Below are 72,089 nucleotides of genomic sequence, written 5' to 3' on the forward strand. Positions count from 1 at the left end.
AGCAATAGAGGATGGCCCAAGACTTTGGGCCCCTGCACCCACGTGGAAGACCCGGAGAAGCTCCTGGATCCTGGCTTCGGATCGGCGCAGCTCTGACTGTTGCGACCATCTGGGGAATGAACATCGGATGGAAGACCTCTCTCCCTCCCTCTGCCTCTCCTCTCTCTGTGTAACTTTCAAATAAATCTTTAAAAAAAATTGTAGTCACTGTTGTAGACTCAATTGTGTTCCCTTCAAATTCATGTGTTGAATTCCTAACTCCCAGTACCTCAGAATGTGGCAGGACTTGGAGATAGGATTTGGAAAGGTAATTGATTTACACTGAATCCTTTAGGATAAGCCCTGGTCCTACATGACAGGTGTTCTTAAAGGAAGAGGAGATTAAGACACTGGGTCAGAGGGAAGACTCTGACGACAGTCATCTGTAGGCCAAGGAGGAAGAACTCAGAAGAAGTCAACCACAGTGAAACCTTCATGTCAGACTTGCAGGCTCCACAACCGTGAGGAAACACCTCTCTGCTGTTCAAGCCACTGGTCTGCGGGACTTTGCTGTAGCAGCCCCAGGAGACTCACACAGTTCTCTGGCATGAGGCTATCCTCAGCTGTTGGTAATTTTCTAGAAACTGGCTTCTCATTGGTAGATATTCCTTTTCCCTCACAAACACGCATGCACATACAGTCACTCTACTCACTGGTCCACTCCCCAAAAACCCACAGCAGCCAAAACTGAGCCAGGCTGAAGCTAGGAGCCAGAACTCCATCTGGGTCTCCCACATGGGTGGGAGGGACCCAAGTACTCGAGCCATCAACAATTAATTTTTGAAGGATCTTGTGATCATTCAATATTTCTAAGGATGAATACTCCACCATCTTCCCTGGAGATTAACACCAGATTGATGGTCCAGGCATTCAGAACGCAATGTTGTCAATTGACTGTCCCCTCACCTTTTCTGCAATTTTGGACCTCCCTCCCTACTTCTGCTGTTAGTGCTTGTGAGGGCAAGTCTTGCCTTTTCATGCTCCCTGGAGAAAGCTGCTGTCAGAGGCGGGGAGTGGAGGCACCTGCCAGCTGCTTGTGTGCATGGGGGTGGGGAGTTTTATATTAATATACATCTGGGATTTCAAGCCATTCTTAAGACTTTTTGCACTGAATCCTATCCCTTGCCATGTGTCATTGTACTTGCCACTGGGCTCTCTAGGGTGAATAAACCTACTCTCGGTGTGATTGCCCTACGTATATATTTTAGGTGGAAGCTCTTTCATGCTATTGCATCAGTCACCACTCCACCATCTTTTTTACATCCTCCAAACCAGCCTCTCCTTTTCTTGCCGGGTTATACCTTATGTGTATTCCCTTAGTGGTATTTTACTAGATTTATAGCTCTGAGAGGAGATAGTGGAATGTATTTAATCTGTCCTTTTTATCCAACAAGGCAACTTTTAGAAAGGAGAAAGATTAGCCGGCGCCGCGGCTCACTAGGCTGATTAGTGCCGCCTTGCAGTGCCGGTATACCGAGTTCTAGTCCCGGTCGGGGTGCCGGATTCTGTCCTGGTTGCCCCTCTTCCAGGCCAGCTCTCTGCTGTGGCCAGGGAGTGCAGTGGAGGATGGCCCAAGTGCTTGGGCCCTGCACCCCATGGGAGACCAGGATAAATACCTGGCTTCTGCCATCGGATCAGCGTGGTGCGCCGGCTGTGGTGGCCATTGGAGGGTGAACCAACGGCAAAGGAAGACCTTTCTGTCTGTCTCTCTCTCTCACTGTCCACTCTACCTGTCAAAAAAAATAAAAAAAAGGGAGAAAGATGAAATGATAGTAAAAATATTTTTTTCTCACTAAAAATTAGAGTTGAGGGCTGGCGCTGTGGCGCAGGGGGTTAAAGCCCTGGTCTGAAGCACTGGTATCCCATATGGGTGCTGGTTCTAGTCCCAGCTGCTCCTCTTCCTATCCAGCTCTCTGCTATGGCCTGGGAAAGCAGTAGAAGATGGCCCAAGTCCTTGGACTCCTGCACCTGCATGGGAGACCTGGAAGAAGCTCCTGGCTCTTGGCTTCGGATCGGCACATCTGGGGAGTGAACCAGAGGATGGAAGACCTCTCTCTGTCTCTCTCTCTCTCTGTAACTCTTTCAAATAGATAAAATTAATCTTTTCCAACTCAATCCCATCAAGGTGGCATGTACCAATGCCATCCCACTAGTCCCAGTGATCAATTTTCTGTTCACAATTGATCATAATGGTAGGACTAAGAACCAAAGGGATCACAAAAACAAGGATAGTGTCTGCAAATACTAGCTGATAGATTTAAAAAGGGAGAGAATGATCCAACATGGGAAGTGAGATACACAGCAGACTCATAGAATGGCAGATGTCCTAAACAGTACTCTGGCCTCAGAATCAGCCCTTAAGGCATGTGGATCCAGCTGAAAAGTCCATGAGAGTATTTCAGGCATAGAAAGCCAAGACACTCTGGGGGAAAAAAAAACTAAATGAAAGATCTCTGTGAGTGAGATCCCAGTGGAAAGAACGGGTCATCAAAGAAGGAGGTACCTTTCTCTGAAGGGAGGAGAGAACTTCCACTTTGACCATGGCCTTGTCTAAATATGATCAGAGTCAGTGAACTCAGGGGGCTTCCATAGCCTTGGCAGCTCATGAAAAGAGCCTAGGGTGATTACTGATGCCATAAACAAGAGTGTCAATTTGTTAAGTCAACAACAGGAGTCACTGTGCACTTACTCCTCATGTAGGATTTTTGGCCTTAGTGTGCTGTACATTGAGATTTAATACTCAAACAGTATTTTTCACTTTATGTTTTTGTGTGGGAGCAAACTGTTGAAATCTTTACTTAATGTATGCTAAACTGATCTTTTGTATATAAAGAGAATCAAAAATGAATCTCGATGTGAATGGAAGGGGAGAGGGAGTGGGAAAGGGGAGGGTTGTGGGTGGGAGGGACGTTATGAGGGGGAAGCCATTGTAATCCATAAGCTGTACTTTGGAAATTTATATTCATTAAATAAAAGTTAAAAAAAATTAGAGTTGATAGTGAAAATTAAATTCTGAAGATTATTTCCAAATTGCTTAAATTAGGTCAACAAAATCAGTTACGGTCATTTAATCTGTTTTCTTACCAAATAATGGTATAGGATTGAACAACTGGTTACTCAGCTTAAGTGCTTGTTTATAATTTAGTCCTTAGACCATGGGCTCAGATCCAGATTCCATAGGTCTATCATGGAGAGCATGGGGCCAAATAACCTTGTGGGCCCCAGGTCCTTGGGTATCCTGGAAGCCTGAGAATTTCATTTCTGTTGCTTGTGTTCCCTTTTAGCTGGGAGCTTTTTCATGGGTGACAAACATTCCAAATAGCTGGACAATGTAGACCCATTTGAAGCCTTAAACTGAACTTCATTATTGCATAAGAGTAGAACTCGAATGAAAAAGTGGAAGCCCCCAGTTGATTCAGAAGCTAGGAGAGCTAAGACTGGCGGTGAGAACAGGATGCTATGAAACTTGAGGAAAAAATTAAATATGTGTTTATGTTTTCTCATAATAAATTCAAAAGTGAAATGCAGTAAAGCTTTCTTATGTGGTGTGACACGCAGGAAATAGTTTATCTTCTGCACATGCCGAGCTCCCTCAATGCTCAGTGTGGAAGTCCAGTGTGGAGGAAGTGGTGTCATGAGATTTTCGGGTTTATCCAAAGGGGTCATGGTTTTAAAAGGCTGGAAAGCACTGCAGTAGTGAGAGGGAATGGTTTCTGAAGAAATGTGAGAAAAGAAAACCATTAAGTCCAACTGTCACTCTTCCAGATAAATGTTGAAACCACCTGGGAAAAAATTTTGAGTGAGGTTTACAGTCATAAGCAACTTTGGTGTTTTTGAGGTTTGCCTGTGAATCGCCATTTAGCTGTACCACATGCTTCCTAGAGATGTGATTAATTGCCATATTTTAAAACTTTCAAAAATATTCAGCTGCTTGTTAGAGTGAGCTAACTTATTAAAAGGTTTCTATTCATTTGGGTTAGTTTATTTTCATGTTACCTCATGGTGTGTGGACGGAGAATTCAGGAGACTTGGATTTCTGCTCTGTTTTCATAATAACATAGCGTGTAAACTGGATCGGGCCCCTTGGTATTTTATTTTTAAGTGTTTGCTTGCCACATATGGCATGTGAGGGTCACCGGACTCAAAGTTTGTTATCCATGGACAGCAAAGGCCCATCGACTGACTTGTTTGGCCACCTAGGTAAGTGCCTTCTTCTTTCCTTTCTTACAATTGACAATGAATAGGGGTGTGTAATGCAAAGCAGTATTGTTATTGTTGCAGTAATGATGGTAACAGTAGAAGTAGTTTTGCTCTGGAGCACTCCTTAATGAGGGAGGTGAAACTGATTAAGGAGAATACAGCATTAATATTAAAAGCAGTTGATCTAAGACAAGAAAGCTTTTTATTTGTTTTTTAATTTATGTAAGGGGAACAAATTTCAGGTGTTTCCTACATACAGTTGTAAGAGCAGAGTGATACTTCCCACCATGTTCTTCCTCACTTCCACTCTTTCCTTCTCCTTCTTTTCTTATTTTAATTTTTGCAATGACATGCTTTCAACTTACAGAGAAAGTTATTTTGAGTCTTTTTTTCTCTGGCTCCATGGAGTTGTTCAGGATGGTTTAAGATTTTTAAGCATTTGTTTCCTTATTGTAAAATTGAGGTCATAATAATTTCCTGATAGAACTCTTTTCATGGCTAAAGGAGATAATTGCCCTGCACACAAATTGCAGTGCTGCAGGTTTTTGAATAAAGGAATGATATAATCAGGGTTAGGTTTTAGAAAGTGTAAAGGATGAGATGGAGGCACATCAAAGTCAGAGATCTGCAGCATAGAAACAGATGAAAAGTTTGTAGTAACACAGTCGAAAATTTCCGTGATCTAAAACAGAGCAGAACTAAGGGGACTGGAGAGGGTAAGACCTGCTTGAGCCATGGGAAGGTGTATTGCATCAGAGTGAGGTGTGTGTCTTCATTCATCTTTGTATCCCTAACACCTCACACAATGCCTGCCATGGAGCAGGTGCTAAGAAAATTTTTATTTGGTCATAGATTTAAAATCAGTTTGATTGAATGACATAAAAATGTAATAAGATGAGAGAATTCCTAATTTTGATGCTGTTTTTGTTATGTTTCCTGTTATCCCCAACTCTCTCCCTCCTTTTTCTTTTCCTATTTTTTTCCTACCTCCAGTTTGGGGAGCCAGGCGCTTTGCCTTCATTTCTTCAGGAAAGGGCTACCAGATGAGAAAATAGACTTATAAATGTAATGAAGTTCTTAACTGATGATTTTTTTTTTTTTTCAAAAAAGCCTAGGCCTGTTTGGAAGGAGACAGATGAATCAATGTCTCCTTCCTAAAGATGAACAGAGATACCCTCTGCTGAAGGGTGGGCAGTTCAGAGGGGACACAGTGGAGCCTGGAGACATGCAGGGGCTGTGGGTACTGACAGAGGGCTGAGGTAGCTGGGTAAGGTTGGAGGAGGGAGAGAGAGGAGACCTGGGTACTGTCCCTGAGTACTGCCCAGGGATGGGAGCAGGGTAGCTGCATGTTCCAGAGGCCTGGTCTCCCCCCTGATGTGGAAGTCCCTCTGCTGTCTGTGTGCCGTGAACCTCATGGAATTGCTTGTGCTGCACACGGCATTGCACAAGCAGATGGTTAATGCCTGGAAGCACAGCAGTGCTGCCCACAGCTCAGAGCGGTGCCCCCAGTGGAACTGTTCTTGGCACATATATGACTGAGAAGACAGTCAGGATCCCAAAGAGGCCTTGGCAATGAGAAAGCCAGGGTACAGTGCAAGGATGCAGTCCTAGTCTACCAACAACCAGAGAATGAAGGAAGTTTAGATGGGAACCAGGGCATCGTGTAGATGAGTCTTGATAGCCTCTGAGAGCTGTCTTCTACTCCATCTTTAAAGTTCTGTGGACCTGGAGCCCCAGAAATTTGATGCAACTTTAGGGGAAGCTGAATCTGAATGAACTCACATTGGGTCTTTACCACCCAGTAGCATAGGAACACGCAATATAAGTTTAATTCAGTTATAGAGGAATCAGAAAAAAAATAGAAAATATTTCTCATTTTGTCTGAGACTCAAGATCCCTTTATACACAAGCTTTTTGGACACATTTGTAGAAATGGGGTAGACACTAATTGTAAATTAGTGCTTGAACACATTCTGTCTTCTACAGGACAGAAGAGACAGGAAATATAGGTTTAAGTTGGGAGTCTAGTTTTCAAAGTATATTGACAGATTGAAGGCCAATAAAGATGGAAAGAAAATTTCCATCATGCTATATAAGCAACAAAACCAAGAGCTGGGAGCTTTAGGTGGGACACTAACAATTTTCTGGTATTTCGAGAGGATGCTGAAGAATTCCAAGGCTAGAATTTAGGTAGCACTGTCCCCAGCACTTCATATTCGGTTACTCTTTTGAGTTGCACAGCCTGGAGCACAGGTCCTATTATGACCACCAAGTACCAGGTGAAGAAATGAAGGGTGGAAGAGCTGCCTAATTCGCCCAAGTTCATACAAATGAAGAGAGACTGAGCCAGGATGCTAACTCAGCTCGCCCTTTGTTTCAGCATTCCTGGCTTCACTCTGCTCTCTGTCAGGTTCTAAAGTAGTGCACCAAGCTTCTGTACTGTTGGGACCCCTGGTAAAGGGAATGCTGGTCTCAGAAACCGATCTCACTGAAGGAGGTAAGGGCAGGTGTGGTGAAAGGTGTGCTGATTTTGATGGACGTAGCCATTAGGTGGGCTGTGGCTGCCACCTTTGATTCTGAACTTCTAGTAGGTCACTGTTTTCTTGACGTTTCAACTGTTGGTTAAAATATTAATACTTTTGCTTTGAAATAGGATTTTTTCTCTCTCCGGTGGCGTATAGCACTTACTCAAGGAAAATACTGCATTGAAATTCTAGCTCAGGTTATGTAGCACTTATTCTAGCTATGTGATGGAATTCAGAAGAGCAGATTTTGGTGAAGGAAAATGTTTTACTTATGTAGATACAGATCGAATTGAAGATAACTTGAAATTATTTTCAAATTCTTCTATCCTTTTATGGTGTGTGTGTGGGGGGGGTGACTGACCGACTTTATCTCCTGATTGTTCATTTTGCTAGCTATATTTCTGGGAACTGATTTTCCCAACATATGTTGGAGTTTGGGTTCGAGAACTTAACTTGGGGGAGGGGGTCCTTGACCCAGCCCCCTTTCTCCACCCTGTGCTCACTCCTATCTTTCTGACACATCTGGCTGACCCACACTTCTGTCCTACCTGATATATCACATTTGGTGGCTCATGCAGGCCTCTCCCTTAGAAATTTCAAGCATTTTTAGTAGTTCTGAAATGCACCTGAGAAGCAGAGCTGTGTAGTTAAATAATCACAGGCTCCAACTTGTGTTACACATATGCGGAATGTTTCAAGCACACAGCTACATAAAGATCAAGAGAGCATTGAACATCGTTTTTGGCTTCACTTTATTGCTGTTTTTCACCTTTTTGGGAGATACATTGCTGACCATCATTCCATGTAGGCCTTTGAGTTGCGAGTACCACATACTTCATTGTCTGCATTTGTAGCTCATTTGTTTATGGTGATTGTTAAATAAAGTTGTGAATATCCAGCAAGTTCACTATACCTTTAAATATGATAACACATATCAAATTTATGTCTTTTTTCTTTCTGTTTCTCCTTTGTATTACTGATAATGAATTTTATTGACTTTTGAAAATCTGTGAGTCAATTGGTTAATTTATTTTAAGTGGCTTTCAGAGAACAAGGATATATTACACAATATATTATAAAAAGCAGATCTGGAGATTTATAGAGCTTTCATTTTGTTTTGAGTTTCTGTAATTCTAAGAACCTCAAAATGAAACCAACCCCAAACCTTCCAGCTTTAAAATTAGGGCCTTCCTTGAATCCTGACTCAGGTTTACTAAAAGAATAGGTGACATTTCACAAGAGCTGGCAGCAGGAGGGTTTCTGTGGAGGCCAGTGTGAAGCAAATACCAGGTTCAGGAGAAACCATTATGAAAATAAAATTTTACTTTCTCAGAATATTTTCAGAAACTTTCTAAAGGACAAATTAAGTAAGCAATGAAGTGCTCTATTAAAATTACTGCATCAAAACAAATTTCCATTAGCATGTATATATATTTTATCCCTTAATTTTCTTATGCAAATGATTTGATTTCAGAGGACAAATCTAGCTTTCAGATTGCACAGATGAGAAAAAAATCATCTTTTTCTTTTAAAAATTTATTTTATGTATTTGAAAGTCAGAGTTACAGAGAGAGAGAAAGAGAGAGAGCTCTTCCATCCACTGGCTCACTTCCTAGATTGCCTCAACCGCTGGAGCTGGGCCAGGCTGAAGGTAGGAGCCAGGACCTTCCAGATCTCCCATGTTGGTGCAGGGGCCCAAGCACTTGGGCCATCTTTTGATGCTTTCCCCAGGTGCATTAGCAGGGAGCTGGATCGGAAGTGGAGCAGCAGTGACTCAAACTAGTGCCCATATGGGATGCCAGCATCACAGGCAGCAGCTTTACCCGCTAAGCCACAGTGCCAACCCCAATCGTCCATTTTAGAATTCAGCAGTGCTTTGGGCCTAAGGGCCATGTATCCAGTTCTTTTTGCTTTTACCCCCTTTCTCCCTGTGGAATATTTTTTTCTCTCTTTACTTCTATATTTTCAAATCCTATGTTATATGAGGGATTTTCATGAAGTTCATAAAAAATTTTTATTATGAAAAAGCTATGATGTATGTCAAAATGTTCTGCACCAAAATCAACTTGTCTCATATTCCATTTCCACATAGTTTTGAAGTGCCTTCGACTGAAAAAATAAAGGGGCAAAATATTTTAGGAGAAAAGGGAAAATAAGCACTATGAGTAAAGATTCATGTTGCCAGATTATAAAATGTGTTGTAAAGCCGTAGTGAATAAATAGTGTATTAGTACTAAATGAATAGATACAGATAAAAATATTCCAGAAACAGAATCTAGCATATAAAATTATGATAAAAATTATATTAGAATAAAGAAGACTATTAAATTAAGAGTGATTGCATGTAGATTAAGATTCTTGCTGTATATTATGCCTTGAAATAAAGTTAGCAGAATTTAAAAGTCATTTAACATGAAAAAGCAGGAAATGCAGATTAATTTATGCCATAATCTCAAAGAAATAACTGTGTAAGTAAAATGGATGGAGAAATTCATAAGGAATAAGTGGGCCCAATTCACTATTTGACAATTTTAGTTTTAGAAATAGCAGCAGTACCACTGACCTTTGTTAATGCTTGTGCTATGGGGCAGGGGTGCCAGCACTTCTGAATGTGAATCTTCAGCACAGGACACGGCTGCTGCTGACAGGGGTCTGAGTTCTATGCTTTATCTTGATATAATAAGAAGACAATGCCAGTCGCATTGTAGACATGTCTATTATTTTGAAACATTTAAAAATTTTTAATTATAATTTTCTTCTTTTAAAGATTTATTTATTTATTTGTAAAGCAGAGTTACAGAGTGAAGGAGAGAGAGGGAGAGAAAGAGAAAAAGAAAGAGCGAGATGTCCCATCTGCCGGTTCACTCCCTAAATGGCCACAATGGCTTGGACTGGGCCTGGAAGTCAGGAGCCAGGACCTTCTTCCAGGTCTTCCAGGAGGGCGCAGGGACCCAATCGCTTGGGCTATCCTCTGCTGCTTTCCCAGATATATTAGCAGAGAGCTGGATTGGAAGTGGAACAGCCGGGACCTGAACCAGCGCCCCATTGGATGCCCGCACTGCAGGTGGGGGCTTAACCTTCTACACCAGAGCACAGGCACCTAATATATATAATTTTATATAATATTATAATTTTATAATTTTCTAGATTTCCTATGTAGTCTTACTTGTATAAATTTCTTACGAAAATTCTCTGAGCAATTAAGTAAAATGTCTTTCGTAACAGTAGAGAGCATTTTGTTTTCACTCATGTAGAGAGAAACCCTCTCACAAAAGATTTTGTAGATGTAACAATACATAATGTTTCTAACACTGGAAGCTACTGTTCATTCATGAATGTTTTAGCAAATACTTTTGAGTAAATGAAAAATCCTCGGTTGGTAAAATGTAGCTAAATTTTGTGTTTTGTTTTGCAATTTACAGCATTGCCATTTGTTTATTTTATTAAAATGATGTTGTAGAGTTTCTGATTTAATCTAATAACATTTTTGTATGACATTAATTAGTATATAAAAAGTAATATTCATTTGCCATTATCACAAAATAATCTTACTAGCAATTATTTATCAGCTGCTGTGAAAATTTTATCATCATTTTAATTGATGTTAAAGTTTAATTGCTCTTTAAATAAATATAATTTTTAAATACTACAGTCTAAGACAAATATGTCAAACAATCACATTATTTCTACCCAGATGTTTGAAATATGAGGAAACAACATATGATCAGAAAAACCAGCAGTAAAATGAAAGAATATTTAAATCATTGAATACCAGGGTAAAATGAAAGGGGCAGCAGGTCCAGGCTGAATCTAGGTTCAGCACATCACAGATGGAACAAGCAGAGAGTTTGTCCTCTCCCTACTTCTACGTCAGTAAGAATGGATGAATTTCCTTTAAAAACGGAGAGAGAGAAAAACATGTAGAATCCATGAAGGGAAATACTCTTTTGGTTGATGTGGTTAAAAGTCTGTTTGATTTTAATATTAAACTCTCTCGTCAAGATTGTCAATCTTAAATAAGACAAAAGAGCACAGATAGAATAATTTTTGGAAACCTTTTTCAGAAGAATTCTGACAAATGAGGGAAAAAATTTCCAAGTCCTGTGTCTTTGAGGATGGAGAGGGAAACTGAATAGAGAATGGGAGCAAAGGTTGACAGATTTTAGCACCCACATATAATAAAACAGGGCTAAAGTGAAATGTGCCATAAACATTAAATATTTACAATTTAAATGTGTCTTAAAATACATATAATTTTGGAGTTATAGAAAATAAGTTATTTGAAGATAAGAAAATATTAACATGCTATTCGTGAATGTATACTATAAACAAAGGTGTTAGAGATACATTTAGCATTCAGATGATAGTCTACAAACTGTAATGGCAATGGAATTTTCTTTATAGCAAAATTTAATAACATGATAGACATGCCATAATAAAAATACCCACAATCAGTAATAATACTGCACATTGTCTAAGGATACAAAACCAAGTAATTAAGCTTATAGCAGATGGGAAGAAGGAGATCATTTAATAAGGTGAACAATGCTAATTATTATTCAATTATTTTTGGATACTAGTGGTGTGCTTGGTAACTGAGTATCTTAAAAAAGCAGGAAAGAGTACTGATTTTGGCATTTTCCCATTTTGGTGGTTTAAACATGTCCAATACGGTTGATCCCAAGCTCCCAATGGTTTAATAGCCTATCTTCCAAAAATTCCCAAGTATTTGACACTAGGCTTTTACCAGCCAGTGCAAATTGGCTCTTATACAACACATATACAAAATCTAAGCCACGTAAAAAAAGAAGATAATCATTGTGAGATATGTGAATTTCAAAATGCAAGTATTATCTTTAAAACAAAGCTTGTTTACTTATTTTCATTTTGACAGAGAGAAATTTTCCATCCTCTAGTTCATTGCGCAACTGCCCACAACCACCAGATCTGGGTCATGAGGAGACTAGGAGATTGGAATTCAATCCAGGTCTCCCAAGCTGGTGGCAGGGACCCAAGTGCTTGAACCATCGTCTATTGCTTCCCAGGGGGGCATTAGCATGAAGCTGGAGTCAGAAGCAGAGTTGGGACTTGAAGCCAAGCAATCTGATATGGGATGAGGGAGTCCCAAGCGGCAGGTTAACTGCTATGCCAAACACAATCCCTTCAAGTATTACCATTCTACCTGTGACTATTTGGGGCAATTTTGTCCAGTAGATACCATATAATTAAAAAAGAACTTTATGAAATTTTAGTAGGCCATTTATAAGGATAAAATGTAGAAATTTAAAAATCTGGCTTTAATAATAACTTAATGTGCCGGCGCCGCGGCTCACTAGGCTAATCCTCCGCCTTGCGGCGCAGGCATACCGGGTTCTAGTCCCGGTCGGGGTGCCGGATTCTGTCCCGGTTGCTCCTCTTCCAGGCCAGCTCTCTGCTGTGGCCAGGGAGTGCAGTGGAGGATGGCCCAAGTGCTTGGTCCCTGCACCCCATGGGAGACCAGGAGAAGCACCTGGCTCCTGCCATCGGATCAGCGCGGTGCGCCGGCCGCGGCGTGTCCATTGGAGGGTGAACCAACGGCAAAAAGGAAGACCTTTCTCTCTGTCTCTCTCTCTCACTGTCCACTCCTCCTGTCAAAAAAAAAATAATTTAATGTGCATAGAAACATAAAAATTTGTGATGATATGTTTGAAAATGATAAGATGTATTTATTTGTATATAAACTTGGAGGAAATGAGACAGTAAAAATCTCTGACAACACTAAGCTTTTTTATAATACACAAACTATACAACTACTTTTTATCCTCAATAAAAATTTAATAGTATTGGAAACATATTTATCAAGTATAATGATTTAGTTTTCATTGAATTTGTAATAGGAAATTGAGCTGATAGCATTGTGTTATTAATAATGTGATTAGAGGATGCTAAATTTCTTTACACTTTTTTTGATGGTGTTAATATAAAAACACTGGTTTTTGAGAGACTATCCAAAGGATTATTTCTGAAGTTTATTTCAATATTGACTTTTTACAGCAGTCACAGCAGAAAATTTTCTCTTAGAAGGATTTTAGTAAGAAATTTATCACAAATGTCTATCATTAATCTTAGAAGAAAAATTTTAAGTGCTGGATGAGTGTCATGTGAATTTTAGCATTTAGAAAAGTGGTTGCTATTTGTTTTTACATAATAGATGCTTAGGTAGACAGTCTTGTCAATCATGGTGCCATTAGCTATCAAGATAAAAAGTACGTATGGGATAAAAACATATATCTATGTGTCAAATAATCTTATTCATTTTAACACTTATGACTATAACCCAGAGTGCTGACAACAAGTGGAGTGTTAGCTCTGCTACCTTCTTGTTTTTCAGTTGTGTTTTCATTGACAACAGTGCATTTAATCTACATTTATTTCTAGGAAACTTTGCAGACATTTGTCCATTTCTAAGGGGTAGTTTAAATGAAGCTGGCTATGATAATCATAACTCTATTTTTAGGTACATGTAAATTGCGGCATGCAGAAATCCCCAGAAAAGGAAGGGAGAGAGGGAGGCACTGCCGTCAGCTTTGAAAGCCTCAGTCGTCTCTCAGGATGCCTTCCAGACCGGACATGGGTTCCAGACAAACGGCCCAAGACCAATGGCTATGCTGTTCTGATAAAGTTCATTTCTATTTTTAGGGATAAATTAAAAGATAAAAATATAAACGAGAGACATGTCAGTATTCTTTCCTACTCCTGCTAGTGAGCCACAGATACACTGCAAGGATCATGTGTCTTGTCCCATTCCAGACCCAGACAACTGGAAACTCCCCCTAACTAGCAAAGACCTGAAGATGGCACCAAAAGAATCCAACTGATTCTACCAACTTGAAGTTTTCAGATACTTTTGCACATAACAATTTAATGCTAGGAATGCAAGCTAAGAATGCATTTTAAAACACTCATGACGCCACATAGATTATCCTGTTTTCTTACAGCTAATAAACAGTATATAAACACATTTTACAGATAAACTTTAAAACTGCTAGAGAAATTTTTTAAAATGTGACAAAACATGAATGAGTGATCCAGAGAATTACAAAAGAACAGTAGACATACAAAGAAAGGGGCAGTATTTGGCACAATGCTGGGATGCCACTTGGGACCCCTGCATTCCATATTGGAGTACCTGGGTTCAATGGTTCTACTCCCAATTCCAGACTTCTGCTAATGTGCATCGCGGGACGCAGCAAGTGATGATTCAAATACTTGGGTCCCTGTGACTCTTGTGGAAGACCCAGATTAAATTTCTGGGACCTGGCTTTGGCCTGGCCCAGTTCTGGCTGTTATAGGTATTTAGGGAGTTAAACAGTGGATGAAAGACATCTCTCTGTATGTCTGTCTCTGAGTCTATATCTCTGTCTTTCAAATAATAAATAAAACAATTTTAAATATATATTTAAAAAATCTCACACGTTGATGATTGTTTACAGCCCTTGTCTCTACTACTGAGGAACAGTGTTTAGTGTAGGGTTAATCTTATGAGTATGAAGTAAGCTGAAAACAGATATTTGTAAAAATTAAGAATGGAAATAGGAGAGGGAGGAGGAAGAAGGGTGGGAGTGTGGTTAGGAGGGAGGGTAGGGTGGAAAGTATCACTGTGTTCCTGAATCTGTATATAGGAAATACATGAAATTTGTATACCTTAAATACATTTTTTTTAAAAAAACTCACATGTAATTAAAGACATGAAGAATAAAACATAATTGCTATTATAATTAATTTATTAAATTATCTCTGTACATGGTCTTCAAAGATAGCCATTCATAATTTCTCCCTGAAATGTCACATGTATATGTAAGCTACACTGTTGTCAGGAGGCAGTATCTATTTCTCCTTCCCTAGAACTTGTAACTTGTTCTGAACAGTAGAATGGGTAACGGTGACATTGTGCCCATTCATGACCTGGTCCTTACAAAGCCTGACAGCTTTACCACCGTGGCCACACTAATTTACATTCTCACCAACAGAAAAACTAGAAATGGACTCGCCTGATGATTCAGCAATCTCACTGCTGGGTGGATACCCAGAAAACATGAACTCACTGTGTCAAAGAGCTACCTGCTCTACCATGTTTCTAGCATTACTGCTCACAATGGCCAAAAACAGAATCAACTAAGGTGTCCATCATCAGATGAATGGATAAAGAAAATGTGGTGTACATATTTATAATGAAGTACTATTCAGTTATAAAAAAATAAAATTCTCTTAATTGCAGCAAAAGATTGGAACTACAGGACATTATGTTGAGTCAAATAATACAGACACAGAAAGACAAATACAGCATGTTGTTCCTTATTTGCAGCAGCTAGAATTGAAAGAAAGAGAAAGACCTGAGTGTATCAGTTTTGCTGCAAATTCAGTGATTGTGTTCTACCAAACTTTGTTTTAAATCATTGTCAAACAAATTGATTGGCATTATATACTGCTATAGTTCTAATGATTTTGTGACTATTTTAAAAACGTCTTTTATGAGTGAAGTTGAAGAGTTTTTTTCTTTGACTATTGTGTGTAGTCCTTGCCTATTTTCCTGCTAGACTTTGATATTTTTACTTTTTTAGTCATTAACCTTTTTATTTAATGGAGCCAATAAGCTTTTGACTATAATGTAAATTAAAAATGTTATCTAAAATAATAATAAAATATTAAAGAAAATAAGTCACTCCTAGAAACTTTGAAAAACAGAAAAATGAGTGCAAATACTTTTCTAAAAAGCCTGCAGCTTATGTTTTCCTTCTTTTGAACCCTCTGTCACGTTGATAGAAAGTTTGGGCTATCCTGCTGGAGAAAGGGGCCTGGAGCCCAGAACCAGATCATCTGAGAGCCAGAGCGTCAGACCCGCGAGGGAGGTCTTCCTGGGCCTTCAAGTCCAGCCCCGCTTCGGGCAGTCTCATGTGTGACTCCAGTGAACTCCACAAAAGCCGAAGAACAGCTCAGCCTACCCAAAAAAAGCGATAGATAAAAAATAAAAAAAAGCTCTTGTTATTTTGAAGCCACTAAGCTCTGGGGTGCTCTATTAGGCATCAATTGATAAATGACACTTTATAAAAGATTTCAAAACCTACGATGATGGCACAGGGTGATAAACATTTTCAGACATTCTGCATGAAATTGATAAAATTTTCTCATGGAAGTTTCATTTTTCCATTTTTAATTTTTTGAAGAAGTGCCGCAGTGTCCTGTGCCAATTTACGATCTCATCATCCACACACAAGGATTCTAATTTTTCCCTATGCTCACCAACACTTGTTATTTCTGCCCTCCTTCTACTTTTCATAGTAGCCATGCTAATGGGAGTGCAGTGGTTTCCCATTGTGGTTTTGATTTGCATTTCTCTAATTATTCTTGATGTCAAACAACCTTTTGTATGCTTATTATCCATTTTTATATCATCTTCAGAGAAATGCCTGCTCAAATCCTTCATCCAAAAGAACTGGAGGCAGGGTCTCTAAGAGATCTTTGTATATCTATGTTCATAACAGTATTATTCACAATAGCCAAGAGGTGGAAAAAATGTCCATTGGTGGTATATAGATAATAAAAGTGTGGTGTATGTGCACAATAGAATAATATTCAGTCTTAACAAGAAAGGAAATCCTGTCACCTGCTACAGCATGGATGGACTGGATGATATGAAGCTCAGAGAACTGGCCAGTCGTGAGAATCCTGCATGTTGCCTCTTTGATGATGTATTTAAAGCAGTCAAATCCATGGGAACAGAAAGTAGAATGGTGGATACTGGGGGTTGGGAAGGGTGGGAAATGTGAGCTGTTGTTTAAAAGGCATGTGTGTTCATTTTACAAGATTAAAAAATTAGAAAGGTCTGGTTCACAACAATATGAATATAATTAAAACTACTGAACTTTACACTAAAAATGATTAAGGTGATAAGTTTTATGTGAATTTCTATAACTAAAATGTTTAACAGATGATAAGTTTTTTTTTTTTTTCAAAAATCATTAGACAGAAATCAACATCACTAAAATAAAGTTTGCAATCCTAGTCGATGAAATAATAATGTAGGTATTTACAAAGATATCCATTACAGTGTTATCTTCAGCAGTAAAATAAGAATTTATTATTGAAATATCAAACAGTAGAATTAGGGTTGTTCACATGAATTGTAATATCCATAAACTATTTTAAGAATGTAAGAAAAATGTTCATTATAAAATGCTGAGTGAATAAAGGGGTAGACAAACCTCTGTATAGTGTGATCCAAACACATAAGAACATACACACATATGCACGCATAGTTATATACAACATAATTAACATATCTGTTAAATGTGATATTTAGTTTTTTTTAAGCATTTATTTGAAACACAGAGTTACAAAGAAAGAGCAGGAGAGACATAGAGAGAGAAATCTTCCATCTGTTGGTTCACTCCCTAAATGGCCACAATGGCTGGCACTGGGCCAAGCCAAAGCCAGAAGCCTGGAGCTTCATCCGGGTCTCCCACATGGGTGCAGAGAGCCAAGCACTTGAACCACCCTCCACTGCTTTCCCAGGTGCATTAGCAGAGTGCTGGATCAGAAGTGGAACAACCAGATTTTGAACTGGTGCCCATATGGGATGCTGGCGTAGCAAGCAGTGGCTTAATCTACTATACCCAGTGCCTGCTCCTATTTATTTTTTTTCATAATACACATTTTCCATGAATTATTTGAAGGTTTCTTGCATGGATTTCAAAAATTTTTGTACCAAAACAAACTTATCTTTTAATTGCATCCCAATGCAATTAATCCCAAAATGAACTTGTGTGCAGATCCTATAGTTTGTCTAGTCATTTGAAGACATAGAAAGTATATTCCAGGGTGATAGCAAAAACTCAATCTCTTACCAACATTCATTTCTTTTTTTTTTTTTATCTTTTATTTAATGAATATAAATTTCCAAAGTACGACTCATGGGTTACAATGGCTTTCCCCCCCATACCGTCCCTCCTACCCACAACCCTCCCCTTTCCCACTCCCTCTCCCCTTCCATTCACATCAAGATTCATTTTCGATTATCTTAATATACAGAAGATCAGCTTAGTATACCTTAAGTAAGGATTTCAACAGTTTGTTCCCACACAGAAACATAAAGTGAAAAATAATAGATGATTTTTTTTTAAATGATGATGAAATCAGATCAGACCTATTGTCATGTTTAATCCCAGTGAGAGTCAAGACCAACATTCATTTCTCTGCTGGTCCAGCTTATAAAACCTGTGATGGCATTGATTAATTTCTCCTTGACCGTCCCAGTTAGTTCCTCTCACCCCTTCCCTCAATCCCTTGACTTTCTCAGACAGGTGGGGAGAGGGGGCTGTTTCTGTGTGGCCTCCAAAGACCATCTCCCTGTCACCACATACTCTTTTTGCCTCTGAGTTTCGTAACTCAGGGGATGAGGCCTTCCCTGGCTGTTTTCTTACTTCCTTCTCTCAGCCTGCACTACTGGCAAGTCATTCCATTTCCACCATCTTTTGGAGGTGGTCCTTTTTGAGATGCTTCAACTCAGGGTCCATTTGCCCCACAGAATAACGGGGATCTTTATCCTACTATCCTTTCACAGTGCAGGTGCTTCTCCCCTGCGGTTCTTTGTTTTTTCTGCTGCTAGTGGTTACTTTGGTCAGCGCTTTTCTCCTTGGATTTTTTTCTGAGAGTGAATCTGGCCAAGGAACTCAAGCAATTTGCTTGAATCCTGCTGCTTGAGTCAAGGTGAGAGTAAAGCACACCCTTCATAAACATGGGGTGGAGCACTGCATCTGACAAGGCGGGGTTTCTCAGCCTCAATACTGTTGACACTTGGGGCTGGATGATTCTTTGCTGTGAGAGCCATCATATGCATTTTAGAATATTAGTCACTATTCCCAACATCACTCTTGAGATGCCAGCAATACCACCTCCCATTTGTGACAACCAAAAATGCCTCCAAACGTCCCTGGTGAAGCAACATTGTCCCAGGCTGAGAGCCATTAAGCTAAAGACATCCTTTCTACAAATACACCTACTTCCCATGACTTCTCCACCTTCTGCTTTTTCTTAGGATAAAAAAAGGTGAGTGGTAGGGAAACAAATGATAGCAGAAGAGCATCCCAAAAGAAAATCTCATATATATGGTCTAGTACTTTGCCTCAGAATGTGGGGACACCTGATAGCCCATAAACCTCATCCAACCCTGAAAAAATGAAGAGTTGTATTTAATAACTTGCTTTATATAAAATAACAAAGAGTACCAAAGTGATACAAGAGATAAAAGGGCACGAAAATATTAACAGGAACAATCTTTGGACGGTGGAGTTTTTCTATTCATTATAAGCTTAACATTTTATACAATGAGTTGTAGTATATATTTTAAAATAATTTGAGAGAAATTTAGACCAGAGGAAGGTATTATGGCAAAGTAGGTTAAACCAATACTTGGGGTGTCTGCCTCCCATGCTGGAGTGCCTAGATTTGAGTTCTGCTTCTGATCCAGTTTCATGCTAATGCAGATCATGGAAGGTAGCAGATGATGGCTCAAGCACATGAGTGCCTGCACCCATGTAAATAGAGTTCCTGGCTCTTGTCCATGCCTATCCCACTGCTGGTTGTCGTGGTTATTTGGGAATTACCAGAAGATGGGTGATTTCTCTCCCCCCCTCCATTGCACCTTTCACATAAGCCAAAATAAACTTTAAAACACTTCCCTATAATTCACTTATGAGAAAATTATGACCAAATATATTCTACCAATTTTCAAGATGTGACTCAAATGCCACAGTGCCTTTCCAGATTATCAAAATGGAAGTACTTTTTTCTTCTGCAACAACAATAATACATTTCTCTTGAGCAGAGTATATGCCTGTGCATGGGTTACTTTACTTAATTTCCATAGCCACTCCACCAAGTCAGAGTTTTGTTATTCCTGCCCTGAAGATAAAAAACTAACCTTAATGAAGTGAATAAGTTGACTAATTTGGTTAATATCACAGGGCTAGTAAATTGCAGAACTGCCATTCAAACTTGAGTCTGGGTCAGGCATTTGGTGCAGCAGTTAAGTTGCTGTGTGACACCTTCACACCACATATCAAAGCCTTGATTGGAGTCCTGACTCTTCTACTTCTTTTTTTTTATTTTTATTTTTTTGACAGGCAGAGTGGACAGTGAAAGAGAGAGACAGAGAGAAAGGTCTTCCTTTTGCCGTTGGTTCACCCTCCAATGGCTGCCGTGGCCTGCGCGCTGCGGCCGGCGCACCACGCTGATCCGATGGCAGGAGCCAGGTACTTATCCTGGTCTCCCATGGGGTGCAGGGCCCAAGCACTTGGGCCATCCTCCACTGCACTCCCTGGCCACAGCAGAGAGCTGGCCTGGAAGAGGGGCAACCGGGACAGAATCTGGCGCCCCGACCGGGACTAGAACCCGGTGTGCCGGCGCCACAAGGCGGAGGATTAGCCTAGTGAGCCACGGTGCCGGCCTCCTCTACTTCTGATATACCTCCCTGATAATATGCACCCTGGGAGGTAGCACAAGTACTTGGGTCCCTGCCATTCACAAGGGAGATTCTTATGAAGTTCCTGGCTACTGACTTTGACCTGGCAGAGCCATGGCTATTGCAGGCATTTGGGGAGCTAACCAGTGGCTGAATGATCTCTGTTTCTTCAGGCCAGTTTCTGCCTCCCATTGTACTTGATCACGGTAAACCCAGAACTTAGTAGTATTTTCAGTGAATTTAATCATTACTAAGACATTGTTTCTTTGGAAGAATTAAAAATAACTTCTGGGGCCGGCGCTGTGGCCTAGCAGGTAAAGCCACCCCCTGCAGTGCCAGCATCCCATATGAGCTGCTCCACTTCTGATCCAGCTCTCTGCTATGGCCTGGGAAAGCAGTAGAAGACGGCCCAGGTCCTTGGGCCCCTGCACCCACGTTGGAGACATGAAAGAAGCTCCTGGCTCCTGGCTTCACATCGGCACAACTCCTGCTGTTGTGGCCAATTGGGGAGTGAACCAGCAAATGGAAGACACCTCTCTCTCTGCCTCTCCTTCTCTCTGTGTGTAACTCTGACTTTCAAATAAATAAATCTTTAAAAAAATAAAATAAAATAAAAAAAATAAAAAAATAACTTCTATTAGGGAATAAGTTACAGAACTTTCATTGAATGTCTCCATGGAAGGTCAAATGGTAGATACATGATTCATGCAGTACTTAGGTAAAACAAGATGGCGGATATTTTATCTCTAAAGGTAAGACTTTCCACAATTTGCTATAATCATTCAAGATCATTTTTCAATGGCAAAATCCTAAGTCAGGGAGCTTATCTGATTTGTGAATATGGACCTACACAGATCTGTATACAGACTTATATAGATATTACCTAAATATTAGTGTCATTTGTAACTTCATTCATATTATTTATATTAATGTTATTTATATTATATTTCAAACAAAGGCAAAAGCAATGAATACATATCATGAAAAAAGATGTTGGACAGAATGAACTGATTTTAGGAGAAAATCATCATATGAAACCAGTAATTTAGATAGTTATATTGTCAGATAGTTGCACCAAACTCTCTTAAGTGCATACTCAAGGCATTAGTAATAGCAGAGACCATGCTGATTAATAGGGGGAATTACAGCTGAAGAACCATGTAATCATTAGGATTAGGGTAACAAGAGAAACTATGCTCTGTGAGGTGGTATGAAGATGTCCTGATAGGACCAATTTAGGTCCTAGGGCCCAAAAACTAGAAGAGTAGAGGATGAAAGTTTTTTGTTCTGTAAGTGTGTTAGTTTGGTATAAGCAAGGACTGATACATGTGCTGAAGGAAAATCCTTAATTTTTTAACACTGTGGCCACAATAAGTTGTTCTAGTCTTTTCTTTTAGAAAACTAATGAAAGCAGAAAAGTTAATGGTGCAACTCAAAGAAGGAGAACTTGTACCAATGATACTCAAAAATATGATTGATAACCCCAAAATATTAACACCAACAATTGAGATTGACTTGATAAGTCAGAATCTTTGGAGTTGTGACTCATTAATTTTATATTTACCTGCTGTCTTATGCATAATTTATGCATGTCAGAATTTGAGAGGTGCTAGTCTATCCCACTTGTACCACATTCAACCATCACAACAGAAAAATCCTCTTAAGAATTCACCTATGAAAACTTCTAACATTTGGCTGTCCAAGGCAGTAGACACTAGCAACATGTGGCTACTGTGCTCCTGAACTGTGGTTCATCCCAATAAAGGTGTGTTTTAAATGTAAAATGCATACTGAATTTCAAATACTGAGCAGAAAAATAAATGGAAATTATTTATTAATAATTTTATGTTGATTAAATATGAAAATTATAATATTTCAGATATTATAATATCTGTGGTTTTATTTTTACATTTTTTAATGGGACTACTAGGGCATTTGAACTTACATATGCAAGGTGAAACTCAAAGATGGCTGAATAGAGATGTTCAGCATTTGCCTCCTTCACAGAGAAGAACCAAAGCAACAAATAAACAGCTGCAGTTTGAGGTGAGTAACTGAGCAGAACCAGATCCACAACTCAGGATGCTGACAATCCTAGCTACAGGAGTAATGCACAGTCATCACAGTCTTGGACCCCATAAGAGGAGCTATCTGGAATATGAAGTCACTTTGCGTCAGAAAAAGAACTTACATAGTTTTCTCCTAAGCACCAGAGCACTGGCTGTGGCAATATGACTTCATCTGGAGAAAGGAATCACTGTTGGAATTCCGACTGCCTTGGGAGATAGAAGCCCTTGCATATCTTCATATCCAGACCCTACAGATATTGTGCCAATCTAGGGAAAAGGACTTCAGCTTCCCAAACCCAGCTAGACCCAGCGGCACACTTGTGACTCCAACACCCTGGCCTATGCAGTGCCCGTACTAGAGGACACGTGGTTCACCACAGCAGGAGGTTCCTGCTATGGGGACCCTAGAAGCAGGGCTGCTTGCCTCCTTGAGCTTGGAGCCCCTTCTCTTCCACTCCTAATACTCCTCCATCCTCTTCACTGTCCACTTCTCCCAGGCACCCTACATTGCATGTGCAGCCTCTGGGAATTGTGAGGCACTGCCAGAACTGTACTTGGGTACTCTCAAGATCTAGTTTTGCTGAACTAGGTTAGGATTGTGGCTGGTGCCCCATTCTCGTTGTCATGCCATTGCCAAGATACAAGTTACCCCACTCAGAATGAGAACAAGTGCCCTACCATCACTACCATAAATTACACAGGAAGATGCTATAGGAAGAATACCCCATGATGTTCAACTGGGGCTTAAGCCAAAATAGCCTACTCAACTGGCAATCAAAAATACAATCTTTAGAAAAAAGTTTTTTACCTCAAGAGCCACCTTTTAAAAGTGAGAGAGACAGCTGATCTTCCAGATGCACAAATATCAGTGTAGGGACACTAGAAGTAAAAAAAACAAGGGAATGCAATTGCCTGCAAGGGAACAGTCACTCTTCAGCAATAAACTCCAAAGAAAAGGAAATTGATGAAATGTCAGATAATGAATTTCAAAGAATGATTATAATGAAATTCAATGAGATCCAAAACACAGACAGCTGAATGAGATTAGGAAAACAAATGCATGATATGAGCAACACATTCTACAAATAACTAGAAATTTTAAAAAAGAACCAAGAAGAAATCTTATAAATGCAGAACTCAGTAAGTCAAATAAAGAATATAGTTGAAATTTTAGAGGATGGGTATTTGGTACAGAGGGTAAGGCATCAATCAGGATGCTTGTGAGCCATGTTTGAATGCCTGGGCTTAAGTCCCAGCTCTGCGGTCTATTTCATCTTCTTGCTATTGTGCACCTTGGCAGGCAGCGTGCGATAACCCAAGTGCTTGGGTCCCTGTCACTCTCATGGAGAAAGGTCTTGAGTTCCAGGCTCCAGGCATTGGTCTGCCCCACTCCTGGCTGCTGAAGGCATTTGAGGAGTGACCCATCAGATGAGAGATCTCTCTCTCTGCCTTCAAATAAATATCATTTTTTTAAAAAAAGAAATTTTAAGACTTTTGTAAATACACAGAGACTAAACAACACACTACTAAAAGAACAGTGAGGGGCCGATGCTGTGGCTCACTTGGATAATCCTCCACCTGCGGCGCCGGCATCCCATATGGGCACAGGTTCGAGTCCCGGTTGCCCCTCCTCCATTCCAGCTCTCTGCTGTGGCCCGGGAGGGCAGTGGAGGATGGCTCAAGTCCTTGGGCCCTGCACCCACATGGCAGACCAGGAAGAAGCACCTGACTCCTGGCTTCAGATTGGTGCAGCGCCTGCCATAGCGACCATTTGGGGAGTGAACCAACGGAAGGAAGACCTTTCTCTCTGTCTCTGTCTCTCACTCTCTATAACTCTACCTGTCAAATAAAAATTAAAAAACAAAAAACAGTGAGCCATTGAAGAAATCAAAAGAGAAATTAAATAAGTTCTTGAAACAAAAAATGGAAATAAAATATACCCAAACTTATGGGATACAGCAAAAGCAGAACTAAGGGGAAATTTATGGCAATAAAGATTCATATCCCTAAAAATAGAAATACTTCAAATAAAGAATCTATGTATCTCAAGGGCCTAGAAAAAGCAAGAATAAACCAAACACAAAATTAGTAAAATAAATTAAATAACAAAGATCAGAGCAGGGGCCAGCGCTGTGGTGCAGTGGGTTAACACCCTGGCCTGATGTGCCAGCACCTCATATGGGTGCTGGTTCAAGACCTGGCTGTTCCACTTCTGATCCAGCTCTCTTCTGTGGCCTTGGCAAGCAGTGGAAGATGGTCCAAGTCCTTGGGCCCCTGCACCCACGTGGGAGAACTGGAAGAACCTCTTGGCTCCTGGCTTCGGATCGGCACAACTCTGGCTGTTGCGGCCAATTGGGGAGTGAACCAGCGGGTGGAAGACCTCTCTCTCTCTCTCTCTCTCTCTCTGCTTCACCTCTCTTTATGTAACTCTTTCAAATAAATAAATAAATCTTAAAAAAAAAAGATCAGAGCAGATGCAAATGAAATAGAGACAAAAATTTCAAAATATCAATGGAATAAAGAGTTGAATTTTTAAAATAGTAAACAAAATTGACAAACATTTAGCTAGACTAACCAGAGAGAGAGGGAGAGAATATTTAAATAAAATCAGAGAAAAAGAGATATTACAACTGACACCACAAAAATACAAAGGATCATTAGAGACTATTATAAGCAACTGTGTACCAATAAATTGGAAAATCTAGAAGAAATATATAAATACAGATGGATATATATATACACATACATATACATAGTTAAAATTGAATCATAAAAACACAGGACATCTGAACAGAGCAATAATGAATAATGAGATTGAGTCAGTAGTAAAGACTCCAAACAAAGAAAATCATAGGGGGCTGGCGCCGTGGCTCACTTGCTTAATCCTCTGCCTGCAGCGCCAGCATCCCATATGGACGCCGGTTCGAGTCCCAGCCTTTGCACTTCTGATCCAGCTTTCTGCTATGGCCTGGGATAGCAGTGGAAGATGACCCAAGTGCTTGGGCCCCTGCACCCACATGGGAGACCAGGAAAAAGCACCTGGCTCCTGGCTTCAGATCGGCGCAGTGCCTGCCGTAGCGGCCATTTGGGGAGTGACCCAATGGAAAGAAGACCTTTGTCTCTGTCTCTCTCTTTCTCACTGTAATAACTCTACCTGTCAAATAATAATAATAATAAAAAAAGACAATCATAGGACCAGATGGATTCACTGCTGAATTATACCAATTTACACTAAATTAGTGTTAAAGAACTAACACTAATTCTTGTCAAACTATTTTGAATAATTGAAATTTGAAAGAAAGAGAACCTTATCAAACTCAATCTATGGGGCCAATATTCCCATGATAACAAAACCAGAGAAAGACATAATGGAAAAAGGAAAACCACTGACTAATATCATTCATGAATATACATACAAAAATTCTCAATAAAATGGAAATCAAATCAAACAGCATATCAACAAGATGATCCTTCTGATGCCAGCAGGGTTTAAACATATGCCAATAAGCATAACATAGCACATCAACAGACTATAAGATAAAAACCATAGGATCGAGGCCGGCACTGTGGCGCAGCAGGTAAAGCTGCCACCTGTAGTGCCAGCATCCCATATGGGCGCTCATTCAAGACCAGGCTGCTCCACTTCCAATCCAGCTCTCTGCTATGGCCTGGGAAAGCAGTAGAAGATGGCCCAAGGCCTTGGGCCCATGCACCCATGTGGGAGACCCAGAAGAAGCTCCTGGCTCCTGGCTTCGGATAGGCACAGCTCCAGCCATTGTGGCCATTTGGGGAGTGAACCAGCGGATGGAAGACCTCTCTCTCTCTCTCTCTGCCTTTCCTCCTCTCTGTATAGCTCTTTCAAATAAATAAATCTTAAAAAGAAAACCATATAGTCATCTCAATAGATACAGAACAGCACTTGATAGAATTCATTTATTAATTATAAATTATTGAACAAATTGTTTATAAAGAATGTAATTCAACATAATAATGACTCTCAAGGACAAATTTATAACCAAAATCACATTGAATTAAAAAAAGCTGAGGACCAGCGCCACGGCTCAATAGGCTAATCCTCCACCTGCGGCGCTCGCACCCCGGGTTCTAGTCCTGGTCGGGGCGCCGAATTCTGTCCCGGTTGCCCCTCTTCCAGGCCAGCTCTCTGCTATGGCCCTGGAGGGCAGTGGAGGATGGCCCAAGTCCTTGGCCCTGCACCCGCATGGGAGACCAGGAGAAGCACCTGGCTCCTGGCTTCGGATTGGCACAGTGCCAGCCGTGGCAGCCATTAGGGGAGTGAACCAACAGAAGGAAGACCTTTCTCTGTCTCTCTCTCACTATGTATAACTCTCTATCTGTCTCTATCTCTCTCTCACTGTCTAACTCTGCCTGGCAAAAATAAATAAATAAATAAATAAATAAATAAATAAATAAATAAAGTATAGTATATTAAATATATAGTACTGGCAATTTTAGAGCAATTTGGCAAAAGAAATAAATAAAGGGCATGTAAATAGTAAGTTAAGAAATCAAGTTATTCCTGTTTGGAAATAGTCTATGCATAGAAAAACATAAAGATTCTACCAAAAGACCATGAGACTTGGTTTACAAATTCAGTAAAGTTTCAGGATATAAAAACAACACTAGGGGCCGGCTTTGCGGCATAGTGGGTAAAGCTGCCACCTGCAGTGCCAGCATCCCAGATGGGTGCTGGTTCAAGTCCCAGCTGCTCCACTTCTGATCCAGCTCTCTGCTATGGCCTAGGAAAGCAGTAGAAGATGGCTGTCCTTGGGCCCCTGCACCCACATGGGAGACCTGGAAGAAGCTCCTGGCTTTGGATTGGGCACAGCTCCAGCTGTTGCAGACAGTTGGGGAGTGAACCAGTGAATGGAAGACCTCTCTCTCTGCCTCTCCTTCTCTGTCTGTGTAACTCTGACTTTCAAGTAAATAAATAAATCTTAAAAAAAAAAAAAACTCAAAAGCCAGTACCATTTTTAAACACTAATAAACTTAATGAGACAGAAACCATAAAAGCAATCTCTATTATCATAATTACAAAAAAAAAAAAAAGGAACAAATTTAACCAGGGATGTGTGTCGCTCCCCCTCTTCGTGGAGGAACGACACAGGACCCTGAGCTGTTCTTTTGTCTGTTCGGCCCTCCCCGGGTTTGCTGCTGGTTCTTCCCAGGTTGGCTACCATCCCTTCCACCTCCGTGGAAGGGCGGTTCCCCCTGCCACCTTCCCCACTTCCGCGGGGGAGCGGCACACCGCCGGCCGGCTCTCTCGGGAGCTGCACAGGTGTTCCTTCAGATAGATGTTCCTGGTGCATGTTGTCTCTCTCCTCCTTTATAGTCCTCTTCCACCAATCCCAACTCTGCTACCCACTCGCCGAGTACGCTGCTCTCCTCCAATCAGGAGCAGGTCCTACAGTTTATTGGTTGAACTGGAGGCAGCTGTGTAGAAGCTGTTTCCTCCTCTCCCAGCGCCATATTGTGGGAGAGCAGATGCATAGAATAAGTCTTAATTCCAGTAAGTTAGTCTAGTCCGAGTTGCTCCCAGTTGCTCCCCACAGATGTGAAAGACTTCTACAATGAGAATTGCAAAACACTAATGAAAGAAATTAAAGACATAAAATTGGGCAGACTTCCCATGTTCACAGATTGGAAGAACTAGCATTGTTAAAATGTCTATATTACCCAAAACAATACAGCCCCATGAAAATACCAGTGTCGTTTTTCATAGAACTAGAAAAAATATTCTAAAATTCATATAGAAGCCCCAAAAATCCTTAATAGTCAAAGCAATCTTAAATAAAGTGGACAAACCTGGAGGTATCACAGTATCTGATTTCAAGATGCACTACAGTGTGACAGTAACCAAAACAGCAGGGAGCTGGCATTAAAACAGATGCATAGGTGAATGGAACAGAGGAGTGATGCAGAAATAAACCCACACATTTGCAGCCAACTGATTCTTGACAAAAACACCAAAAACCTACATTGAAGACAGGACAAACTCTTCAATAAATGGTACTTTGGCAATTGGATATCAATATATAGAAGAATGAGCCTTGATCCCCTACCCCAACTCCTTCCCCTATACTGTAAAAAATAAATTCACAATTAATCAAAGATCTATGTATACAGCTTGAAACTGTGAAACTATCAGGAGTAAGCAGAGGAGAAACATTTCAAGATATACATATAGGCAATGATATCTTTTGATAGCATCCCAAAACATAGGTAGCAAAAGCCAAAGTAGACGAATGGAAATACATCAAATCTATCAAATCAAGAAGTGTTGGCCTAGCAAATGAAATAGAGTGAAAAGACATCTACAGACATGGGAGAAAATGTTGGCAAACTATTGATCAGACAGAAGATTAACACACAGAATAGATAAGAAAGGTTAAAAAAGGCAACAAAAAGACAAATAATCCCATTTAAAATGAGAAAAGGATCTCAGGAAGTATTTCTCAAAAGAAGAAATACCAATGACAAAAAAAAGTATGAAAAAAAGTTTGCTGTCATTAGCTAATCAGAGAACCACAGATCAAAACCACATGAGATGTCATCTCACCCCAGTTAGAGTAGCTATTATCAAAAAAGACAAAAAAATTAGCCTATACTACCAAGGATATGGAAAAAATGGGACCTTAAATACTATTGGTGGAAATTAAATTTGCACAGCCACTATGGCAAGCAATATGGAAGCTCCACAAAAAACCTAAAGCTAGAACTACCATATGATCCAGCTACCCCTTTTATATCAAAGGGAAATGAAATTAACCTATCAAAGACATACATGCACTTTGTGGTTATTGCAACATTATCCACAACAACCAATATATGGAATCAACCCAACTGTCCATTAATGGGTGAATAAAGAAAATGCGTTGCACAAAAATAATGGAATCAAATCATCCATCAAAAAAATGATATTCTGTCATTTGCAGGAAGATGGATGGAACTTGTCACCAGCGTGAGTGTGGGATAGGGGAGGGTGGTGCTGTGAATATCAAATTAGCAACTCTAGTGTCCTAGTGATCACACAGTGGCCAGGTCTCTAGATACTGCAAAATGTTCACAGGGGGTGGAGAGAGAGATGGGCCTACCCCCTGCTGAGAACTGCCCACCGTGGCGAGGATGTTCACAACCCTGTAATGCTAGCACAACCAAAATCATATCTCTGGGTGTGGGAATGAGGAATCTGTGTTTTAAAGAGTCCTGGTGATTCTGACACTGCTAAGGTTTGAAACACCATCCTAGAGGGAGAGCCGGTCAGCAAACACTTAAATGTGCACGCAGAAGGAATCACTGGGAGTGATGAGTATGCACGCTTCAGATGTGCCTTCGCTCTGTCCTTGAATGTGTGTGTGTCAGAAGGTTGGGGAGACAGGGACGGGGGACAGGGTGTTCTCCCTGAGAAGATTCAACTTGACCAGAGACTGAGGAAGTCAGGGAGTCAAGAGACAACGGGGAAGAATGTGTCATGCACAGAGAAGAATAAAGCAGAGCTCCCGGGGCAGGAGTTCCACAGGCTGCAAGGACACTCAGTAGACCAGAGTGCCAGAGTAGACAGGTGTGGCAGGAGTGTGGTTGGAAAAGAGGTGAGAGAAGTCATGAGAAATCCAAGAACAAGCTCTTCTTATTTCTGCATGAACCAGCTGTGTGTCTTGGAGTATATTCTGTGGTCTCATTGGATCTCAGCTGTCTCTCCTTTAGAAAGGAAACAGGAGAAAGTAGGAGACATAACATTGTCCCCTGTAGGTCTGCTCTGAGAAGATGGAAAATTAAACCTGAAGATGGATTTATGTTGGTGCAAAGAATTGAAATCCATCACAGATTTTCATAATATAAGATATTCATGAGCTTTATGAAGACCCCTCATATTGTTCATGTTACACAATCAATAAACAAACATGAGACGTATTGCAAAAAAATGTTAAAATTAAGAGTGACCACATCATAATCCCAGAGTCAGTCTTCCAGATGGAGGGTATAGATCTGTATTGCGGCAAGTTTCACCAGGTGATTCGTGAATGTGCACAATATTTTGAAAAATCTTCATTCTTCTCATATTTGCATCCTAGTTTTCTTGTAATTGTTTTATATGCTCTGGAAGTGGACTTTTGCTGGCATAAACCTATGAGACTCTTGAGGGTAGGCCAGGATTTGGAGCCACAATGACAGGCTCAAGGGATCATACTGAGGGACTTCCAATGCCCTTGGTGAAGGCTCCTGAATTGAATTTCAGGAAATTCCTCACAGGAAACAAATTATTTTTTGGTTTAATGAGGCAATATTAAGAAACAGAAATGCTGTTCCCAGTGCATTCTGTGATAAAATTAACTCTGAAGTTGATACGGTCTTATGTCCACCATGATGTCACTGAGGTTCAAAAAGTCACCCAAGGCAAAAGATTCCCTGTGCCTAATTATCTACCTTTTCTCTTGCTTTGTACTCACTCCTCCCTGCTTGGTTGGCCTACCTGTGTCACTGTGTTTTGGGACCTCAATATGATAACCTTGAATTTCTGCACCTTTGACCATCGTAAGTGCCTGGTATTTCAGACCATTTTCAGTCCTTAAAAACGAACCATTCTTCAGCATGTTACTCTGGTGATTTCACTCATCCTTATTTGCCGTAGGGAACCTTGAAGATTAAATCTCACCAAATCTTGAAGCTGCCAACAGTTTGAACTGCTAGGTTTTTCCTGCCTTAATTTCCCCTCTGTGAATTCAAGAGGTCAGGCACAATCTGAGGCAACACTTAAGGAGTCTGAATCTTGAGAGAGTGATTGGATTAGTTGGTTTGAAGCTGTCTCCTTTTTTCACATTGAAACGATGGGGGCTGGTGGGGTGGAGGAGTGACAGGTAGGTTTTAAATTGATTTATTTGCTAGAAAAAAAAAATACACCAAAACCAAAGGGAAAGCAGTTACTAAGCTACACCTGATAGGGAATGGGGCGGTCTGAGACCGGAGTGGAAAGCAACCCAGTTTTTGTTTTTTTGTTGTTTTTTTTTTTTTATTCTCTTGGACATTATAAGCATACTCTTACAAATTGAGCATATTTCCCGGTAAGATTCATACCCAATCACCGTAAGGATGTTTAGCAAACCAAGGATTCTCCCATTCATCTTATCAATGGACAATCATGACTTTCACAAATTTCTCACTCCACGCCCTTTCAGCATTTAGACTTCACAGCCCTTAATTCTTGATGAGGAGAACTGAGGCTTAAAGGGATTTGGACCTGTTTCAAAAAGTTTTTAAGTTCTTTGATCTCCCAAGATTAGTCCTAACACACGTGGTGAACTTTTCCTTCACTGCTTGTTCAGCAAGATGTATTTTGGATTCAAGTCGCTTCCAGGGCTGTCAGATAAAATTCAGAATGCCCACTTAATTTGAATATCCGATAGACAACAAATATATGGTTAGCATTGTTATGTCCAAGATAATGTATTTGTTGTGTATTTGAAATTCAAACATAACTCAGTATCCTGTCTCTTTTCCCTTATTAATTCTGTCAATCCTAGTTATTCTGCTTTGGTCTATCTGCATTTGGATTTCAGAAGTTTTCATTTGTGACAGTTAACCTTCAGTCAGGCAAATTATTTTGCTTCCCTATCAGAAGGAAATTAAGAAAATCAAATTATTTTCTCTGAATACAATATAGTTTAGAAGTTAAGCTAAGACTTCTTATTTTTTTTGAGGAAGAGCTAAAAGTAGAAGTCATAGTCATATTTCCCTAAGGTAGCTGAGGCTGTAATCGGAAGTATTTCTCAGTAGAGCTTTCCTAGGACTTATTTTATCATTGGAAATAGTAAAATCAAATTGACACTCCTGTTTATGGCATCAGTAATCTCCCTATGCACCAGTCATGAGTTTCCAAGGCTATGGAAGCCCCTTGAGTTCTCCGACTCTTATCTTGTTTAGACAAGGTCATAGTCAAAGTGGAGGTTCTCTCCTCCCTTCAGAGAAAGGCACCTCCCTCTTTGAAGACCTGTTCTTTCCACTGGGATCTCACTCACAGAGATCTAAGTCAACAACAGGAGTCACTGTGCACTTACTCCTCATGTAGGATCTCTGTCCTTAATGTGCTGTACACTGAGGCTTAATGCTATAACGAGTACTCAAACAGTATATTTCACTTTGTGTTTCTATGGGGGTGCAAACGATTGAAATCTTTACTTAATGTACACTAAACTGATCTTCTGTTAAAAAAAAAAAAAAAAAGAAACTATCAATTCCCAACTTGACTCTCACTGGGATTAAACATGACAATAGGTCTGATCTGATTTCATCATCATTTAAAAAAAAATCATCTATTATTTTTCACTTTATGTTTCTGTGTGGGAACAAACTGTTGAAATCCTTACTTAAGGTATACTAAGCTGATCTTCTGTATACTAAGATAATCAAAAATGAATCTTGATGTGAATGGAAGGGGAGAGGGAGTGGGAAAGGGGAGGGTGGTGGGTGGGAGGGACGGTATGGGGGGGAAAGCCATTGTAACCCATGAGACGTACTTTGGAAATTTATATTCATTAAATAAAAGATAAAAAAAAAATACATAGAAAAAAAAAAAAGAAATAGTAAAATCAGGAAGGTCATAGCATGTTTCCTTGATTTCTCCTAAATTTTCGCAGGCGCAGACTGTAGTAGAACTTCTCTCCAGTGTTCTGATTCGCTGTTGAGCCAGCTGTGCAGCCTCGTGCGCAGGCACCATTACAAGGAATTGTGTCAGCTGTGTAAAGTCTTGTGCCTGCTAAACTGCCTTAGCCCACACCTGAGCCCGGTTACCAGGAAGCGCAGCACGAGGGGGCGGGGCCTGCACGCATCACGTGATTCCCACCATATTGACGGGCTCAACTGCAGCAGAGGTGCTCTGGTGGGGCTCGAGGTTTGTTCCGGGAGGTTGGCGGCTCTTCCTCACTGTGACGGGCGAACATGGCGCCTGCTGGAGAGGAGGTATGTGAAGAAGCAGCCAAAACCTCCGGGCAATCGAACTAACTTTAACTTCCTTTTCTGTCTTGTTCGGCTTCGTGAGACTAAAGATCTTTGCTCTTGCAGGGTCCTGAAAGTCGCCATGAAGAGACAGGCGTTCATCCTGCTCGTCTAGAAATTTCTTCTTGGGATCTCCAGGAAGCAGGTCTGTTAAGAGTTTCCCTTTTTAAACGCCTTAACACTCTTACTAGCAACAGCGTGCAACAGTTTTTCTGTATCTGGCCCTACCTGGTTTTTGGAATACTTACTACAGTTAATGAGTTTAATCCATGGCGACAGTTTTGTCAGGAAGAGCTCAGACACAAAGAACTGAGTTGGTATTCTGCTGTACTTGAAGTGTCTCTTGCAAGAGCTGGTCACAGGGCTTTGAGACTTTTGCTTCTGTTTGCAATGGGACAAAACATCTGCAAGTGAGAGGTTAGATTTCGGGGTTGCCTTAGGGCTCCGTGAAGAAATACAAACTGAGGTATTTTTTGTTTTGTCTTTGTTTTAAACAACTCGCATAGTTTTGATCGGTACTCATTAGAGTGACTTCAGGTGCCATGGTGTAATGCTCACCTGGAAGGTAAAATGTGTCAAGCGGTTTTCTCGTTTTGGGGACATTCTGTCTCAAACCGCACTATATTCTGACAGTTCCAAGTGTGCGCATCTTTCTCACAAGGCGTGTTCTACAGAAATCTGAACTCAGCCAGTGTACCGAGTCGGCTTTGCTTGGCCATTAGGGTTTCCAGGATAAAACGTGCAAAGGTGTTAAAATAAGAGGTATAGCTTGTGTAATTCAGGTTTGGGAAACTGGAGTGTCTAGTTCAGGTGTCTGCAAACTGTTGCTATGAAGGAACAGACAGAAATAAATATCCCTGGATTTTTGTGAGCCATACAGTCAGAGCTACCCAACTCCACCGTGGCAGCAGTAAAGCAGCCCTATGTAACATGTAAAGGACCTAAAAAGCCGGGTGTCTCGTGTTGCCAGAAGCCTCTATTCATGGACACTGAAATCTGAATTCTGTATTTTACTTTTGTCATTTTCTGTTCTAATTCAAAGGCTGGAAATACAAAATGTGGGTGGAGGGCTGGATTGGGCCTGCAGACTGTGGCTTCTGACCTAATAAGCAAATTGGTTTCTGTAACTCTATCCTTAGTTTTTCCCTGACCTTGCAGGGTGCTTGTATTGCGCTCATGTTGGGTTGAGCGTTTCCCCAAGTACTGGCTGAAGTCAGGGGAGTTGGTGTCTCTGGGGTCAGGCATCATTTCTTTAGCTGTGCACTGTGGGAGAAGGAAGCAGCACGGACTACAGGGGATACCTGGGTATCTTGGGTGTTGCTTTAGTTTGATCAGGGAATAACTTTTTGTATCTGGGCTGCCCTCCCTTCCCACACCATGGACTTCCATTAGCTTAGCTTTCTCTTAGCTCTTCAACCAATAAGCAGGACACAAAGGAGTCGTCAGTTTGGCTGCTACTTTTCCAGAGGTCATCTGGCAGGTTTCTGACCTTCTGTCTTTACTGCTTTTCTCTGATTAAATGGATTTCAAACACTTGACAAGGATCGTTTGCCTTAATATAGGCAAACCCAAGCATAGGAAACTAACACTCATATTCCATCCCCTACCTCTCAATTTATATACACACTTGCATTAATCAGCTGGGCCGTCATTGAAGAAAAACTTACATAAGTTATTGCAAGTAATTCTTAAGTCACTCATTATAAGCTCTCTCCCAATAGTGTATTCCATGAACATGTTGACATTGAGATGATGTATTGAATGTGTTATGTGACCTTGGATACTTGACCTCTGTTACTTTTGTAAAATGAGCCTGGACAGTGAACTCGGAGGGCTATTGGTGTGCTCATCCTGTAGAAAGATAAGGCAAAATATGTGAACTGAGGTAGGAAAACCTTAACTGTTCAAGGGAACGTGTTTCTTCACCTGGTGTTCAGGATTGGAAGGTGTTCTCTGAAATTCAGGTGTGGAAGTGCTAACCTCCAGGACTTGATGATGTAACTAGGAAGTAGGACCTTGAAAGGGATAATGGTTAAGTGACATCCTATGGGTGGATAGCACTGTCAAAGAGGTAAAGTAGCAAGTGTTCAAGAGTGTGACCCTAGTTGAATGTTCGAGGTTCCCCTAGGAGAAATATAGCAAGGGTGGGAACCCAGAGTGCAGGCCATGTGGCAAAAGGACACTTACAAGCCCAAGAGGGCAACTTGGGAGACAGAAGCTGCAGACATGTTAATCCTAGACCTCAGCCTTGTTACTGTGAGAAGTTGGTTTAAGTCATGCAGGCTATTGCACTTGGTTATAGTAGCCCTAATAAATGAGAACGGATGGTGTTGTAAAATCTGTGTGTAGCAGTGACTCCAAGCTGATCTTGGATTGCAGAGGCAAAAGGAGCAGTGTTGCCTTTCGACTGAAGCTCCCCTCAGATCCCCATGGTCAGAATTAGGTGCAGTAGAACCGGAAAGCAGAGCTGCTCTGATTGGATTGTGTGGACTGTCCTGCCAGTAAATGCTCAGTGATTTGCATATTGATGACACATAAGGCATGATAGGTTGTGACTTTCATGTATGTCTCCTGAGAATCTAGAATTACTTATTTGGCACATGTGTCCTCCACTTCTTGATTCAAGAGAAGCAGTTCCAACTGTACTTAGTGCCAGGTTCCCTTTATACTATGAAAAATCATGGAGGCCTCAGAGGTGTGGGATGTTTCTGGATATCAGAAATTAAAATACTTATGGCTTATTTAAAATGAGCCTTCTGTGTGTTTACAAATAAAACTTGGGAACTAAACTGTAGAACATGGATTCCAAAGGTGACTGTTCAGTTGGACAGACTCGTGGCCTCTAGAATCAACTGAGATAAATATTAGGACTTAGCAGCAAACCTTGAAGTACAAGGAGGGGATTGGGTGGCAATAAGAAACCCAGAGGAAGGAACAACCCGGGCAGAGGCACAGGGGCAGGGGTGACTGGGAAGGACAGGCTTATTGGCAGAGTGCACGTGGCAGAGTAAGGAGATGGGAGGCTGACTGCGGGGTGATGAAGCCAGACCCAGCCCAAAGCAGAAGCGTCAACTTGGAGAGATGCTTGCAGACAAAGGGCTTGTGAATGAAGCAGCCCTAACCGCTTTGCAAAGGTTCCATCAGATTTTGGCCATTGAACTTCATGAATGAACCAACCCGGCTAACCAGCCACAGATGTCTTGTTTATAACTGGAGAAATTCATGTGAGCTTTGTGATGACATTTCCCTGTCCATAAAACACTGATAGTTAAACAGTGATACTGTGTGAAGCACTCGGAGCCTCTGTCTTGAGAGGCAGTCCTTGAGTGTAATGGTTTAATGGTCACTTAGCACGATGGGCCTTCAGAGTATAATATCATTTGCCTGCCAGTTAAAATGAGCGCTTCTCTGTGGGAAGTCAAAGATCGTGTCGGCATAAGCCTGGGTAGGTGAAGGAGAGCATCGAGAGAATGCCAAGATAGAGAATAGGGAATAAAATCTGTCATGTTAGCCAGTTCATAAATCCAATGTAATTAGAGAGCACAGCTAATTCTCAGTAACCGGGGAGGTAGGAGGGGCGGCATATATTCAGAATTGCCAACAAGTTTTCTTTTTTTAAAGAAATGCTATTGTGGGGCCAGCACTGTGGTGTAGTAGGTAATCCTCCGCCTGTGGCGTCAGCATCCCGTATGGGCACCAGGTTCTGGTCCTGGTTGCTCCTCTTCTAGTCCAGCTCTCTGCTGTGGCCTGGGAAGGCAGTGGAGGATGGCCCAAGTGCTTAGGCCCCTGCACCTGCATGGGAGACCAGGAGGAAGCACCTGGCTCCTGGCTTGGGATTGGCACAGTGCCGGCCTTAGTGGCCATTTAGGGGGTGAGCCGTCGGGAGGAAGACCTTTCTGTCTCACTGTCTATAACTCTACCTGTCAAATAAAAAATCTTTAGAAAATGCTATTGTATTTTCATTCTTCTGTTCAAAATCTGATACTTTTGCTAATCTTATTTGATAGCTTTGTCTCTTACTGAAAAAGGAAGCTTTTAACTACTTAACTACTCAGCCTGTCTTGATTTCACCTGCCTGTGTGTGTGTGGGTGTTTGGAATGGGGCTTCTCTTGTCCAATGCTAGTCCCTGCTCTGAGACTACTGGCATCACCCTTTCCCAATTCCTTAGTGATTCCGCCTCAAGCTACCCCCTCTTATTTTCAGTGTGTCTCTGCTCATGAATTAACTTCTCATTTAAGCTGAAAAATGGAATCCTTGCATGGGCTTTGCTCCTGTTTCCTGCCACTGCCCTTTATTTGAACATTGATTTCACTCTCATACTGAACTAAGAGGGTATGCGCAGTCACTGGTAACATCTGAGTTCCAGGCTTGATGGGCACTATCCAATCCTATGGTACTGTGGGGACTGCAGCAGTCACTATTGTCCCCAGTGTTGGGAGCACTGTCCCTTCCTTTCTTGGCTTTGGTCTCTGATATGATTCTGCATGTTGGGTACTTTAGCTGCTGTTGCTGGGTGGTCCTTGGAGTTCGTTTTCTGGTCATCTTCCTTGCTCAAGGTCCCTGAGTTCTGTTGAGTGATGTTAGCACACATTTTTACCATCCTCTTGTCTTCTAATTCTACCCTTTCAGCCCTATTTTTAAAAGCTCTAGAACTAGACATTCAATGGAAAATTTACCATTTCTACTAAAAAGTCAGCATTTCCCCCAAACTTACCCTTCAGTCTTTCCTTCTTGCAGTCTGAAGGGTTGGCATTGGCATCACAAAGCAGGTGTCCACAAGTGTGGCCAGTGGGCCAAATCCAGCTGCTCTGTATAAGTGATTTGGTGCAGTACAGCTATACCCACTTTTTAAAACCAGCTGTGAATGTTGACTATATTAACCTAGATGGGGAAATGATGCCAACCCCTGTCAGAATATCCGAATTGTTTACAGGGCTGGGAAAAGCAGACTGTTGGGTCCTGCTCATGGAATCTTGATTCAACAGCATCAGAATTTGCATTTCCAGCAAGCTTCACGTGAATTATGTTCTAGGGACCACACTTTGAATTGACTCTAGTAACGGTGCTCAGGATGGTCGTCATTTTATTTTCTGTAACTGAAACAAGCCGTTTAATCCTGATTGTACCTTTTTCCAGTGCTCCCAAAAGCTTATGTAATACAGATGAGTATTACTTTAAAATAAGTAAGGGACTCCTTATCAATTGATGTGTTTAGTCAAGATGAGTAAGTTATAGATCCCAACCAAAAGGAAAGGATGACCCCAATAGTTAAGAGCATGAGCTATTTTAAGGTGATTGATACCAAGTAACATCATTAACTTGCTGAATCTCAACAGTGTGACCCAGTGTAGTAATAACTCACATTTCCATTTTCTCAGAAGGATAAACTGGAATTTCAATGACAATGCCACAGCAGGAACATGGTAGTATGAGTTTTGGTGACCATGCTGCCTCCGCCCCCATGGTGACTGTTTCACTATCATACTAGTTTGAACCTCTACAAATGTAAACCAAGATAGATGATCCTATGCTGATAGTTCCTGTGCAACTATAAAATCAAGCCAAAGTGCATACAAAACAGCAATTTCAGTGAAGTCGAAGTAAACATTAATTTGATGTGATACATTGCTGCTACCTTACTGAATTTTAAATTGTCTTTTTGTAGTTATGAATTGGTATTGGTTTGCTATAGTGAGGAGGTTGAGAGTTTGACTTAACTGTGCAGCCTGAGGGGTGTAACTTTGAAAATCTTGGGAAACTTTCTAACACCTGGCCCTAATGTGCTGTCCGAATACTATCAGTAGATGGTACAACTTGTCAGCTCACAAGCAAGAGAAATAGATGGGTCCTGCATCCCCCCGGGATGGTGGTTTTATGGTGGCTTCCCCAGAGTCCAGTTCGAGGGATGCCAGCCCTCATGCTGAAGTGTAACTTCTAGGCAGGCCGTAAAGCCATTCACTGCCCATCCTGCCCACATCTCCTCACTTCTTTCATCTCCTACCCGTTTCCCTTCATATTTCACATTTCACCAACAGTGAATTGTTCTGTAAGGCCAAATCCTCGTTGAGCTGATGGCTTTGGGAATTTGTTCATACTTTTCCTCCAAATAGCTCCTCCAATTCTGAAACCTATCCTTGTAATCCATGTACTCTGGAGTTTTATTGATCCTTTAAAACCCTACTTGAGCATAGACACATCATAAAGTATTAGACTCAGGAGCATACAGGGAAATGGGCAAGCAATTGATCCACTATAACTTAAGTTATAGTAAGCTCTTGTGTGCTATGGTTCAAGATAAGCCACACTGTGTGATGTGGGATTTAAGAAATGGGCTTTGTGGAGAAACGGGAAACTGGCAAATGTGTTGGCAAGAGACAGATGCTGATTTCCCAGCCTCCCTACCAGCATGCTGCTGAGTCAGTTGTATGCTGGCATGGTTTTTTTTTTTTTAGATTTATTTTAAAGTCTGAGTTACACAGAGGAGAGGCAGAGAGAAGTCTTCCATCTGCTGGTTTACTCCCCAATTGGCCGCAATGGCCGGAGCTGCACTGATCTGAAGCCAGGAGCTTCGTCCTGGTCTCCCACGTGGGTACAGGGGCCCAAGGACTTGGGCCATCTTCTGCTTACCCAGGCCACAGCAGAGAGCTGGATCAGAAGTAGAGCAGCTGGGACTTGAATCAGCGCCCATATGGGATGCTGGCACTGCAGGTGGCGACTCTACCAGCTATGCCATAGCACCAGCCCCTGGGTGGATTCTTTTATACACAATTCTACTCGCTAGAAGATCTGTGATGAAAGATATTTGAAAATCCACAATGCAAATGAGTCTTTAAAATATAAGCAAATCTATTGTCAGTTTTTATTTCAATGCCTGGCAGAGGAGTCAAAATTTCACATTTTTCTCATTTTATGTATTGTCATTCTTATAATGTTTGTAAAAATGTTTCAAGGTGTGCCTCAAAATTGAGGTGAGGCAGAGCAACAGACAGTTAACAGTAACCAAAAGTCTGTTTGGGTAAGGTCTCATAGATGAGAAGACTATTCCTTCGATCATTCATGAAATTGAGCGCAAAACTGGAGTATGGAGCTAAGTACTTAAGCAGGACTAGTTCAGAGTCAATGGCTTTAGCCACCCTAGTCCATAAGCTGCTTTCTCAACGGGAATAGACTGGGTTTTTCATGGTCAATAGGAACATTTCTTTCTGTGCAATTTTGGCATTGAAAGATGTCAACAAAAATTGATCTGAGTTGCTTGTCAATAACCTACCTATGTTGAACACTACCAGTTATTGCCAAGGTTTTCACAATCTTAATGGTGATCTACACAGTGATTGGGGAATACTCCCATTATCTCCTGGATCAAGTTTCTTGTATTTTACAACAGTTAATGACAAATTATGTCACCTAGTATGTCTACAGGTGGATAACATAGCTTCATTAATTGCAGCTTGTAGAATGTCTGTCGTCTTCACACTGTTTATATCGACATTACGACCCCAGGATTCTTAGGTTCTGAGCTCATGACCAGGCGTTTAAAACCATAGAAATTTTTTTGGAGAGCCATCCAGCGTGGCTGGGAATGAGGATGGGAAATGACCATAGCTACGTGCACACGATGCCCTTGTGTCGCTTATCCTCTGGTGACTTCATGGAAGCTGCTGCCTCCAGACCTCCATGAGTTCTTTTCTCCCTCAAGTCCTTAGGAAAAATTTCATTTGCCACTTAAAGTTCTTGGAGCTTGAATGTGCCAACCCCGATATTTTCATAACTCACTCAGAATCTCCTCCAATAGAAAAATCAAAGAGCTAATGTCTAATGACAGTTCTTATTCCACCTGGAAAACATTAGCTTTCATGCTCTTGAAAAAGTGCAAGATGAAGAGAACAAAGCTTCTCTCATCTTTGGAGAAACTCATGGAGATGTGAACTCCCCCTGGTCTAGCCAACAGTAAAAAGCATCAGCATAGCTCTAACCTTAGACCCAAATTAAAACCATCAGCTCAGCCTGACTGTGATGTGGCCATAACATTTCACCACATTAAATGTTGATAATTGTGCACATGCAGGTAATGTGATCTGACAGTGTCCGTTGTCACCACAGAACAGCCATGTCTGAACTGTCTTCTCAACCTCAAGGATTTTGACGTCCATCATGAGTTTTTATTCTAGTCTAAATGTATTGTGACAATAATAATATATGTAGTGATGGAAGAATCCAAAGCCGAGGAAGCGAATTAATGTTTACTGAGTACTCACAATATATCTGTGGCAGACAGACCCTTGGGTGCTCCCCATGATTTCCTGATGTCCACTCCTTTGTGTCATCTCTACTTGAGTGTGTGAAAACTTGGGACTTGCTTCTAACCAAGACCACATGTCAAAGTGATGGGATGTCACTCCCTTGATTAGGTTACATTATATGGCAAAAGATGTAGTTCCTCTGTATTGTAGAAGACTGCTTAGAGTTCTCCTGTTCATGTGATGAAGTAAGCAGGGGTACTGCAGAAGCCCATGTGGCAGGAAAGCTTCTCGAGGAGTGTTGATGATGATCTCCCAGAGATCCCCAGTGGGGCTGGGCATTGAGGCTCTCCCAGCATAACCTGCTATTTGACACCTTCTCTAGTGATTTCCTTCTCTTCCTGTCTCACTTCCCACCTCTCACTATTGGTTCCTGTAATTTCCTCCCTAAATTGATTTCAATTTCTTTTCTTGGAATCTGCTTCTGAGTGAACCTAAATGCAGAGGCAAGGGCACTTAAAGTTGGATTCAAACATTTTAGAAACTGTATCATATAGGACTGAAAAAGGCACAAAAAATGCTTTGTAGAACTCTCCTAGAAGGGTTCTAGGCAAAATTCAAACAAGAAATCAGCTGACCAGAATCTACTGGTCATATTTGTTAAACTTGATACTCATTAATCAATTTCAGTAATTTCACACCCAAATACTTCAGAACTAGAAAGAGTGCTGAATGCAGACACTGGTGTTCTCTTTAGATATATATTCCCTAGGTTGAGAAATGACTTATTAGCATCCTGATTTAATATCAGTCTCTTGAGTTTGATTAGTGTGAATCAATTCCAAAAGTCCTGAAAATTCTGACAGGAATAGATGGTTAACAGATATCACTTAGGGAAGAACATGAGTGGTGTGTTTTTTTGTTTGTTTGTTTGTTTTTTTTTTTTACTTATTTTTAGTGTAATTCAAAATACCCTTATGTTAAAGTATTAAGAGCCTTGACTGGAGCTGCCATTGTGGTTTAATTTAAGCCACTGCCTGGCAAGCAGGCACCCCTTATGGGCACCAGTTCATGTCCTGGCTGCTCTACTTCCAATCCAGCTCCCTGCTAATGTGCCTTGGAAAGCATCAGGAGATGGTCCGAGTACTTGGGCCCCTGCCATCCACATTGAAGATCTGGATGAAACTCCAGGTTCCTGGCTTCAGCCTGGTGTAGCCCTGGCTATTGAGGTCATTTGGGGAGTGAATGAGAGGCTGGAATGATGCCTTCTCTATTTCTCTCCCTCTCAGTATTTCTGCCTTTTGAGTAAAATAACTAAATCTTGAAGTCTTGCACAACCAGATGAAGAGTGCATCACTTTTTTGGTTTTAAAGGTTTTTATTTAATACAAATTTCATATGTACAGTTTAGTGATAGTGTTTCTTTCCCCAATTCCCACCCTCCTACTCTCACCCCACCTCTTACTCCCTCTCCCATTACATTTTCCATTAAGATTCATTTTTGATTTTTTATATACAGAAGAACAACTCTACTTAGAGATTTCAACTATCTGCACCCACACAAAGTATAAACTACAATTTGAAGACTAGTTTTACCATTAATTCTCATAGTATACCTCATTTAAGATGTCCAACATGGGGAGCAAGTGCATAGTGACTTGTGTTGATTTAACAACTGACACTCCTATTTATGATGTCGGTGATCACCAGAGGCTCTTGACATGAGCTGCCAAGGCTATGGAAAGCCTTTTGAGTCCAGACTCCATCTGGTTTTTAGACAGGGCCATATGCAAAGTAGAAGTTCTCTCCTCCCTTCAGAGAAAAGTACCTCCTTCTCTGGCCCCTTCTTTCCACTGGGGTCTCACTCAGATCTTTCATGCAGAACCGTTTTTGCCACAGTGTCATGGCTTTCCATGCCTGAAATACTCATGGTATTTTCAGTCAGATCTGAATGTCTTAGGGGCTGATTCTGAGGTCAGAGTACAGTTTAGAGCATTTGTCATTCTGGGTCTGCTGTGTGGACTGCTTCCCATGTTGGAACTTTCTCTCCTTTTGATTCTATCTATTACCAGGCACTTGGTCTTATTTATGTGCTCTTTTAACTTATGGTCCTATCCATATGATCAATTCCATACTTAATATGATCACTTTATCATGTAAAATGGGATTAGTGCCACCTAGCTAAATGGGATTTGGAGTCCCATGGCAAGGTTTTAGCTTCACCCTTTGGGGTAAGTCTGGGAATTTGTGCTGATCTGTACAGCTCCTCCCTCTCTCATTCCCAGTCTTATTTTTAACTGGATCTATTTTCAATTAACTTAATAGATCTATGATTAATTCTGTTAAGATGTTCAACCAATGGTATTAAATAGAGAAAATAATTAAAAAGAAAATGAAATAAACTGTTCCTCGACAGTCAACACAAGGGCTGTTCAAGTCATTGCTTTTCATAGTGTCAGTTTCACTTCTACAGGTCTCCTTTTAGGTGCTTTGTTGTCACAGATTAGGGAAAATATATGGTATTTGTCCCTTTGAGAATGGCTTATTTCACTAAGAATAACGTTTTCTAGATTCATCAACTTAGCTGTAAATGACCAGAGTTTTTTTCTAAAACTGCTGTGCAGTATTCCATAGAGTACATATCCTATATTTCTTTATCCAGTCTTCCGTTGATGGGCATTTAGGGTGATTCCATGTCTTGGCTATTGTGAATTGAGCTGCAATAAACATGGAGGTGCAGATAACTTTTTATTTGCTGATTTCATTTCCTTTGGGTAAATTCTGAGGAGTGGGATGGCTGGGTTATATGGTAGGACTAGATTCAGATTTCTGAGGTATCTCTAAACTGTCTTCCATATAGCTTTACTAGTTTGTGTTCCCACCAACAGTGTATTAGGGTACCTTTTTTTCCCTACATCCTTGCCAAAATTTGATTTCTATATGAAAGCCATTCCAGTGGGGGTGAGGTGAAACCTCATTGTGGTTTTGATTTTCATCTCCCTGATGGCTAGTGATCCTGAGCGTTTTTTTTTCCATTGACCACCCAAGGCTATAAGCCATTTTGATTTCCTCTTTAGAGAAATGTCTATGTCCTTTGCCTACTTCTTGAATGGGTTGTTTGCTTTGCTATTTGGTCATTTTATATATTCTGCTTATTAGTCCTTTATCAGTTGCATAGTTTGCAAACTTGCCCCATTCTGTTGGTTGCTGCTTCACTTGAGTGTTTCTTTTGCTGTACAGAAGCTTTTCAATTTGATGTAATCCCACTTGTTAATCTTGGTTTTTATTGCCTGTGCCTCTGGGGTCTCTTCTAGGCCGATGTCATGCAGGGTTTCCCGATGCTCTCTAGGAATTTGATGGTATTGGGTTTTAGATTTGTCTTTAAGCCATTTTGAGTGGATTTTTGTGTAAGGTGGGGGTCTTGCTTCATAGTTCTGCATGTAGAAATCCAGTTTTCCCAGCACCATTTGTTGAAGAGACTGTCCTTGCTCCAGGGAATGGTCGACTATAAGTTGGTTGTAGATGGTTGGATTGATTTCTGACATTTCTATTCTGTTCCCTCTGTTTTTGTACCAGTACCAGGCTATTTTGATTATAAATAACTTGTAGTATGTCTTAATCTGGAATTGTTATGCCTCCAGCTTTATTTTTGTTGTATAAGATTGCTTTAGCTATCTGAGGGCTTTTGTGTTTCCAAATGAATTTCAGCATATTTTTTTCTAGATATAAGAAGAATGTCTTTAGTATTTTGATTGGTATTGCATTGAATCTTTAAGTTATTTTCAGAAGAATGGACATTTGATATTGATTCTCATCCATGAACATGGAAGTTTTTTCCATTTTCATGTCTTCTATTTCCTTAGAGTTTTATAATTCTCATCATAGAGATCTTTGACCTCCTTGGATAATTTATGCCAAGGTATTTTGTATTTATTACTTTGTAGTTACTGTGAATGAATTGCTGAAGCAGGATACACAGACTCATAGAATGGCAAATGTCCTAAACAGCACTCTGGCCTCAGAATCAGCCCTTAAGGTATTCAGATCTGGCTAAAAAGCCCATGAGAGTTTCTCAGGCATGGATAGCCAAGACTGTAGCAAAAAAATGACCTAAATGAAAGATCTCTGTGAATGAGATCCCAGCAGAAGGAATGGGCCATCAAATAAGGAGGTACCTTTCTCTGAAGGGAGGAGAAAACTTCCACTTGCCTAAATATGGCCTTGCCTAAATAAGATCGGAGGTGGTGAACTCAAAAGGCTTCCATAGCCTTGGCAACTCATGACTAGAGCCTTGGGTGACTAATGACATCATAAATAAGAGCGTTAATGGTTAAATCAACAACAGGAGTCACTGTGCACTTTCTCCCCATGTAGGATCTCTGTCCTTAATGTGTTTTACTATGAGAATCAATGGTAAAACTAGTCTTCAAACAGTACTTTAAACTTTGTGTATCTGTGAGGGTGCAAACTGTTGATCTTTACTTAGTATATACCAAGTTGATCTTCTGTATATAAGGATAATTAAATGAATCTTAATGGAGAATGGGATGTGAGCAAGAATAGGAGATGTGGGTGGGAGGGTGATTATGGGGGGAAAACTGCTATAAAGTTTTCTAAAAGTTCTTAGCCATGGCATTATCTGTAAAGGCTTGTATACAAAGGCTGTTTTTTGCATGTTGGTTTTATATCCTGCTATTTTACCAAACTCATAAGAGTTCCAGTAGTCACCTAGTGGAGTCTTTTGGTTCCTCTATATTATTTATATATATGATCATCTGCCAATAAGGATAGTTTGATTTCATCCTTACTGTCTGAATCCTTTTTTTTTTTTTTTTTTTTTTTTTTGCTTGATGGCTCTGGCTAAAACTTCCAGGACTACAATGAATAGCAATGAAGAGAGTGGGCATCCTTGTCTGTTTCCAGGTCTTAGTGGGAATGCTTGCCGCTTTTCCTCATTCAATAGGATACTGGCTGTGGGTTTGTCATAAATTGCCTTAATTATGTTGAGGAATGTACCTTCTAGACTGAGTTTGCTTAGTTTTCATCATGAAAGGATGTATTTTATCAAATGCTTTCTCTGTATCTATTGAGATAATCATATGGTTTTTGTTCAATTTGTTAATGTGGGAATATCACATTGATTTTCTTGCAAATGTTGAACCATCCACCCATACCAGGGATAAATCCCACTTTGGGTGAATAATCTTCCTGATGTGTTGTTGAATTTGGCCAGAATTTTGTTGGATCTTTATATCTGTTCATCAGGGAAATTGGTCTATAATTTCTTTGCATCTTTTCCAGATTTAGGGATTAAGGTTATGCTGGCTTCATAGAAGGAATTTGGGAGGATTCCGTCTTTCAGTTTTGAATAGCTTGAGAAGAATTGGAGTTAATTCTTTTAAATGTCTGGAATTCAGCAATGAAGCCATCTGGTCCTGAGCTTTTCTTTGGGAGGGCCTTTATTTCTAACTCAATTTCTGTCTTGGTTATGGGTCTGTTTAGGTTGTCTATGCCTTCATGGCTCAGTTGAGGTAGGTTATGTGTGTCCAGGAATCTATACATTTCTTCTAGGTTTTCCAGTTTGTTGGCATAGCGCTTTATAGTAATTTCTGAGTTTTTATTTCTGTGATGTCTGGGGTTTTACATTTCCTGTTTCATCTCTAATTTTATTTTGTCTTCTCTCTCCTTTTGTTAGTTGGGCCAATGATGCGTCAATTTTTTTTTTCCCGAAAAACCAGCTCTTAATTTTGCTGATCTTTTTGTATTTTTTTTTTTTTGGATTTAATTTTGTTTAATTTTAATTTTTTCTTCCTCCTGGTTTTGGGTTTAGTTTGCTGTTGTTTTTTTTTTTCCCCTAGATCCTTAGTGCATAAATAGTTCACTTATTTGACACCTTTCCAGTTTTCTGATGTAGGCACCAGTTGCTATAAACGTTCCTCTTAACACTGCTTTTGCTGTATCCCACAAATTTTGGTATGTTGAATTGTCATCTTCATTTGTTTCCAGAAATTTGATTTCTTTTATTCACTGTTCATTCAAGAACATGTTGTTCATGCTTCATGTGTTTTCATATGATATAGGGATTCTTAAGTTGATCTCCAGCTTCATTGCAGTGCATTACTTTGAATATTGTATAAACTGGTTTTTAGAAGTAGAATGGGATGTGGCCCTTGAATTTTAGGTTTTGAGCTTGGGCTTGCTATGGATTTCTGCACTGTGTGGTAAGGTTGACATTCTGTCCTGAAAATCTGCATCTGTCTGATTCTTCCCTAAGTAGCCCATTTTGTGACCTGTGCAAGTAGTGTTAGGATATGGGGAAGGAGGAGCATTGATGCTGCCTGGTGCCTATCCCAGGACACAGACCAGGACAGTAATTCCTCCTAAAATATGAAAAAGACAGTTTGGATGCAGCTTGGCTCTACCCTGATGTCTCCAGGAGATTTCTCTGGGGTTCCAGAACTTGTACTCAATGAATCCTGTTTAGCCCTTAGAAATACACACATGTCAGGAGTTCACCAAACTCTGAAAAAGAGATCATTTTCAGATTTCTTTACAAATTCTGTACATATTTTGTCCTGATCCTTAATCCGACCTTGTGAGGTAGGACGTGTAAGATATCCCATTTAACAGATAAGCACCTTTCTTGCATAGGTTCTTTCTCAGGGCTGCTTTGTTAACATGCAGCAGAATCTTGATAAAGACCTAGCCTTTCTGAAACCCGCTTAGACAATCTCAAACATAAAATAATGTAGTTGCTTTTTGAGAAACACGAAGTCTTTTTCTAAATCAGAATTTGTCTCTAAGAATTTGTACTCACATTTATATTATATACTTTTAAAGCAGCACATATGCTACATAAAATGTGATATTCAACAAAACATTTGGAAGTCCAGGAGTTAAACATGTAAAAGTAATATCTAATATTAAATAACATTTAAATCATGAGTATCATTTTGATATTCCTATGGACATGAAATTATTCCATTTCATCATTACCTCTGTCTTCTAAGGCATTATTATCTCACTTTTAAGATGGGAGAATATACTGGAACTCTAAATGTTTTTTGAAAAGTAGAGAAAGACACACATTTTTCCATCTGCTGGCTCATTCCTCAAAGGCTTACAACAACGATGACTACACCAGGAGCTGAAGCTGGAAGTCAGGAACTTCACCTGGGGTCTCGCACATGGATCGCAGGGGTCCAACTACTTGAACTATCACCTGTATCTCCTAGGATGTATATTAGTAGGAAGCAGAGCCTGGACTTGGATTCAGACACCAAGATACATGGTGAAGGTGTCTGTCCCATGCAATACATTAACTCCTGGGTCAAATGCCCACGCCATAGGCTCAGAATTTAAAGAGTTGTTCAGTCTCAGACAATCAGAGCACTGGTGGGAGTGGAATTTGAAATTTGCTTGGCTGCCATTTTCTTATTCTATACTTATCTGATACCTAAATGTTTCCCTCAAGAACATCTACCTATTTTTTGGATATTATTATCCTTTACCTCCTATGACCCAGTCTACAATATTTAGGATCCTAGACTCCAATTTCAGTTCATCTTCCCATGTATTCCTTAAAATTCTCTGGAGCATCCCACTGGATTGCAGACAAAGGGGAGTCAGGGCTGGACTGACTTATCATGCCCTTCTCTCTAGCTCACTAAATATCTCATTACCATTGACCAGCCGGATGTCAACATGTCACACAGTATTCCAAATGCAGAGCAAGAGCCCCTCAGGTCGCCAGATAATCAAGAAACAGTGTTATGAGAGTTGACATCTTATGAATAATTATTTTAAAAATCTGTTCATTTTTGTTCCTTCAACTCCAGATGGGCAAGTTGATTCTATCAAGTTGCTCAGTCAAACTGATGAGAACATCAGTTAAACAAGGTGTTGGTTGCCCTTATTTCTTTTTTAAAGTAACTTTATTCAAGGGTTATATTGTGAGCATGTATGTCAAGAGTATAAAACAACTCCGTGTAAAACAGGTACTTCTTAGACTCCTCTGGGAACTCTTGTTAGAGTCATTTGGCTTTCTTTTCCTGTTCCATTTAAGTGTCTGCTGGTATGAAATTTTGTTCCAAAGATGGTAAATAGTAGCAAGTTAATAGTCATGACTTAAATATAATGTAAAATTTTAAGCTCATTACAACGTTGAGGGATACCGGGCTAAACGTTGAGGGATACCGGGCTAAACGTTGAGGGATACCGGGCTAAACGGGATCAAAGAGCTTGAGGGTAGGGTTGGATAGGCATTTTTCTCAAATACTTTTTTTCAAATGTTCAAGATGTATGCTGTTTGAGAACGTGGGGTGAAATAGATGAGTGGTCCGAGTAGAGAAGGGTTTGTGAATTCTCTGCTGCCTTCAGGAGGCTGACGTGGGCTCCTGCCCTGGGTGTATTGCTTATGGCTTTATGTGTCTATCCTCTGAGAGCAACTTCAAGGCCTGTCAAATGAATTATAAGGAATAGCTTGATTTCTTGAATATGAGTAACTCCATGTAGCACATGATATGTACTAACACTGATTAAGGGACAACTTGGGGGTGAAAAATGGAAACAGCACCAAATAAAACACGTTGATTTGATATTTCTGAAATAAAGATGAGTATTACAAACCTGAAAACATAGAACTATAGAGATCTAATATAACACTTTTCAAAGTGTAGTCTGAAGACCACTTAAATAGGCACAGAACCTGAGGGTGGGCAGAAGGAATGAAATCTGCCCTTCAATGGTCTATTCAGCCACAGAACCTAGAACTTGGGAAAGATAAGTTCTCTTCCAAGCCAATTTTATGCTTAGAATCTTAGTCCAAGGCAAACATCAAAGAGAAATCCATGAGATCTACACTGAAGGAGTGTCTGGAAGCTTGGTGGCTTCCTGCTCCACCCTTATTCTGGGGTATTGATCCCTATGTCCGTGGTGACGTGAGAACACCTCCTTACATCCACAGTGAACAGGTGCAGTGAAGACAATCGGGCCTGGGAGACCAGTAACATCTCTTCAGCTCTGTGACCCAGCATCCTCATTTATCCTCCTTGTACCTTAGTTTCCTCTGCTATTGACCTGTTTGATGCCCAAGAAGACAGGGTGATGAAGCAGGAAACTGAGGACCATGTCTAAAGAATCAAGTGATTGTTCCTAAAGTTACCCAAGTAACAGCAGAAGAAAGGCTGCTGTCTGGATTTTTGTACTGTGACCCTAGTGCTGTTTCCTCTGCATTATTACAGAGCCTGTGCATTTACATGGCTCAACTTTATTTAGGAAGTTGAGGAGATGTCTATGTCCAGGGTGACCAGCTGTCCTGGATTACCTGGGACAACTTGATCATTGTAGCTAGTCCTCAATCTCTGCAGTGGTTCTTAACCTTGGCTGTAGGATAGAATCACCTGGGTAGCTTAGAACTGTTAATGCCTAGCCCAAGCCCCAGAATAGTGAATCTGAATCTCTGGGAGTATCTATTTTTAATATAATGTGGTTATTTGGATATATAGTAAAGATTGGGAGCTCCTGAATTTTCTTAAGATCTTATTTGAGAGGGAGTGTTTTAGACAGTGAACGGAGAGACAGAAAGCTATTCCATCCTCTGGTTCATTCCCCAAATGGCCACAATAGTCAGAGCTGAGCTGATCTAAAGTCGGAGGCCAGGATCTTATTCCAGGTCTCCCACATGGGTGCAGGGACCCTAGCACCTGGGCCATCCTCCACGGTGCCCATATGGGATGGCCCCTGTGCCACAGCACTACTCCACTCCTGATTTTTTTTTTTTAGATTTATTTTACTAACTAGAAAGGCAGAGTTACAAAGAAGGAGGGGAGAGAGAGAGATCTTCCATCCACTGGTTCACTCCCCAAATGTCCACACCAGCCAGGGCTGGTCCACACCAAAGGCAGGAGCCAGGAGCTTCATCCAGGTCTCCCAAAAGGATACAGGGGCCCAGGGACTTTGTTCTGTTGCTTTCTCAGGCACAATAGCAGGGAGCTGGATTAGAGGTGCAGCATCCAGGACTCAAACCAGTGCCCATATAGGATTCTGGCATTGCAGACCGCAGCTTAAAATATAATACCAATGATCTTCCTTCCACAAACCACACAAAAGGCATACGATTACCTAATTGTCTACACTAAAGTTGGAGAAAGCAGCTCAACAAAGTCTCTCTGAAAGGCAGACTGGAAATGGTTGCTTTCCTTAAGGATGTAACAGCTGGAGCAAGCCCTCAATTGACTAAATCAACCAATGGTTGTGCTGGTGAGAACTCCAAGGACCACGGTGCCAGCTACAGCCCCAGGACGTGTTTGCAGAGACAGATGCTGCTTCTGGAAAACCATCTTCCATAGGTTGGCATCCAGTCCCCCTGGCTCATCTCAAAGAGGAGGCAGAGAATGGCCAATATGGTGTGATAAAAATGAATCTCTGGGGTGGGAGTTGTGTTCTAACCACTGAGTAAAATGAGTGCATTCTGAGAGGTTTGATGGAACCTCATTTTTTTTTTCCTTAAAGAATCAAAGCTTTTGTCAAACCTCAAATTTTAAAAATCACTTTCAAATTAAGTTTCATATGAAATATCACAAAGATTATTATGTCCAATGGGCCTTGCTTTTCCAAATTTTGTGACATTCTTCATCTGTTATTTAAGAACAACCAAAGTTGAGGATAACTTCTCACTTAAGTATTTAACAAATGCATATCAGACAACTGGAGCCTGTTACAACACTTCTGCCCACAGCCAGTTACAATGAACAAAAATGTCAAAGTAGAATTCTTATCAGTCTGTGCATTGTTTTTTTGATCATGGCAGGGCTTGTTTAGTTTTTTAAAAAGGAGCATTTAATATGGTTCCAAGTTAAAATTATTCCTCACCAAAATTCATGAAAATGAATAACGTTCATTTTTCTATGTTCATCGTTTGAAATGATAGTAGCAATGACAATAAGGACTCAAGATTTAACATTTTTAAAGATTTATCTATTTGAAAGGCAGAGTTAGCAAGCAAGCAGATGAAGTTTTGTCTATTTGCTACACAGACAGTAGCCTGGAGAAAAATGTCCTTTCCAATGACAAACAGTAAGAGACTCAAAAGGCTCAAGTCTGAACTATGTAGATAGGGAAAACCTGTTACACTTGCGCATATACCCATGATTCCTCCTGCATGGCTGTGCTTTGATTTCAAAATCTGCTTTGAGAGCTATTTGTTTTCTTCCATGAGAACTCAAACCAAGATTTTTGAGTGGGGTGTATAGTCACATAGCTTGGTATTTAAAAACTCCTTTTTTTTTTTTTTTTCTTTAAGATACTGGCAGATTTCTCATTTTGGAGGCTTGTAACCAGTTGACCACCACTTTGACCTGCTCTAAGCTGAGGATTACAATATTGGAACAACTTGTTTGCAGGAGAAATTCATCTTGAATCAGAAAGATTGGTAGCAGCTTGATTCTATTACCAAGTTGAATGATCTTGTAGGCCTCATTTCTTTATAGGTACAGTGATGTGTTCCAGCTACTATGATTGTCTGTTGATGAAGAGCTGAGCAAAATAAAATGTAAGCACACAACAGAAGAGTGAAGAGAAGTGTTTTGTGCAATAGCTGTATACAAATGTGTGTGACACCCAGAACTTGAGAGAGTGAAAGATGAGCCAGGCTCAGCTCCCACCAACAAGCATGTAATAGCCAGAGGATGCTTCACCCTGGTTAAATACCAGATGAATTAAAGGCCATGGCCAGCAGCTGTGAAGAATGTCGTGGGGATGCTGTCTGATTACCCAGTGAGTGCTATGAGTGAAAAGTGTCAGCTCCTGGGGAAGGTCAGCCACATTTCCAATGGTTCAACTGCAAGGTTTGGCTGGAGGCACCCACAGGCACACAGGTGCTGTGAAATGTCTCTTCCTTGCAGTGTGCACTGGAACAGACCAACCCCATGCTATCTGATGAAGTGTAGCATAGATAGCCTGGGTCACAATGGAAAGAGACAGAATCTGGGGCAGACAGTGGGCTCTGGGGAACAGAGGAGAAAGCCTGTGTTAGGTTGCATTTTCTTTTTTTCTACCAAGATGAGACTGTTCCGTCACTATCCTATTAGCTTTACACTAGATTTTTACTTTTAAAGAATACTGTTATAACTCAGGTTTCAAATAGTGCTTCTGGAAATCCTGCTGGGGCAAGTTGTAGATTAGTGGGTTGCCTCACCAAATTTCCTTGTCTCTCTTCAACCAGAGATACTGTGTCTATACTGTCTTTTGTAACTGTATAAGTTGAAAGTATATGACATGGTGGTTTGATACACATGTACAACATAAAATGCTTACTACAGGTAATCAATTTAACATATCCATCTTGAAGATGGTAGAAAAGAATTCTTACATAGTATTCGTGGGAATGTGAATTAGTATAGCCAGTATGGAAAACAACATGGAATTTTCTCTCAAAGTCAGAAATACAACTTTACATGAATCAATCCCACTACTGGGTATTAGATTTCATATCTGAAACACATTAAATGATTATATCAGATACTCTGCATCAGATTTATTGTGACACTGTTCACAATCGCCAAGATATGCAATCAACTAAGGCATCTATCAACCAGATGAATATATTTAACAAAGGTATAATGCAAAACAATATTATTCAATCACAAATGAAATCATGTCATTTGCATCAAAATGGGTGGAATTGAAGATCATTATGTAAAGTGAAATAAGACAAAAGAGAATGTGCTATGTTTGTCTTTCGTCTATGTGGAAGCTAAAGTTCAATCTGAGAGCTAGAGGCTAGAAGGGGTAAGGGAGGGATAGTGGAAAGTTTGATGGAGACCGAATCAGTTAGCTAGAAAGAGTAAGTTCCTAGTGTTAGCATAGAGGGGTTATAATAGTTCATAAGAAACTGCTAAACACTTCCTGGGCAGAGAAGATTGAAAGTTCCTATCATAAAGTAAAGACAAAGAAGTATTACACGGATATGATCAACACACATTATATACATGTACTGAAATACACTGTACCCTATACACATGTGCAATTACTGTTAATTTTTTAAACATTTTAAAAATTTAAAAACATCTGTCATCTCAGTTACCATTGTTATAGTGTTTCATAAATCCAGTTTAAATGTAAAAAAATTAAGGATTGATTCAACTGTTCAAAATAAGTTAAAATTGACCACTTGATTAGAGCTTTTCACTTTGTGAAAAAGTGAAAAGATTCACTTTGTGAATCGCTTGGATGTTAAAGCGCAGGTTCTGGTTCACCAGATCTGGATGAAGCCTGAGAGCTGCCTTTCTAGCCAGCTCCCAGGTGATACCCAGGCTTTGCATGTAGATGGACTACACTTTGAGAAATAAGGCACCAGATGGCCTTCTTAGATGAACATTTCATGCCACCTATATCATGTTTTTCCATAATTCCAGCTCCTGCATTTGTTAAAGGGAATCAACACTCAAAATCTATTAAGATGTTATTTTATTTGAAAGAGAGGTAGACACAGAGGTCTTCCATTGTCTGGTGCACTTGCCAGATGGCTGCAACGGTCAGAGCTGTGCCTATCCAGAGCCAGGAGCTTCCTCTAGGCCTCCCATGTGGGTGCAGGGGCCCAAGGACTTGGGCTCCACTGCCTTCCCAGGCTGTAGCAGAGAGCTGGATCAGAAGAGCAGACAGGACTAGAACCAGCATCCATATGGGATGCTGGTGCTTCAAGCCAGGGCTCTAACCCACTGCACCACAGCACCAGCCCCAATTTCCTTTATTTTTGAAGAGTTTAGTATGGTTTGGATGTGGTTTTCCCCCAAGGGTTTATGTGCTGGAAGCAAGATCCCCAGTGCAGCACGGAATTCGTCTATCTTGATTGCCCTTCACTGGAAAAATTGGCCTTTTTTTTTTTTTTTTTTGCCTTTGAACTCAAATCAAGTCTTATGATCTTTGTAAATCTTGGGTCTCTCAGCCTTTGGACTGGAAGGACATCATGGGCGCTCCTGTTCTCAGGCATCAGACTGGAACTGGAACTCCTCCACTGGCTCTCCTGGGCCTCTAATGTGCTGACCTAACTTGCAGATATATTTTGAGATTTGTCAGCCTCCATCAGAAGAGCCAATTCCTTAACAAAACATATTTCAAAAAGTTTGTGGGGAAATAGAACTTAAAGATCAGTTCACTTTGCAAAAATTGAGCGTAGGCATTTGGCATGAGCAATTAAGCTGCTACTTGGGTTGCCTGCATCCCGTATCAGTGCCTGAGTTCAAGTCCCAGTCCTATTCCTTATCCCAATGTGCTGCTAATGAACACTCTGGGAGGCAGAAGGTGGTAGGTTAAACAGTTGGGTCCCTGAATACCATGTAGGAAATCCTGATTCAGTTCCCAGGTCCTGGGCATTTGAGGAGTAGATCAGTGGATGTGATCTCTCTCTCTCCCATACTCTGACTCCACTTCTACAGTAAATAAAATTTCTAAAATTCAGTCTTAATCTTTTCATAATAAGCATTTCCTCTGACCTTTTCAATTCTGTTCAATGCTCTGTTTCTCTGGAGAACCTTGGCTAAAACAAAATACATAACTACTAGCAATCACTTCCTGTTGCCCATCTTCTGCAACCACTAACCTACTTTACATATCCATGGGTTTGCCTATTCTGGACATTTCATAGAAGTAAAATAAAATGTGACTTTTTGAGAATGCCTTCTTTTACTCAACAAATATTTTTAAGGTTCATCCATTTTGTAGCATATGCATGTATTGTCAACTTGATAGAGCCTTTTTGGACCCTGCTCTAAGTCTTAGGAGTGAAACAGTCCCTGTTCCCCTCTGTTCATCACTGTCTTCAGCACCAAGAACAGCACCTGGACTTAAGTGTTAGCTGCATAGTTTAATGAATGTATGAAGGGTAACACCCCGGACTAGTGCTAGAGAACAGTTTCGATAACTATGGGCAGGGATGGGTGATATAGGGAGTGGTTAGGGTCACCCTGGTTTTGAACTATGGAGCTGATATCTAACAAGATTAGGGTGTGTGACTAAGAGGCGTTCCAATGCACACAGAAGTGGGGTTGTTGACTAACCCTTCTATTGGGCTAGTTTTTCAGAGCAGCTGGCTTAACTTCCAAGAAGGTCAAGTTATATTACACATTTCAAGTTAATTTCACCATTGATTATGGGAATCAATTTCAGTCTCAAAGGCCTATCACAATCTCAGAATATGGATTAATGACATGGAAATAATTTTAGAAAATAAACTCATTTCCTTTTGTTTTTTAAAAGATTTATTTGAAAGTCAGAGTTACACAGAATGAGAGGCAGAGAGGTTGGGACCTACTATCACAATCTCAGAAAATATGCAATGAATGACATGGAAATAATTTTAGAAACATTTCCTTTTTTTTTTTTAAAGATTTATTTGAAAGTCAGTTACACAGAGAAGGAAAGGAAGGGAGAGAGCGGGAGATGTTGGTCTCCCATCCACTGGTTAACTCCCCAGATGTCTGCAACGGCCAGAGCTGCACTAATCTGAAGCCAGGAGCTTCTTCTGAATCTCCCATATGGGTGCAGGGGCCCAAGGACGTGCATGGCCTTCTCCTTTTCCAGGCCATAGCTGAGAGCTGGATTGGAAGCAGAGCAGCCGGGACTCGAATCAGCACCCATATGGGATGCCAGCACTGTGAGCTTTACCCACTATGCCACAGTGCTGGCCCCATCACTCCCTTCTAAATTCTATTATATCCAGCAAGCATCAACTGCAGATCCACTGTGCTAAAGTATGTGCATAAATGGATGAACGAGACAGAATCAAGATATTTATAGTTAGCACCTAAAAGTTGAATGGCCATAGAGCAAATATTTGAAACCTTTAAAATATCTGACAAAGGAATAGTTTAATCATACCTGGTAGATAAAATCTAAGTTGTGGGTTAAAACCCATTTCCATCATTCTCCCAGAAGCTAGAAGAAGCTGTAAACAGCATGCTCCTGAATGTACAGTGGGTCATAGAAATAGAAATTTCTGGAAGCAAATGAAGATAACAATACAACATATCAAAACTTAGGGGCTACAGCAAAAGCAGTGTTAAGGGGAAAGTTTATAGCAATAGATGCCTACATCAAGAAATTGGAAAGGCACCAAATGAGCTCTTAATGCATCTCAAGGTTTTAGAAAAACTACAGCAAACCAAACACAAGTAGAAGAAAAATAATTAAAATCAGAGAAGAAATCAACAGAATTGAAACCAAAAGTTTCAAAAGATCAGCAAAACAAAGAGGTGGTTTTTTGAAAAGTTGACACACCATTGGCCTAACTAACCAAAAAGACGACCCGAATCAATAAAATCAGATGAAAAAGGGAATGTAACAACTGACACCATAGAAATAAAGTCATTAGAAATTACTGCAAAGAGTTGTATGCCAACAAATTGGGAAGTCTATTAGAAATGGCTAGATTTCTGGACACACATAACCTACCTAAATTTAACCATGAAGACCTAGAAAACCTAAACAGACCCATAATTGAGTCAGAAATTGAGTCCATAATAAAGGCCCTCCCAACAAAGAAAAGCCCAGGACTGGATGGAATCACTGCTGAATTCTACCAGATAAAGAACTAACTCCAATTCTTAAACTTTTCAAAACAATTGAAAAAGGGGATCCTTCCAAATTCTTTTGACAAAGCCAGCATCACCTTAATTTCTAAACCTGAAAAAGATGTGGCATTGAAAGAAAATTACAGACCAATATCCCTGATGAACATAGACACAAAAATCCTCAAAATTCTGACCAATAGAATGCTACAACACATAAGACCCAGACCAAGTGGGATTTATCCCTGGTATGCAGGGATGGTTCAATGTATGCAAATCAATCAATGTGATACACATTAACTGACTGCAGAAGAAAAACCATATGGTTCTCAATAGATGCATAGAAAGCATTCGATAAAATGCAACACCCTTTGATGATAAACTCTAAGCAAATTGGGTATAGAAGAACATACCTTAATACAATCAAAGCAATTTATGAAAAACCCATAGCCAGCATCCTATTGAATGAGGAAAAGTTGGAAGCATTTCCACTGAGATCCGGTCCCAGACACGGATGCCCAGTCTCACCACTGCTATTCAATATAGCTCTGAAAGTTTTAGCCAGAGCCATCAGGCGAGAAAAAGAAATTAAAGGGATATAAATTGGGAAGGAAGAAGTCAAACTATCCCTCTTTGCAGATGATATGATTATTTATTTAGGGGATCCAAAGAACTCCACTAAGACTATAAGACAATTGGAACTCAGTTTGGCAAAATAGCAGGATATAAAATCAATGCACAAAAATCAACAACCTTTGTATACACAGGCAATGCCACAGCTGAGGAAGAACTCCTAAGATCAATCCCGTTCACAATAGCTACAAAAACAATCAAATACCTTGGAATAAACTTAACCAAGGATGTTAAAGATGTTAAAGAATTAAAGAGAATGATCCAACATGGGAACCAGGATACACAGCTGACTCATGGAATGGCAAATGTCCTAAAGAGCACCCTGGCCTCAGAATTGGCACTTAAGGCATTCAGATTTGGCTAAACAGCCCATGAAAGTATTTTAGCATGGAAAGCCAAAACACTCTGGCAAATAAAATTACCTAAATGAAAGATTTCTGTGAGTGAGATCCTATTGGAAAGAAGGAGTCATCAAATAAGGAGATACCTTTGTCTGAAAGGAGGAGAGAACTTCCACTTTGACTATGGCCTTGTCTAAATAAGGTCAGAGTTGGTGAACTCAAGAGGCTTCCACAGCCTTGGAAGCTCATGACAAGAGCCTCGGGCTATTACTGACATCATAAATAAGAGTGTCAATGGTTAAATCAACAACGACAGTCACTGTGCACTTACTCCCCATGTATTATCTCTATCCTTAATGTGTTGTACTATGCGATTTAATGGTAAAACTAGTATTCAAATAGTACTTTATGTGTCTGGGTGTTATCTGTTGAAATCTTTACTTAGTATATACTAAGTTGATCTTCTGTATATAAAGATAATTGAAAATGAATCTTAAGAATGGGATGAGAGAGGGAGTAGGAGATGGGATGGTTTGTGGGTGAGAGGGTGGTTATGGGGGTAAAAACCACTATAATCCAAAAGTTGTACTCTTGATTTATTTATTAAATAAAAGTTAAAAAAAACTGTATATGTGAATACTATGACTTGACTCTCAGATAAGACTAAAATGTATGAGGAATCGGAACATTACAATCTTAGGAGATTTGAGTCCCTGTTTTCCTGATCTTCAGTTGTATCCTTTTCCAGTCTCTTCCCCATTTCTGGTAATGGGGACGTTTCTACCACATCTGCAAGTCCAATCAGGTCAATCACCTCTAAAAAATGCCTCCAGGACAAATTGAACTTAGTTGTTTCTTCTTTCATGCAGTGGCAACAATATAAAGCGGTGACTTTTTTTAAAAAAAATTTTTGACAGGCAGAGTGGACAGTGAGAGAGAGACAGAGAGAAAGGTTTTCCTTTGCCATTGGTTCACCCTCCAATGGCCGCCGGCGCGCTGCGGCCGTGCACCGCGCTGATCCGATGGCAGGAGCTAGGTGCTTCTCCTGGTCTCCCATGGGGTACAGGGCCCAAGGACTTGGGCCATCCTCCACTGCACTCCCGGGCCATAGCAGAGAGCTGGCCTGGAAGAGGGGCGACCAGGACTAGAACCTGGGGTGCCGGCACTGCAAGGCAGAGGATTAGCCTAGTGAGCCGCGGCACCAGCCCAAAGCGGCGACATTGTTATTCACAAGACACAACAAAAAATGACAATAGAAAGGTTCAAAATAGAGAATTGAGCATAAACATACTGTGATACTAATAAACAGCATTAGTTGTGCAATATGAAAGAGTAAACAGAATTCAAGTAAATTAAAAAGTGTTTTATAGATAAAAGGATAAAGGTATTTTAAGAACTCAAGGACAGATACTTAAGCTATCAGCACATCAGGAACAAGCAATTAGGGACAGGTTTTGTGGTGTAACAGTTTAACCCTCCACTTGGAGCATCTGCATCCCACAAAGAATGTCAGTTCAAGTCTCCACTATGATTTCAATTCAGCTTCTTGCTAACACGCCTCGAGGGCAGAAGATGATGTGCAGACCTTGCATCCCTGCCAACAGTATGGGAGATCTCGATGGAGTTCTGGGCTCCTAGCATGGGTCTGGCCCAGTCCTGGCTGTTGTGGGCATTTGGGGAGTGGACCAGCAGACAGAAGATTTCTATCTCTGTCTCTGTCATTCTGCCTTTCAAATAGATGAAGACAAATAAAACATTAACAGCTTGAAAAAGGAAAATATAATTTTAAGGACAAAGTAATAAAACCAAAAACATAATGGGGCCAATAAGTAACTTCTTTCAACTTTTACAGAAGGTGAGTTATAAGGCTTTAATAAACATAAATAGATCAATACAACTGATAGCTTAACTTATGTGTATGCACCCAATAAAAGCCAATTTATATCTTTTAAAATGTCTATAGAACAATAGAAAATGATAAAAGAATAATAAATGCCCAAAGTAGATGCATATGACACTGTCTGACAGGGTGCTAATAAAACAAACTGGGGTGAGCATTTGGTCTAGTGGTAAAGACATCCATGTTCCATGTGGAAGTGTCTGTGTTCTATTCCTGGCTCTAGCCCTGAATTGCAGCTTTCTGCCAATGAGACGCGAAGGCAGTGGTGATGGCTCAAGTCACTAGGTTATTGACAACCACATGGGAGATCTGGATTGTGTTACTGGTTCCTGGCTCTGACCCTAGTCAAGCTCCAGGTATTGCAGGCATTTGTGTTGTGAATTACCTGATGGGAGCTCTTTGTATGCCTCTTATTCTCCTCCTCTGTCCCTCTCTTTCTAAAACATACTTTTTTAAAAGAAAGTTCATAAAATTAAACTAACTTAAAAATTAAAGTAACATTTTTAAATTAAAACTCTAGAAATTGATAGGAAAATAAAAGCTTCAACTGATCAATTTACTTTAAGATAAAAAATAATCACACAAAGTAGTTTTTAGTAAACTATCTCAAAGCTGAGATTTCAAGATTTTTAGAAACAAATGAACACCTCATACAAAAAGCCGTTTTGTGCCATAAAGTACTCATCATACAATCCAGTCTTCAATAATATTTAATAGAAAACAAGGAAAAATGACTACATGGCATTTTATCACAGGTGTTTTATACATTTTTCCTTCTCAAGCAATATTTAAAAGCCAACACAGGTTTTAACGTGCTATTGATTGACAAGGGAAAAAACACTGAAGTGTTACAAGGTCTTATGGAAAGTCAAAATGACTATCCAAGCACCTAAAATAATACCAAGAAGTAGTAGGAAATTCACCCAGAACTTCTGTCAGGTTTGGCTTTGAATAATAGTTGGGAGTGTAGAAGGTGGAACCAGGTCACGGGGCTGACCCAGGGAGATACTTGGATATCTCAACAGGGTACCTGGACAAGCTGGTCCCTTCCTCTACCATACAGGGAAGCAACTCACCCACCATAACTGCCCACACCGCATGGAAGGTACATACTCTAGAAGACATGAACGGTTGAGTCCTAACCCTTTAGGACAAGAAGAGCAGCACAGAAGAGGAAAGCCAGGGAGAGGTTCAGGAAGATAAACAGCCTGACCCAGCCCACCAGCAGGCAAGCAGTCAGACAAAAGGCTGGCTCTGGAGGAAGTGGGTTATGAATGCAAGTATTTTTTATAGAAAGCTTTTATTTAACAAATATAAACTTCATAGGTACAACTTTTGGATTATAGCCGTTCTTCCTCCCCATACCTGCCCTCTCATCCCCAAACCATCCCATCTCCTACTCCCTCTGCCATCCCATTCTTCATTAAGATTTACTTTTAATTATTCTTATATACAGAAGATCAACTCTAAGTAAAAATTTCAACAGTTTGTACCCCCACAGGCACATAAAAGACTTTGCCCTGCCATTTTCCCAAAGATATTCCTAATTTATACTTTGAACTTCTTTGGATCTTTTACTGAGAGATTTTCTTCCTTTACCTTCTTTCTTATTGATGGCCATGTTTCTGTGTGTAACACATCCTTAAGCATCTTTTCTAGGGCTGGATAGGTGGTGACAAATTTTCAATTTCTTGTTATGGAAGGTCTTTATTTCACCTTCATTCACAATTAAGAGCATTGCAGGGTATATTATTCTGGGATGACAGTTTGTTTCTTTTAGAACTTGGACAATATCTCACCATTCTCTCCTAACTTGCAGGGTTTCTGATGAGAAATCTGCTGTGAGTCTAACTGGAGATCCTCTGTAAGTAATTTAGCATTTCTCTCTTGCACATTTTAGAACCTTCTCTTTATGTTTCACTGTAGTGAGTTTGATCACAATGTGTTATAGTGAGGATCTTTTCTGGTCATGTTCTGTGTGCTTCCTGTACTTTGTTACATCTCCCTTTTCATCTCCGATTTTATTGATTTTGGTCTTCTTCCTCTTTCTTTTGGTTAGTTGGATCAATGTTGCATCAATTTTATTTTTTTCAACAAAACTCTTTTTACTGATCTTTTGTAATTTTTGTTTCAATTTCATTTCTTTAATTTTAATTATTTCTTTACTCCTACTAATTTGGAGGTTGGTTTGTTGTTCTAGGTCCTTGAGATGCATCAATAGCTCATTTATTGGACATCCCTTTCTTTCTCCAAACCTGGGAAGTTTTCTGCTAGTATCTCATTAAAAAGGCCTTGTAATCCCTTTTCTCTCTCTATGCCTTCAGGAACTCCTAGAACCTGAATGTTGATTTTTTATAGTATCCTATAGATTCCCAACAGTGTTTCTTAGTTTTCTAATTTCCTCTTCTTGTCTTTGGTTTGACTGTATACTTTCCTGTGCTTTGTCTTCTAAGGCCGATATTCTCTCTTCTGCCTCACTGATTGTGTTTTTAAAGCTCTCCACTGCATTTTTTATTCTAATGAATTCTTCATTTTGATTTCTCTTTAAGATCTCAATTTCATATTCTATTGAATTCTTCATTTCATTTTGATTTCTCTTTAAGATCTCAATTTCATGGGAGAAATTTTCTTTTATGTACTAGATGGATTTCAGTAGTTCATGCATTTGCTTTTGATTACTTCTATGTATTCTTTTTTTTATTATTTTTTGGCAGGCAGAGTGGACAGTGAGAGAGAGACCGAGAGAAAGGTCTTCCTTTGCCGTTGGTTCACCCTCCATTGGCCGCCGCGGCTGGTGCGCTGTGGCCGGCGCACCATGCTGATCCGATGGCAGGAGCCAGGTACTTATCCTGGTCTCCCATGGGGTTCAGGGCCCAAGCACTTGGGCCATCCTCCACTGCACTCCCTGGCCACAGCAGAGAGCTGGCCTGGAAGAGGGGCAACCAGGACAGAATCCGGCACCCCGACTGGGACTAGAATCCAGTGTGCCGGCGCCGCAAGGCAGAGGATTAGCCTAGTGAGTCGTGGCACCGGCTACTTCTATGTATTCTTATGATCAATTTTTTGAGTTCCATTTCTTGCATTTCTTCTATTTCATCATCTTTATAATCTAGTAGTGAAGTGTCATGTTGTTTTGGGAGCATCATATTGTCTTAATTCTTGGATCGTTGTGTTCAGCATTTGTGGAGATAACTGTTGGTTTCTTTTTTTTTCCCCTTGTTGTGGCAGCTTTCATTGTTGTACTGTGACTCTGTAGGTAAGTGCAATGTCTGCTTTCAGTGACTATATATAGGCTTGTAGTGGGTGCGGCCAGAGCCCTGGTCAGTTCCCCACGGTTAAGGGCATGCCCAAGGTGACACACCCAGGTCTGGTGTGGTAAATCTTCTCTCTTTTAATCAGAAGGGAAGTATATTCTGCTCAGCTGAGCTCTTCTCCTTAATGGAGACCAGTGCCTGAGTACTAGCCCAGTGAGTATAATGTTAGTACACTCTGTCCCAAGGACCACACAAAAGATCTGTGCAGTCTTCAGTGTAAATTCAGGTTCCCCAGCAATGTCTCTCACCAAGTAACCAGGAATCTTTGAGCTTGTGGAGTCTCCCACTTAGACTGCTCACTGTCCCAGTCACACCATGATTCCTCCCACACACCCTCAGTTTTTTTCACAGTCTCAGTTCAGAAGCTTCACGCCCCCTGTTATTTCTCCCCACCAGAGTCAGGAGCCTCCACTCAACTGATTGCCACGCACAGAAACAAGCTGGCACAGCTGTTACATATGTCCAAAATGGTGCTAGTACACCTTTGTAAAGTGATTGGAGAGAGAGAACATGTCCATCCTGTCCTTTTTTTTCTCTCCTCTATTTTGGTTGGTACACTTTCCCTCATGGAGCTTCAAGCCTCATTCCCTCTATACTCTTCCTGCTGCTTTTTGGCCAGTGTCTTGGGCTACTGTGGTCTGGTCTCACCTCACTTTCCAACACTGATGCATAGGCTCTTGGCTGTTGAAGTCTCCAGCTGTGGGTGCCCGTGCCCTCCAAGTAGATCCACCATGTCCCTCTAATTACAGCAGTTTCCTCTGCCACTTTTCCCCTGACTCTTCCCTGAGAACTACACTATCTCCACTTATTCAAAACTATCTTCTCTTTGGCTAGAGCAGTAAGTGCCCCCCCCCCCACTTCCATCTTGGAACCTTGAAAAACCAGATGCAAGTATTTGAAGGTGCTTCAACAGAAATGGCAGTTATATCTGCCATTCAGCTAACTTACTTATAAACAGAGTTTCTGATCATTGGCTTAGTGCCTATTGCATGTTTGTGTCTGTGGGTGTGTGTGCATGTATGCCTCTTAACCTCAACCCTTTATTAGAAAATTTTTCTTGTTACTCTTCAAAAACAATTTAATGGTTGCAGACTTTTTATTGTGATTATGTAAAGGCATATTTCATCTTTGTCATACATTTAAGTTATGGACTATTCAGTTTCATAAATAATGTGAATAGCATGAATTTGAGCCTATTTCACATTTCTCATTTCTGTTCATTTAAATTGTAGGAATTAAGGTGCTTAATATATTTTGCAAATTTGCCATCCAGTATGATTAGATCATTTTTACAGACATTGAAAATGCAAGGTGGTGGAAATTATCTATGGATTTTTCATAACATTTTAGATTTTAAATAAGGTGGAATAGGCAATGATCTTCAAGGAAAGTCTACCTAGAAAAAAAGAAAATCTATCTTTGAACAGGAAAAAGTGGGACCACACAATGAAGAGATGGTAAAAGCAATTTCCAAAAATAACTACTATACTCAGAGATAACAAAATAATTCATTGATAAATCATGAAAAAAGATCATCGGGGACAGCACTGCGGCTCTCTAAGGCTAGTCCTCCACCTGCAGTGCTGGGACCCCAGGTTCTAGTCCCTGTTGGGGCGTCGGATTCTGTCCTGGTTGCTCCTCTTCCAGTCCAGCTCTCTGCTGTGGCCCGGGAGTGCAGTGGAGGATGGCCCAGGTCCTTGGGCCTTGCACCTGCATGGGAGACCAGGAGGAAGCACCTGGCTCCTGGCTTCGGATTGGCACAGTGCGCCAGCCGCAACATGCTGGCCATAGAGGCCATCTGGGGGGGTGAACCAATGGAAAAAGGAGGACCTTTCTCTCTGTCTCTCTCTCTCTCTCTCTCTCACTGTCTAATTCTGCCTGTCAAAAAAAAAAAAAAAAAGAAAAGAGATCATCGGTAGATGAGAAAGATCTTTTGGGGCCAGCATTGTGGCTTAGCAGGTTAAGCTGACACTTGCCATGCCAGCATCCCATATGAGTGCCAGTTGGCGTCCCAGCTGCTCTACTTCCAGTCCAGATCTCTTATGATGGCTTGAGAAAAGCAGCAGAAGCTGCTCCAAGTGCTTGGATCCCTGTACTCACGTGGAAGACACAGATGAAATTCCTAGCTCCTGATTTGGCCTGACCCAGCTATGGCCATTTTGGTCATCTTGGGAGTGAATCTGCAGATGGAAGAGCCCTCTCTCTCTTTCCCTCTTTATATATCTCTAATCCTAACTTTCCAAATAAATAAACACATGTTTAAAAAAGATTAAAGCTCCAAAATTTCAAGACAAAAAAGAAATTGAAATTCAGTGGAATAAATAAAAGATAACATTAAGGAATTCCCATATAAAATAAAGAATAAGATGAAAAAGAAAATATCAGTATTTGAGGATCAGTCAGAAAACGTGGCACCAAATTTTGGGAGCTATAGGAAGAACACTGGGAAAATAGGGGAGAGATTATCAAGGAAAATTACAAGAAAACTCACAAAGTTTTCAAGAGGCACATTAATACATTGAAAGACCCCCTCACAAATGCAAATGACTCACACCAACACTTATCATTATAAAGCCTCACAATGGCATCAGTGAAAAAAAATAAAATGGACATGACAAGGACATGGGAATGAAAATTACACTGAATTTGTAAACCTCAATACTAAAAAATAGCAAAACAATGCCTTCAGAGTTAGGGGGGAGTGATTGTTAAACTAGAATTCCATATGTAATCATCCATTAAATAGGCTATAAAATTGAGGTGTTTCAGACCTATAAGGATCCTTCATTCATCCTTTTTCAGGGAAAATGCTGGAGGATGTGCTTCAGCTAAAGGGGAGGGTAAAAAATTTAAATGTGAAATTTGATATAGATGGGGCTTTATATAAGACAAGAGTGAAAGGAAATGTGGGGCATTAACCATAAAATCGACATGAACAATAACCAGTCCAGAAGGAGTAGAAGACCATGAATCTACAACCAACTTACCTTTGACAAAGGAGCTAAAACCAATTCCTGGATAAAGGAGTCTCTTCAACAACTGGTGCTGAGAAAACTGATTTCCACATGCAGAACTATGAAGCAAGACCCCTACCTTACCCCTTACACAAAAATCTATTCAAAATGGATTAAAGACCTAAATCTATGACCTGATACCATCAAATTATTAGAGAACATTGGGGAAACCCTGCAAGACATTGACGCAGGCAAAGAGTTCTTAGAGAAGGCCCCAGAGACACAAGCAATCAAAACTAAAATGAACAAATGGGATTACATCAAATGAGAATCTTCTGTACTTCAAAAGAAACACTCAAAATGAAGAGGCAACCAACAGAACAGGAGACACTATTTGCAAACTATGTAACTGATAAAGGGTTAATAACCAGAATATATAAGAACAAGAAACTGAACAACAAAACAACCCAGTTAACAAATGGGCAAAGGACTTGGCCACTTGGATTTCCTCTTTTGAAAATGTCTAACAGACATGAAAAAATGTTCAGGATAGCTAGCTGTTTCGGAAATGCAAATTAATACCACAATGAGGTTTCACCTCACCCCAGTTAGAATGGCTTTCATATAGAAATCAACAAACAACAAATGCTGGTGAGGATAAAGGAAAAAGGTACTCTAATCCACTGTTGTGGAATGTAAACTGGTAAAGCCACTGTGAAAGATCCCATAGACAAATCTCAGAAATCTGAATGTAGACCTATGATAGGATCCAGCCATCCCACTCTTGGGAATTTAACCAAGGAAAAGGAAATCAGCATATGAAAGTTACCTGCATCCCCATGTTTATTGCAGCTCAATTTACAATAGCTAAGATATGGAATCAACCCAAATGTCTGTCAACTGAAGACTGGATAAAGAAATTATGGGATATGTACACAATGGAATACTATACAGTGGCAAAAATGAAAACTGGTCCTTTATTAAAAAAAAAAATGAAAGAATCTAGAAAGCATCATACTTAGTGAAATAAGCCAGTCCCAAAGGGACAAATACCATATGTTCTCCCTGATCTATGATAATTAATAGAGCACCTAGAAGGCAATCTGCAGAAATGAAATTGATGCTTTGAGAAACAATGACTTCAACAGCCCTCGTCTTGACTGTTGAGGAACAGTTTTTTATTTCATATTATTTGAACTCTTAACATAGTTAAACATATGTATAAAGTCAATTGAAAATATATATCCATTAAAAAATATTGAGAATAAGGGAGGAGAAGGATGGGTGGGAGGTTGGTCATGATGGGAAGAATCACCATGTTCCTTAAGTTGTAATTATGAAGTGTATGACATTTGCAACTGTAAAGCTCTATAATCCTGCATACATTCCTATGGACTTTACCTCTAAGGGTACAGTTTAAAAATTTGGGGACATGTGACCCCAAATCCCCTTAAGCTATGTGGTAAAAGTACCATCTAAATTGTTAAAGTGAGCATATGGATAGGATTGTTTGGTAATAATAATAGAGAATTAAAAAGGAGAAAATGTTACAACATGGGAAGCAGCCCACGCAGCAGGCTCATAGAATCACAATTGCTTTAAGTAGCATGCTGACCTCAGAATCAGCCCTTAAGGCATTCTTGTCTGGCTGAAAAGCCTAAAGCATTTCAGGTATGGAAAGCCAAGGCACTGTGTCAAAAAATGTCCTACATGGGTTGAGACCCCAGCAGAAAGAAGTGGTCATCAAAGAAGGAGCTGCTTTTCTCTGAAAGGAGGAGAGAACTTCCACTTTACTTATGGCCTTGTCCAAATGCTGACAGAGTTTGTGGATTCAAAGGCTTCCATAGCCTAGGCAGCTCATGTCATACATAAGAGTGTTAATTGTTAAATTAACAACAGGAGTCACTGCACACTAACTTCCCATGCAAGGCTTCTGTTCTCAAAGAGTTGCATTATAATTATCTCTAAGCGCTCCAAAAAGATGTATCATTCTTGGGTGCTTGTTTAAAGTTAATTTGACTTTAAGAAACTTATTAACTTCAAGATGCAATGATTTGAACAGCCCTTGACTCTTAAGGAACAGGGTTGTTGTTGTTTTTCTTTGTACAAATTGTTGCACTCTTTCCTTAGTACAGAGTTGGGCTTCTGTGTATAAAGTTAATTGATAATGGATCCTAATGGAGAATGGGACTGGGAACCGGGAGAGTGAGGAGGAGGAGGGATGGGCAGGAGGGCAAGAATGGTGGGAAGAATCACTGTATTCATAAAGTTGTCCTTATGAAATATATGAAGATTGTATTCTTTAAATAAAATGGTTTTGGGGGGAATAAAAAAGCAGCTAGAAAAAAAAGACCCTCCTACAAACCAAGGAAAGTAGAATTATTAATAAAGATAAAGCTGAAATAAAATAATCAAACCCAGTCAAGAAAAACTAAAATTTATTTTTGTAAAAAGTCCAGTGCAAAAGCAAGTCTCATCCAGGAAAAGGAAAAAAACAAAGAAGCAATATTAATAATAGCTTATTATCTGTGAAACAGGAAAGCAAGAATGAAATTGTAAAATGATGAATTACATATCTTGGTACCAACAGTTGTCAAAATCGAGATGAAATAGATGATCTGTTAGCAAAATCAAGAGTTAGATACATGAATAGATGTAACCACTGAAGAAACTGAATATGTACCTAAAAAATTGTATAAAGTCCAGATAATTTTTAGGGTCAGTACATTTAATGTCCAAGAGAATTCCAATTACTTTACTAAAAAAATTAGGCCAATCTCATTTAATGATAAAGTGAACATGAAAATAAAACAAGAGCCAATAAAATTCAGCTTTATATTAAGAATAATTGTCTTCACGAGAAAAATATTTTTAAACCAAGATCCTAACAATTGTTCAAAGTTAGAAAATTCATTAATGTAGTTGGTTTTATACCTTTTAGAGTAAGAAAATAATTTAGCTATTGCAGTAGATAATCTAAAAACTCATCATTTTAACATCTGGTTCTAATTTTTAAATTATTGGGGAAAATGATCTGAAAACTTCTAGCAAATATACTTAATGGTGAAATGTTTAAAATAGCCTCATTGATATCAGGAACAAGGTATAGATATCTTTTAATATGTTCTATTTGATGTAGTTTTTATAACTGTAGTTAATATTTGAGATAGGTAATTAAAATACAAGAGATAATAAAACAATGATTAATTTACTTAACATTGTCCAGTCATAAATTTGTTATAGCTTGTCTACAAATTAAAAAAATCACTATCTACAAATTGAAAATCTACAACTGAAGAGTTGAATTGGATAGCTGGATATAAAATAAGCAAAAATCCATATTTTTTCTGAGTACTGGAATTGTAAATATAGAAAATTCTGCTTTTACAAATAAAAGTAATGGTTATAAATTACACAGGGATACATGTAAACAAAAATATGGAAGGCATATAAATACCCAATATCTATAAACATATGAACATTTTCTGAGTGAATTAAAGGAAGACCTAAATAAATGGAGAGGCATCCTTTGTTCCAGGATAAAGCAGAATCTATCAACCCTTCCCAAATTATTTTGTAAACTAAATGCGTAACTCTCATTATACATGGAGCTAAGTTGTCTGTCTTCAGATTTCATTCAAATGACTCCTTCTCAACAAGGTTTTCCTTATCACCCTTTTCAAAACCTCAGCTTGTTCCCTTAGCAATTCATCTATTTTTTTCTCCATAGCATATGTACCTTATTTGCTGTATTTATTGTATGCCTTACCTTATTAGAATGTAAATTCCCAGGGAGTAGGAAGCATAGCCTGTCTTTTTCAATAAGGCAGTGCATTATGCCTGAGAAATGAAGTTGCTCAACAAGTATTGCAAATATTTTTTAACACACTGTCAACCTTTTTCTAACTTAGTTTATGATGTATTTGCCATATGGAAGTTAGGTTTTTTGTTAGTCTTTGTAATAGAAACTTCTACCAAATTTTATTCTTATGGTTGTTGGAGTTAATACTTTTTTTAGTTGATCCAGGTTCATTAAATAATAGGTCTTTATATTTTGGTCTGGTGCTTTATCATTTCTAAAATGGACATGGAATTATAACGAAATTCTTGATTTCCCAACATACACACACATGCATGCACACACACACACACACACACACACGCACCATCACCTTGCTAATAAGGGTTCATCTTTTGGGTTCAGTTTAAGAAGTCACTTGCTCAGGGAAATATTTCTCTGCTTTCTGGTAAGTTTTATTCTGCTTGATAGTAGTTCATAAAGTGTCTCGTACCCTTCTACTGTACACAACTGCAATTTCTGCTCATTATAAAATGCTTCTCTTGGGGCCGGCACTGTGGTGTAGCAGGTGAAGCTGCCATCTGCAGTGCCAGCATCCCACATGGGTGCCCATTTGAGTCCCAGTTGCGCCACTTCCAATCCAGCTCTCTGTTAAGGCTTGGGAAAGCAGTTGAAGATGGCCCAAGTCCTTGGGCCCCTGCCCCTGTGTGGGAGTCCAGGAAGAAGCTCCTGGCTTCAGATCAGTGCAGCTCCAGCCATTGTGGCCAATTGGGAAGTGAACCAGAGAAAGACTTATCTCTCTCTCTCTCTCTCTGCCTCTCCTCTCTCTGTGTAACTCTTTCAAATAAATCTTAAAAAAAACTTAAAGGTAATTTTAAAACTTGAAAGCTTGAAGTGTTTTTTCTGGAAGTGTAAATATGCTATCATAGCCAAAATAACTTTAAAAAGAAACTTGCCTAATACACATCAAAACATAATAGAAATTTGCAAAAATTATATAGAATTAAG

At 40.1% G+C, this 72,089-nt stretch overlaps 1 protein-coding gene across 1 annotated transcript; it reads left to right on the forward strand.

The window, feature by feature from the left end:
- The first annotated feature begins 33,109 nt into the window (after nucleotides 1-33,109).
- On the forward strand, nucleotides 33,110-51,924 carry LOC149127201 (uncharacterized). The gene is made up of 3 exons (XM_089331403.1): nucleotides 33,110-33,302; nucleotides 33,405-33,552; nucleotides 51,791-51,924. The coding sequence occupies exons 1-3, from the start codon at nucleotides 33,282-33,284 to the stop codon at nucleotides 51,922-51,924; spliced, it is 303 nt and encodes a 100-aa protein (XP_089187529.1). The 5' UTR covers nucleotides 33,110-33,281.
- Nucleotides 51,925-72,089: the final 20,165 nt, after the last annotated feature.

This window comes from Oryctolagus cuniculus, chromosome 4, assembly GCF_051225735.1.
Source record: "Oryctolagus cuniculus isolate XC-2025 breed Fujian yellow rabbit chromosome 4, ASM5122573v1, whole genome shotgun sequence".
NCBI classification, from domain to species: Eukaryota; Metazoa; Chordata; class Mammalia; order Lagomorpha; family Leporidae; genus Oryctolagus; species Oryctolagus cuniculus.

Excerpts from the sequence above, each read along its gene's own strand:
- LOC149127201 (XM_089331403.1), top strand. The coding sequence starts at position 33,282 with ATGGCGCCTGCTGGAGAGGAG. Across the intron at positions 33,303-33,404 it reads TGGCGCCTGCTGGAGAGGAG|GGTCCTGAAAGTCGCCATGA; the intron begins GTATGTGAAGAA and ends TTGCTCTTGCAG. Across the intron at positions 33,553-51,790 it reads CAGCGTGCAACAGTTTTTCT|CTGGAGCAAGCCCTCAATTG; the intron begins GTATCTGGCCCT and ends AGGATGTAACAG.